The sequence below is a fragment of the Suncus etruscus genome, chromosome 2 (genome assembly GCF_024139225.1).
Source record: "Suncus etruscus isolate mSunEtr1 chromosome 2, mSunEtr1.pri.cur, whole genome shotgun sequence".
In the NCBI taxonomy this organism is placed as follows: Eukaryota; Metazoa; Chordata; class Mammalia; order Eulipotyphla; family Soricidae; genus Suncus; species Suncus etruscus.
The window spans coordinates 167,899,202-167,971,290 of NC_064849.1; the positions used below are offsets into that span (position 1 = coordinate 167,899,202).

The following is a 72,089-nucleotide window of genomic DNA, read 5'->3' on the forward strand; positions in this document are numbered from 1 at the left end:
GGTAGAACTCATCCACATCTTTTACAATGGTCTTCAGTGAATAAAAAAATCAGGGGGAATGTTACAATGTAAATTACATTTTATTTTAATAAATTTAGTTATAATCTCATATTAATTTTATTAAAAATATTAATCAAAATTTTAATGCAATGTTTTAACATTAAAATATGCCACCACAAGAGCTAGAGCAATACTACTGTGGGTAGGATATTTGCTTCGCATATGTCCAACTCAGGTTTGATCTGGCACCTCCTACGGTCAGCTAAGGCCCACGCTGAGCAGAGCCAGGTAAGCCCTGAGCAAAGCTCAGTGTAACCCAAACACACACAGACACACACCAATACTGAGTAGAAAAAGTTTTTCTCAAACTAAATTAATTCTATCATGAATATTTGAAAAAAGTCCTGAAAATTTCTTTAACAGTAAATAACATCCAACAAAAATTCAAGCTATCTACTCTAGTAATCATAATAAAAAACATTCCTAATTGTTCATTTTAGTGCTTTCAATATCCTGTATCCATTAATTGATGTAAAATTGATTTCCATATAAAGATCCTTTCTATCTAAATTCAGGATAAAGGGTAGTGGCTCACTTCTTAAAAGCAGACTGTGGCAAAAGGTATAAATGTGACTAAATGACATAAACGTGTGGTTATCTACCTCACTCTTCCTCTTGGATCACTTGCTCAAGGAACAAGCTTCAGATGGTGAGTTCTTATGAAGAATACTACTAGTAGATATTGAAACTTGCTTAAAGGACAGCAGCAACTAAAGGGATTGTTTCAGAATTAGATGAGCAAGACACCAGGCAAATGAGTCCTCCAATTCTAGCCGAACGTCATCTAAAAAACTATCCCAAACTGAAGTCTTAATTGTAATTTATTGAGATCTTGAGCCAGAGACACGCAATTAAAGTACTCTCAAATTCTTGAACTAGAGAACTATGATATAACAAATATTACTGTAAGCTACTCGATTTGTGGGTAATTTGTTCTGCCATAATAGAGATAACTTAGAGCAAGTTTAAGTGTCAGAGGCTATTACGCGTTTTAATTTGTTTTAAACGTTTCTGAAAGTAGTTGGAAACTTAACATCGTTATTTTAAACTATTTTGAAGAAATGCAGGATGGCAGGTGAGTGCTGATGAATACGTATGTACGAACAGTTTTCAGAGACGAGAAAAATTCTATTGCTGTGACTTAAGAATTGGAAAATTACTTTTTTTTCTAATTTTTTTCTTCTAAGCGAAAGCCAACTTTTTCTTGGAAAGATTAGAAAACGCATAGAAAAAGAATCCACAACATCATTCTTTGCCTATTGTTAAGTGACAGGAGCATGTTGGCACGCATTGCGCGTCTGTGATGCCCTGTTGAATCGCTCTCTAGCTCGTTTCCCTCCTGTCACTTGGGATTCCGTTGTTCTTGCCCTCTTCAGTCATGTGCCACGACCTGCCGAGTAGAGGAATCTTGCGCATTCGTTTCCTAAAGAGGGCAGGTGGACCCTGGCGAAGCACCGTCACAAATCATTCCACTCTCTGGCCTCGGAAGAAAGGAAACCTTCTTCCCATCACCTAAGAGGCGCTGCCAACATTCACCCTTCATGTCCTTCCACGCTTTAAAGAGGAAGATCCCTCCCTCAGAAAGCGTTTGACAGCCGTCTGTTGGTCTTTTTGGGGGGGAAAGTCGCCCTTCGTTCCTTAGGACGCCGTTCCTGGCCTCGCACTGTCTTCTTGCTGGGAAGAGCGTTCGCGGCCTCGGCCCGTCGCCGAGAGCAGAGCGGCTTCCCGCGCCCCTCGCTCGCTCGGCCGGGCGCTCCGGAACGCGGCGCGGGGCCGGGTTCGCTGTCGGAAGGCGGCGACAAACGGCCGCGTCGCCTCGGGAGCCGGAGCGCGCCGGGCAGGCCGCGGCCCATGGAAGGCGCGGCGCGCTCTGGGGGACTCAGCCGCGGCCCGACGCCCCCGCGACGCCATGAAGACAGGTAGCGGGGCCCGGCCGCGGCCCGGAGCGCGGAGGCGGCCGAGCGCGCGGGCTGAGGCGGGCGGCCGGGCGGAGGCGGGCGGCGGGGCGGGCGGGCGCGGCAGCCCCGCAGCCTGGGCCTCCAGCCGGGACGGCCGGGCGGGCCCCTGGGCGCGCCGCTCCCTCCCGGCGGCCCTCGCGCGCGGCCCCGGAACCGCCGGCGCCCCGCCCCGCCCCGGACGCCGGACGCCGGAAGCCGGAAGCCGCCCGCCGCGTGACCGCCGGCCGCCAGTGCGCGGCGCTTCCGGGTCCGGCGCGCCCGACGCGGCGGCGCTGCTGCTCTCCCCGGAGCGCGGAGGGGCGGCGGTCGGTCCCGGCGCGATGCAGCCGCGGCGTCCGGACGGCTTCGACGGGCTGGGCTACCGCGGCTTCGGCGGCGGCGCGGCCGACCTGGGCCGCTGGGTGACGCCGCCGCCCGACATCCCGGGCAGCCGCAACCTGCACTGGGGCGCGCGCAGCCCGCCCGGCCCGGGGCCGCCCACGCCGCGCGACGGCCCCGCCGACCCCGCCGACCCGGCCGGCGGCCCGGGAAGCCAGGCGCGCGCGCAGGGCGGCGGTGAGCGCGGCGGAGGGCGCGGGCGGGCGCGGGCGGGCGGGGCGGGCCCGCGACGAGGTGGACGGGAGCCCCTCCCCGACGTCCGCCCGAGTGTCCTTCACGCGCGCCGTCCGTGGGGCGACTTTGGCCTCCGAGGCCCGCGGCCCAGCACGGTTTCCCCCCTGGGCGCCGCTGCTCTCTCCGGCCCGGAAGACGGGCTTCGGGCCGCCTCCCGACAGAATCCTTGAAAAGCCCTCCGAAGGGCGCCCGCAGTGGCCGCGCGGCTCACCCTGGGGGACACACAGCACATCTGGCGTGGCCGGCTTCTCACCCACGTCCGCGTGGTGACCGTGGCCAGCGGCTCTAGTCCCATCACACCCTCTGGGGATGGACTTGACTTCGCAGACATGGACCCCTGAGAGCACAGAGTGGCCAGTAGGACACTGTCCTACATCCCCGACCCCAATCATCACTTGTGTTCCTTACTAGTTTCGGGGGCAGGGGGAGAAAAGGGGAACATTTAAGGGAAGTAGACAGAAGAAGCTTCAGGCTGACTTGCGCCTTTTTCCAGGTGTGACTGACTCGGATAGTTTCCCCCAGATAGGTGTTTACAGGGCCCTCTCCGGTCTCTCAGGGCAGGGTGACGCCGTGGCCTCAGGAAAAACAAGAGATGGGTGCTGAGAGAGAGAGGAGAGCAGGCACAGAGCTCTGACTTGCCTTCCTCGCTGCCTAGATGGGTTCTGTCCTGGCACCTCATATCACCTGAGCTTGCCTAGACTCGAAGAGTATTTCTCACTGCAGAGCCAGGAGTAACCCCAAAGCATCGCTGGATGGGACCCCCCAACCCCCCCAAAAATCTTGAACACATCTTTCTCCTCCCTCCTATTTCTTTAAATTTCTTTTTAATGAAGACAGCGTCAGCAATAGCACATGTATCTCTAATTAAGCAGGTGCTCAGACTGCTCAAAACTTGGTGAGGTAGTGAAGAGGACCTTGTTTCTCTGCTTCGGTTATCCTGACCTCTCTCTGAATATCCGCATTTTAGCTCTTACTTAGGACTCTTCGTTTAGCATAAACATTTCCTCTCCACTAATGGTTCAGTGATCGATTTTTATAGCAACATAGAAGGGAAGGGTGTTAGTGGAAAGTGTTGACTAGAGCCATCTCTTGAAAATACTTTTGTTTGTAGTTAAAAGTTGAGGCTCCAGGGGACAGTCATAGCTCAGTGCTAGAGCACTTGCCTTTTTAATTGGTTTCCTTAGGTTTGTCTCCAAACAGGGGCAAAAAAGAGAAACAGTAAGTGACAGAAGAGGTAATGGGCTGGCGAGATGACAGTAAGGCAGGTTGCTTGCTTACTAGCGTCTGACCTGGCTAGGTTCCACCTCCAGAGCACTGTGTGATCCCCGGAGCCCTGCTAGGACTGATCCCTGAGGGCAGAAGCAAGAGTAACCAAGTGCGGCTCCTAAACCAAAAATAAATAAAACCTGGTAGTTTTGACGTTGTAATTCAGTGCTACATGATCTTGGACACTGTTTTTAATGTATTTTTTGTTTGTTTTTTTGTTTGTTTGTTTTTGGGCCATACCCGGCAAGGCTCAGGGGTTCCTCCTGGCTCTATGCTCAGAAACTGCTCCTGGCAGGCCGGGGGGGACCATATGGGATGCCGGGATTCGGACCACCAGCCTTCTGCATGCAAGGCAAATACACCCTACCTCCATGCTATCTCTCCGGCCCCAATAGTTGCAGTATTTTTGAATAAGAAGATTCTGTGTAAAATGTGAGACTGTACTAGTGAGACTATCTTTATTTTCTTTTGGTCTACAACTGGCAGTGCTCAGGACTTAGTGATGGCATTGCTTTGTGCTTAGGAATCACTCCTGACCATACTCAAGGGCCATATGGAATGACAGGGACCATGTAACTTTATACAAGCTTCACAGAGGCTGGTTTGACATTCAGACCCTTTTCTTGACCCCCCCTTGACCCCTCAACTTTCTTGCTATTTTGTTTACATTTTGGTGATGTTGGGATTGAGGCCCAGAGACTTAAAACATGTAAGGTTTTGTCCTATATCATTGAGCCACATCTCTAGTCAAACAAAGGCTTTCTGGTGGAAAGCTTTCTGTTTGTGTGGTTTTTGATTTGCGGTTCAGGTGCTGTCCTGGCTGGCTCTGACTCCGAGGTCACTCGATGGTGGCTCCAGGCATAGACGGAATGTTGATATGCTGGGGATCAAACTCTGGCCTTCCAGGATGCCAAGATCTGCATGTTTCAGGCTTACTTGAACTGTCTGATTTGGGAACTTTTTGCATGCCATGTTGTGAAAATGTGTTTTTATAGTAAACCTAAATATTGGTTACGAGTAATCTTCTTCTATTTTTAGAACAGTTGAATAGATTTGCTGGATTTGGTATTGGACTTGCAAGGTAATATTATTTCGTAATGTTAATTTTGTTAAATGTGATGCATAAAATTACTAATGTTGCTTTATATATGTATAGATGGAGCAGTAGATTAAATGCTAAATGTTTTGCATGATTTTTTTTAAATCTACTAACTTCATTTTTTTTCTATTGAGGATAGGAATAGTTGTTTAGTTTTATGATCACAAAATACTGTGATCTCCAAATCAAATTGTACATTGGCTCTACTCCCTAAACTCAAATTTTAACAAAACATTTAGCAATATAGAAGATTAGCAACATTTAGCAAAACTTGAAATATTTATCAGTACATTTAGCAGTGTTTAATAGTATAGTGTTTAATAGCAGTGCTTAATGAGTATCATTTACTATTTTTTAAATGATCCATCTATTCAACAGAGGCCAGAAAAACTCAATATTTTAACATTTAAATAAGAATGTTGATATTGGGGCTGGAGCGATACATGGTGGGTAGGTCATTTGCCTCGCACCCGGCCAATCCTGGTTCAATCTAATGTGATCCCCCAAGCCTTTCAGGAGTGAGCCAATTGTAACTTGAGTGCTTCTAGATGTGTCCCAAAAACCAAAAAAAAAAAAAAAAAAAAGTTGATATTTAAGATTGTATTGTTTATTGCAGAACAAGATGATCATTTCCAAAACTTTATTTAATTGAAAAATGACATTATTTGCATAACTAAGCTGGATGATGCTGACATTAGCAACAAAATTTGAAAATTAAAGTCCTTCTAGTAGATTTTTCTTTAGCTGCACATTTTGTACTTACAGCTTCTATTTGATGTGTTAATACACATATTAATATCTCTACATCTGATGGCCACACTGTTATAATTAGCTTTCAGAAGACTTGCTACATAAATAATAGTTAAATTGCTCACTAAAGTCACTAAGTTCAAAGTTTATATATCAAAGCCAATAATTTCAGAAAGCAGATTGTGAAAAAATAGATGATGGCATTGCTGATAGGAGCTTTGTTCATAGAACTTCTGAAAGAAATGACAAACAGGCAGGCACTTTATATTTTAAAGGAAGGAATTTTCCTGGAGGTAATCATCTTTATATTATATGTGCTTTATTTTTATGTTTTTCTTGGTTATCAGTTCACAAATCATACTGAATTTTGTCATCAGAAGAATTTGCATGGATGTAAAACTTTAAAAAGTTTCTTTTAAGGAAGAATAAAGGGTGGTATAGCAGGTCAGGCTCTTCCTTTGCACGTAGCCTACCTGGATGTGATCCCCAACACACCCATGTAGTCCCCTGAGCACTTCTAGGCATGATTCCTGAGTACAGAGTCAATAATAACCCCTGATTTATGGGCTTGGTGTGGCCCAGGAAAAAAAATTCTTTTTTTAAATAGGAAATAAAAAGTTATGCATGATTATTTAGAACATAATTTCAGTTGTGTTATCTAAATTGTATAATAGATTATAAAGTTATCTTGTTAATGAAATTTAATTATTCTTATACAGTCTCTTTACAGAAAATGTTCTGGCCCATCCTTGCATTGTTCTACGTCGCCAATGTCAGGTAAATAAACTTTCCAGTCACCCTCTAGTAATTCTAGCTCTGATTTGAAGTGTTCAATTCAGGTAAATGACTGAGACATTGTAATCTTTACTTCCCTGTGAAGCCATCCAAAATTTGTATCAGTTCTCAAAATTTGGCTCCTAAAACCTGCTTAAAACTTAATTGGGTTTTTCAGAGAACTTATATTTATATTCCAATTCAGGAATCAAAACTGGAAACTTAAATATTTATCAATGTATATATGTAATGACAACTGAGTATTAATATAAGCAATTTTTTGAAAAATATTTTCTATTTTAAAGTAGCGTTTATGTTTGGCAGAATAGAAGATAGCCCTATTTTCATGTCTGCTTTCATAGTAAATCTGTTGCAATATATTGTGAAATTATCGATTGTAACTATAATGATGTGCATCTATATTTGAAAACAGGAATAGTTTACATTTCTTCTATATAATTGCTAGAACTCTTGATATCACATCCAAACTCAAAAGTGAGTGATTTCTTAAAAACCTATTTGTGAAATAAGAAACCACATCAGTTAACCTTTTAAGCTATAACATTAATATTGTATGAGTAAACAGATTTTAGTATGATAGATTTTGGGGGAGGGAGATGGGGCCATATCTGATAGTACTGATGGCTTCCTCCTGGCTTTATTTTAGAATCACTCCTGATAGGGTTATGAGTGGATGGGTATGGGGTGCTGGGAAATCAAACCTGGATCAACACCCTAACTGCTGTTCTATCATTATGGCCTCACTAGCTTCTTTTTCTTTTGCAACACAAAATATTACTTGGATATAGGATGTTTGCTTAGGGAGAGACTTTTTTTTTTAAAATATAATTTTTATTTTGGTCATAGTGGCTTACATATTGTTGACAATAATATTTTAGGTACATAATTACATAAAATCAGGGGGATTCCCATCACCGATTTGTCCTCCCTACACCTCACATTCCCATCCTTCCTCCCATATCCTCCTCTCTCACCCCCCCGGCGGATAGAATATGTGGTCCCCTCTGTGCCTAGCTTACTACTTAGTATCCTTGCACCTGTTTGTTCTTGGTGCCTCCCTTATTTCCCCCCTCTAACTGGGAGGTGGGACTAGATAGTTCAAGTTATGTGGTTTTGTTTGAAGAAGAGAAAAGTAATAAACTGGGGAAAAAATCAAATATGCCAAAAATGGGCGGAATCCTTCTAGACGCTCTCATCATCGGTTTGAGAGACGAAGGGAAAAAGAAGGTGAAACACCCCAACAGTACAAAAAGAAGTGTCAAATAAAATATCCAGTTAGCACTCCAACAATAAAGATAAGCATCACAAAAAAGTCATGGTCTTGAGATAAAAAAACATGGCAGAGCACATAAAGAAAAGAAAGAAAAAAAAGTGAATATAAATGGAGACAACAACTTCAATAACCACACCAAAACAAAGAAATCTACAAAAAGTAGATAGGTAAATAAAAATAAATAAATGAATGAAATATAAAAATAAAAAATGTTTCGTGCTTTTTGCCCTTTTTTTCCCCTCCTGCACAGGCACAGTAAATATTGGGGTCATTCGAAAAGGAATTAAGGAGAGACTTTTATAAAATAATGTTTTGGGAGAGGGACTCTCAGGCATTTCTCAGTGGATCCAAGGGTCAGTCAATACTTAGCCTTCTGTTTCCAACTGTGTCAGTCAGCTAATGTTAGAAGCAAAGGATGTAGTGTTGCTTGGACCTTGCAGTGCCAGGAACCACCAGGGTCACTGCAGTAGTGTTTGGGGTTCTCCAGTAACATACCTAGTAATGATTGTTGGAGTTGGGGACCATAATGGAGCTGGGGGTTGAACCAGGGTCATCAAGTTAGGTATGCGATCTCCCAGGCTGTGAAATTACTATTTTAAACTTTCTCACCAGATGTTCTTCAGCAAAATCCCTTTTTTCTCCTTATTGTGAAGTAAATATGTTATGTTCAAAAAAAGAGTTTAATGCCAGTGCTTTGTATTACTGCTAAGGAGTTAACAGTTTTGTCCACCACTATATTTGTATTATTGAAAATATCGAGACACCATGATTTATAATATCATTAATGATAGAATATCTTATACACACTTGTCCAACACCATACCCACCAGCAAAGTGTCTGTTTACCTTCACCAGTATCTCAAGGACACCCCCCCAGTCACCCCATCTACCCCCAATTAAAGATAGGCTCTGTTCTATAGAGTAACTTTCAGATTCTGCTGCCTTTGGCTATTTGCCCATTCCCTACTGTGTGTCTTTGTATCTTACCTATGAGGAAGATCAGTCTGTATCTGTCCTGTTCCTAATGCAGCTTGATACTCTTCAGATCCATCTGTGTCCTGAGAAATTGATTTTTTCCTTTCTTTTTTACAGCTGACTACTATTCCATTCTGTATTTGTATATGTCACTTGCCTTGGAGTACTTTGATTCTTTCTAGTTCTTGGCTATTGTGAATAGTGCCACCATGAATAGCATTCTAATATTAAAGGAAATATGACTAAATAACACATTTTTATTAAATATTCTATATTTATTTCTATGTATGTTATACTTTTTCTGGGGTGTATATAAGACTAAAATTACATGGTTTTTAAGAGTAATTATATTCATTTATAATTTATTCTAGAATTTAATTGAATTTTTATTTGTGGTTTCCTTGTATTTTTTCTTTTTAAAGTTCTTTTTCTAATTTTTTTTAAATTATATTTAAACACCTTGATTACATACATGATTGTGTTTGGTTTCAGTCGTGTAAAGAACACCACCCATCACCATTGCAACATTCCCATCACCACTGTCCCAAATCTCCCTCCTCCCCATGCGACCCCGGCCTGTACTCTAGACAGGCTTTCCATTTCCCCCATACATTTTCATTATTAGGACAGTTCAAAATGTAGTTATTTCTCTAACTAAACTCATCACTCTTTGTGGTGGGCTTCCTGAGTAAGCTGGAACTTCCAGCTCTTTTCTCTTTTGTGTCTGAAAATTATTATTGCAAGAATGTCTTTCATTTTTCTTAAAACCCATAGATGAGTGAGACCATTCTGCATTTTTCTCTCTCTCTGACTTATTTCACTCAGCGTAATAGATTCTGTGTACATCCATGCATAGGAAAATTTCATGACTTCATCTCTCCTGAGAGCTGCATAATATTCCATTGTGTATATGTACCACAATTTCTTTAGCCATTCATCTGTTGAAGGGCATCTTGGTTGTTTCCAGAGTCTTGCTATGGTAAATAGTGCTGCAATGAATATAGGTGTAAGGAAGGGGTTTTTGTATTGTATTTTTGTGTTCCTAGGGTATATTCCTAGGAGTGGTATAGCTGTATCCTATGGGAGCTCGATTTCCAGTTTTTGGAGGAATCTCCATAATGCTTTCCATAAAGGTTGAACTAGACGGCATTCCCACCAGCAGTGGATAAGAGTTCCTTTCTCTCCACATCCCCGCCAACACTGGTTATTCTCATTCTTTGTGATGTGTGCCATTCTCTGGGGTGTGAGGTGGTATCTCATTGTTGTTTTGATTTGCATCTCCCTGATGATTAGTGATGTGGAGCATTTCTTCATGTGTCTTTTGGCCATTTGTATTTCTTCTTTGTCAAAGTGTCTGTTCATTTCTTCTCCCCATTTTTTGATGGGATTAGATGTTTTTTTCTTGTAAATTTCTGCCAGTGCCTTCCATATTTTGGAGATTAGCCCCTTATCTGATGGGTATTGGGTGAATAGTTTCTCCCACTCAGTGGGTGGCTCTTGTATCCTGGGCACTATTTCCTTTGAGGTGCAGAAGCTTCTCAGCTTAATATATTCCCGTCTGTTAATCACTGCTTTCACTTGCTTGGAGAGTGCAGTTTCCTCCTTGAAGATGCCAGTAATCTCAATGTCCTGGAGTGTTTTGCCTATGTGTTGTTCTAGATATCTTATGGTTTTGGGTCTGATATCGAGGTCTTTCATCCATTTGGATTTGACCTTCATAGATGATGTTAGCTGGGGGTCTAAATTCAATTTTTTGCAAGTGGCTATCCAGTTGTGCCAACACCACTTGTAGAAGAGGCTTTCCCTGCTCCGATTTCCTGCTCCTTTATCAAAAATTAGGTGATTGTATGTCTGGGGAACATTTTCTGAGTATTCAAGCCTATTCTACTGATCTGAGGGCCTGTCCTTATTCCAATACCATGCTGTTTTGATAACTATTGCTTTGTAGTAAAGTTTAAAGTTGGGGAAAGTTATTGCTCCCATATTCTTTTTCCCAATGATTGCTTTAGCTATTCTAGGGTGTTTATTGTTCCAAACGAATTTCAAAAGTGCCTGATCCACTTCTTTGAAGAATGCCATGGATATCTTTAGAGGGATCACATTAAATCTGTATAATGCCTTGGGGAGTATTGCCATTTTGATGATGTTAATCCTGCCAATCCATCACCAGGATGTGTGTTTCCATTTCCGCGTGTCCTCTCTTATTTCTTGGAGCAGAGTTTTATAGTTTTCTTTGTATAGGTCCTTCACATTTTTAGTCAAGTTCATTCCAAGATATTTGAGTTTGTGTGGCACTATTGTGATTGGGGTTGTTTTCTTAATGTCCATTTCTTCTTTATTACTATTGGTGTATAGAAAGGCCATTGATTTTTGTGTGTTAATTTTGTAGCCTGCCACCTTGCTATATGAGTCTATTGTTTCTAGAAGATTTTTGGTAGAGTCTTTAGGGTTTTCTAAGTAGAGTATCATGTCATCTGCAAACAATGAGAGCTTGACTTCTTCCTTTCCTATCTGGATTCCCTTGATATCTGTTTCTTGCTGATCTATAGCAAGGAATTCCAGTGCTTTGTTGAATAGGAGTGGTGAGAGAGGACAGCCTTGTCTTGTGCCAGAATTTAGAGGGAAGGCTTGTAGTTTTTCTCCATTTAGGATAACATTTGCCACTGGCCTATGGTACATGGCCTTAACTATATTGAGAAAGGTTCCTTCCATTCCCATCTTGCTGAAGGTTTTGCTCAAGAATGTGTGTTGGACCTTATCAAATGCTTTCTCTGCATCTATTGATATGATCATGTGGTTTTTATTTTTCTTGTTATTGATGTTGTGTATGATGTTGATAGATTTACGGATGTTAAGCCATCCTTGCATTCCTGGGATGAAACCTACTTGATGGTAGTGGATGATCTTCTTAATGAGGCATTGAATCCTATTTGCCAGGATTTTGTTGAGGATCTTTGCATCTGCATTCATCAGCGATATTGGTCTGTAATTTTCTTTTTTCATAGCATCTCTGTCTGTTTTAGGTATCAAGGTGATGTTGGCTTCATAAAAGATATTTGGAAGTGTTTCCGTTTGTTCAATTTCATGAAAGAGTCTTGCCAGTATTGGTAGTAGTTCCTCTTGGAAAGTTTGAAAGTATTCATTAGTGAATACATCTAGGCCTGGGCTTTTGTTTTTGTGCAGACATTTGATTACCGTTTTAATTTCATCAATGGTGATGGGGGTGTTTAGATATGCTACATCCTCTTCCTTCAACCATGGAAGATTATAAGAGTCCAAGAATTTATCCATTTCTTCCAGGTTCTCATTTTTAGTGGCATAGAGTTTCTCAAAGTAATTTCTGGTTACCCTTTGAATCTCTGTCATATCAGTAGCGATCTCTCCTTTTGCATTCCTAATATGAGTTATCAAGTTTCTCTCTCTCTCTTTCTTTGTTAGGTTTGCCAGTGGTCTATCAATCTTGTTTATTTTTTCAAAGAACCAACTTCTGCTTTCGTTGATCTTTCAGATCGTTTTTTGGGTTTCCACTTCGTTGATTTCTGCTCTCAGCTTTGTTATTTCCTTATGTCTCAGTATTTTTGGGTCCTTTTGTTGAGCACTTTCTAATTCTATTAGCTGTGTCATTAAGCTACTCAGGTAAGCTCCTCCTTCCTTCCTGATGTGTGCTTGCAAAGCTATATTTTCCTCTCAATACTGCTTTTGCTGTTTCCCATAAGTTCTGATAGTTTGTGTCTTTATTATCATTTGTTTCCAGGAACCTTTTGATTTCCTCCTTGATTTCTTCTCGGACCCACCGGTTATTCAGTATGAGGCTGTTTAACTTCCAGGTGTAAAGTTTTTCTTCTGTGTCCCTTTGGAATTCACAAATAATTTCAGAGCCTTGTGGTCAGCAAAGGTAGTCTGCAAAATTTCTCTCCGCTTGATATTATGGAGGTATGTTTTATGTGCCAGCATGTAGTCTATCCTGGAGAATGTCCCACGTACATTGGAGAAGAATGTGTATCCAGCTGTCTGGGGATGGAGTGTCCTATATATATCCACTAGGCCTCTTTCTTCCATTTCTCTCCTCAGGTCTAGTATATTCTTGTTGGGTTTCAGTCTGGTTGACCTATCCAGTGTTGACAAAGCCATGTTGAGGTCCCCCACAATTATTATGTTGTTATGGATATTATTTTTTAGATTTGTCAACAGTTATATTAAATGTTTTGCTGGCCCCTCATTCGGTGCATATATGTTTAGGAGAGTTATTTCTTTCTGCTCTACATACCCCTTGATTAATATAAAATGTCCATCTATGTCCCTTACAACTTTCTTGAGTATAAAGTTTGCATTATCTGATATTAGTACGGCCACTCCAGCTTTTTTATGGGTGTTGTTTGCTTGGATATTTTTTCTCTAGCCTTTTATTTTGAGTCTATGTTTGTTCTGACTATTCAGGTGCGTTTCTTGTAGGCAGCAGAAGGTTGGATTGAGTTTTTTGATCCATTTAGCCACTCTGTGTCTCTTGTCTGGTGCATTTAGTCCATTGACATTGAGAGAAAGCATTGTCCTGGGATTTAATGCCATGTTTATATCGAAATTTGGTGTGTCTTTTCGTTAGTCTTGTTTTAAATTAGGTCTTTCAATTTTTCTCTTAAGACTGGTTTTGACCAGATGCACCAACAATATCTTGTCGCATTGCTTCTCCTTTGCATAGGCACATCAAAATGGGAAAATAATACATATACAAACAAGTTCTTATCTAATAGAGATGGGAACACAAATTTGGTAATGTAATTAGGCCTTTTACCCTGAACATTGGCATAATGTTTTGGCTCCGTCCTCAGAAGATTGGCCATCGCCCACACACACCTGAACTTTGGAAACAACCACAATTGTCTTTAACATTCCCAGGATCCAAGCCTCTACCAGAGAAAACTTACCACTGCATAGGCATTGACTGACTCCAAAAAGTACTACCAACACCCAGGTGACTCAGCAACAGTCTGCATGCAGATCAGATTGCTCTGCATTTAATGATATGCTGAAACTAGAGGATGCTTCACATCAGCCTGACATCAACGAAAGAAATGCACAGAATCCAGAGTCTTTAAATATAAAAGTCTGAAAGCAACTATAGCTAAAGTGTAAAAAAGTTTCACCGGGACCTTGAGAATGACTGGAATTGGGTAGACTAGTATGCCTGGATCCCAGAGTCTGTCTTATGCCAATAAACTTCTGGGTGAAGCCTTTTGTAATCAGGTCAAGGATTTTTTTTCCCATTTTTCCATTTTTCTGGACCTATGCAAACATTGGCGATTGCCACTATCACACCTTTATTATATTTTTTTACTCATCCTTTAAGGAAAAAAATACAACTCACTGAACATAAAAACAAATTACTGTAGTAGAATGCCTGTCTCGAAAACAGGCAGGGGATGGAAAGGGGGGAAGGGGTAAAGTTGCACTGGTGAAGGGGGTTGTTTTGGTTATGACTGTAACCTAAATATGATCATGTTACTTAAATAAAAAATATATTTAATTAAAAAAATAAAATAAGATAAATAAAATCATTTAAAATAAGATAACAAAAAAAAGACTGGTTTTGAGTCTGTAAAGTTTCTGAACTGTTTTTTGTCTGTGAAACTATGTATTCTTCCATCAAACCTGAAAGTGAGTTTTGCTGGGTACAGTATTCTAGGTGAAGCATTCATTTCATTCAGTCTTGTCACGATATCCCACCATTGCTTTCTGGCCTTGAGTGTTTCTGGTGACAGGTCTGCTGAAAATCTCAAGGATGCTCGGTTGAATGTAATTTCCCCTTTTGATCTTGCTGTTTTCAGAATTCTGTCTCTATCAGTGGGATTCGTCATTGTGACTAGGATGTGTCTTGGGGTGGTTTTTCTGGGATCTCTTTTGGTTGGTACTCTTCGAGCATGCAGGATTTGATCACATATATTCTTTAGCTCTGGAAATTTCTCTTTAATGATGTTCTTGACTGTTGATTCTTCCTGGGAATTTTCTTTCTGGGTCTCTGGGTCTCCAATGATTCTTAAGTTGTTTCTGTTGATCTTATCATAGACTTCTATTTTCATCTGTTCCCATTCTTTGACTAATTTTTCCATTGTCTGTTCATTTGCTTTAAGTTTTTTTTTCCAATCTCTCCTGCTGTATGGAATTGTTATGTATCTCATCTTCCACAGCACCAAGTCTCTTCTCAGCTTCTGATACCCTGTCCCAGAGCTTATCCATTTTGTCATTCACTTCATTTACTGAGTTTTTCAGGCCTGTTAGTTGACTGGTTATTTCAGTTTGGAGTTTTATGATTTCTGTCTTCATATTTTCTTGGTTCTTATTAGTGTTCTGTTCAACTCGATCCATGGTTTCTTTGAGTTCTTTGAGCATCTTCCATATTGCTAGTCTATAATCCTTATCTGAGAGGTTGATTAGTTGGTTGGTCATTATCTGGTCATCAGAATTGTCATCTTCATTCTCTATGTCTGATGCTGGCCTGTGTTGTTTCCGTATTGTCACACTTGTATTGTGGGTTTTTCTACATGTTGTGGTGGTATTCATTGGCTAAATGATGCAGGCAGCACACTCCTCTTGCTCCGCCCTTTCTGGATGGGTCGACTTTCCTCCAAGGGAGGGGAGTCCTCCGTGGGTGAAGCCTCACACAGGATCAAATCTTAGGCCCAAGCACGCAGCAGAGAAGACAGTCTGGAGAGAAATGCTGGGCTTCAGTGATCCAGCACAGTTCTTAGTGTGACTTTTTCTTCTTGTTGCGATGGTGTTCTTTTTTTAGAAAGAGCGCACAGCCGCGTAGCGAAGCAGAGCCTCTTTTTGGCCCATTCCCAAGAGGTTCATGCAACAGGATAATAGACACACACAGGCAGCACTCAAGATTTTTCACAGTCGGGCCCCACTGGGCAGGCATAGTTTCGTTGATTTTCCCAGCCTGTCCTTGTATTTTTTCATAGCTCTTTATGTCTGAACAAAATTTTGGGAGAAAATAGTCACGAAATATCTTTTTTTACAGGTTAATTACCATGCTCGATATTATCATCTCACTCCATTTACGGTCATAAATATTATGTATAGCTTCAACAAAACTCAGGTAAGATTTAATAGATTATTCAAATTATATATAACAGCCATTTGCTGTTAGTAATAAAATAAGAGTAATTCTGTTTAATAAAGTATCTTAATTCTTGTACAGAACTAAGAGCATTGTAACGATCCCTTTGGTTTTTTAAAATAATTAGTGAATTTTATACCACCATAATGAAATACTATGGTATTTAATCAATATTGTATCATTTCATTGGATTATTCACCTCTCACCTAAGTTTAGGCCATCCAGTGAATATTAAAATGATAATGGGGCTAATTTGATTCTACATCACTGCTTCAGTGGCCTTTAGAACAGTGTTTTTCAGTTGCTGGTCTCTGTCCAGTATCAGTTGCAGGTACAGGAAGATGGAAAACTACTGGTCTACCACCTTGGTTAATCCTGCCAGTTTATAGACTGTGCTGATCTATAGGTCTGAGAAGGTATAATAATGCTGCTTTAGAACAATGTTTAATTGGAAAATGTCAGTAAATAATCACTATCAAGTTTTGTTAAGACCTTTATTTTTTCTAATGACAGTACAATTTGTTCCTTTTAGGGACCACGAGCCCTGTGGAAAGGAATGGGAAGTACATTTATTGTCCAGGGAGTCACACTTGGAGCAGAGGGACTAATCAGTGAATTTACACCTTTGCCAAGGTACTTTTTGTTATTTTATAAATATCCATAGTAAATATTGATACATGTAATAGTTTTTAAAATGTATTTTGTCTATTGGGGACATGGTACAATTTCGATAGAACACTTGCTTTGGAGACCTGACCCGTAAGCTGAGTCTCCATCAACAGAGCCAGTTTTGATCTCTGACACCACACAATTAGAGTGCAACCATCTATGCAAACACTACATTTATAGTATGTTACTCAGGGCCAGAGAGAGAGAGCACAGCAGGAGGGCTTTTGTCTTGCATGTGGCCAACACAGGCTGACCCTGGTTCGATTCCTGGCATCCCATATGGTCACCCAAGCCTGCCAGGAGCAATTTCTGAGCGCTGCCGGGTGTAACCCAAAAACAAAGAAAAAAAATAAGGTGTGTTATCCTCAGTGAGCACCATATACAAAGGCATTTAAGAGAACCACATTGTAGCAAAGTGTTTTACAGACCATTGTTATGATATAATAAGTAGTAGCAAGAACAGTAACAGAAAGAGAAAAGGGGAAGTTATTTTGGATTAGCAATATGCCTGAATAGAGGAAACCTTTAATTTTATCTTACGACCAAAAGATCTTCCCAGATCTAATATTATCTATCTTGTCATTCCTCCAAGTATGTATTGTTAGTCATTAACATACAGATAGAAATATGTAAGCTTCTATTCAGTAGCAATTAGACGAAGGGACTCATATAGTCAGGTTATGGTAGATTGTGATTAGTGCTATAATTATACTCCTTTCTGAACACAAGGGAAGCTGCCTGGAGTTATTGGAAAGGATTTTTTTAAGTAGCTGGAAGAGTAGAGAGAAATAGTATAGTTGGTTGGGCACTATTCTCATACACAGACAACCTCAACTTGATTCCTGGCACTGCATAAAGTTCCTTGAGTCCCAATAGAAATGATCCCTGAGCACAGAACCAAAAGCAAGCTCTAAGCACTGCCAGCTAGGACCCCAAAACAAAAACAAAAACAAAAAAAACCTGGAACTTGATTTAATTTTTAAAATTATGTATAGGAATTTACTTGGAAGAATAGAAATTCCAGTAAGAAGGGTAGCATGCCCATATCTGTGGTGGTTAGAGAGTCTGAGTAACAATCATATTTTGCTTGGAATACTAGATGTGTAAGTACAATAATAGGAGAGAAGAAAAGCATGGTTTTGACTTTGTAGGAGACTTGAATTTTTATTCTCTAGAAAGTTGGGGCATAAAGTTTTTTTTAGCTCTTTTTCTTAAATTACGTTACTAATTTTGATTACGTTGGTCCAGTAGAAGTTGAATTCAAGTAGCAGTGGGAAAAAAGGAGTTGTTAAAATAATTTTTCTACAGCTTTTATGGTAATCTTTGGCAGACCAAACGATCTAAACTGTGTAGAAGAGTGATGAGCCATCATACATTCAGACATCTAATTGATCAATGTTGATATATTAGAAAGGGCAGAGGTATAAGAAAGTGAATTTTATGCAATGACTGAAATTTCTATATTTGAAGCAAGTTGAAGGATTCATGCAGAAGAATAATTTGGAGTGGCGATGAACATAAAAATTTAATTTCAGTAGATAATTTGAGGTTTTTGCAGGACCTTTTAGAAGAAAATGTCTTCTGTGGTTAGAATCATGGATGAGTGGCTGGAGCGGTGGTGTAGGCAGTAAAGCATCTATCTGCCTTACCCAAGCTAGCGTTCGATATCCTGATGTCCCATGTGGTCCCCAAGCCAGGAGCGATTTCTGAACAGTTAGCCAGGAGTAACCCCTGAGCGTCACCCAGTGTGGCGCAAAAACCTAAAGGAAAAAAAAGAATCATGGATGAGCTAATCATAGAAAATTTGGAGGCATATTTTTGATATCTGTGATAAAAATGGGTGTTAAAGCAATACTAGATTTCTTTAAGGGAAATTCCTTAAGGGATTTCCTTGAGTGACACAAAGTGGACTAAGTGTGGGCCGGAGCAATAACACCATGGTTAGGCGTTTGCCTTGCACGCAGCCAACCTGGGATGGACCCATTTTGATTTCCGGCTTCCCATATAGTCTACTGAGTCTGCCAGGAGCAATTTCTGAGTGCAAAGCCAGGAGTAACCCCTGAGCACCACCAGGTATGGCCCCAAAACAAAACAAAAAAACAAACGAAGTGGACAAAGAGGAAAATTCTGGTCAGTATGTGTGTACTTAAGTATAATTGTTGTGGGGCTGTGGATCAGAGGAGTAGGGATAAGAGCTACTCACACACAGAACAGACTGAAAATAGAAAAAGGACAGAGAAAAAATGTGCCCCAAACAAGGGATAAGGAAATTAGGAAAATTGCTTCTGGGTCTCTTTTCCTTCCGAAGCAGAATAAGATCATTGTGAGAAAGTAAGATGAGCACTGAGGTTAAAATAGAAAAAACATGAGAAAAATGGGATCAGATTTCAGACAGTAGCACCTCTTCATTAAGAAATGGAACTTTGCAAGAAATAGATTAAAGTAATGTTGGAAATAGCATGTTTATTTCAGTACTGTTGGCAGTATTTAATTTTTGTGTCACCACTTGTATCCTAGGGATAATATTAAAGGCATTGAATGGTATATAATCGCTCTCTTTTAAGAACTTATGTCCTAAAATTTCTTTGATAAAGATGGAAACAAAATATTTGCCAAGTTAAAGTTTCCTCTCATACTTCAACATTTAAGTTTCTGCCTTTGGCTCACTTTTTTTGTTTGTTTGTTTTTTGGGGGAGCCATACCAGCAGTGCTCAGGGAGCCATGTGGACTGCCAGGATCAAACCCTAGTCAGCCACATACTAGGTGGGCTTTTTACCCAGTTTTATTTCTCGCTCTGGACTAGCTTTTAGAAGTGGGCTAAGATCAAAGTCATACTTAACCATTCATTATATGTTGTTGATATTTGTTAATGAATGCAGTTCTCTAAATATTTTACAAAATTCTGGATTTTCAGCATGGTAAAGCATAGTGAATTCTACACTTACAGTCAAAATAAATCATGACAGTACCATATTTAATTTCACTTTAGAAAAGTAACACCGTCTCTCTAAAAGCAGAATTGAAGTCACCATTTATGTTTCAGTCAAAGGTTTCATTAAAGAAGTAGGGATTTGAAGGCACAGATTTCATTAAACTTTGTTGGATTTACTTCCTCAGTATCTTTTTTTTTTTTGAGGGTGAATCTAAATCTATTGAAAGTTACAGCGGGATATTTAAGCAAGATTTTTGCGAGTCATAATATTTTGTGGTATGTAAAAAACTCACATCTGTTTTTCTGCAGAGTTAAACATATACTTTTTTTTAAATTAAATTTTTTTTTAATATCTTTTTACAAATACAGTTGTAGTTGGGTTTCAGTCATGTAAAGAACAACCCCTTTCACCAATGCAACATTCCTATTCCCAATGTCCCAAATCTCTCCCCTCCCTCTCCCACCCCCCATCCCCCCTGCCTGTACTCTAGACAGGCTTTCTACTTCCCTCATTCATTCACATTGTTATGATAGTTCTCAGTGTAGTCATTTCTCTAACTGTAGTCATCACTCTTTGTAGTGAGCTTCATATTGTGAGCTGGACCTTCCAGCCCTCCTCTCTTTTATCTCTGAAAATTATTGTAAAAATTTCTTTTATTTTTCTTAAAACCCATAGATTAGGGAGACTATTCTGCGTCTATCTCTTTTCCTCTTATTTCACTCAGCATAATAGATTCCATGTAGATCTATGTATAGGAAAATTTCATGACTTCATCTTCCTGACAGCTGATAGTAATATTCCATTGTGTGTATGTACCACAGTTTCTTTAGACATTCATCTGTTGGGCAACTAGGCTGTTTCCAGAGTCTGGCTATTGTAAATAGCACTGCAATGAAATATAGGTGTGAGAAAGGGATTTTTGTGTTGTATTTTTGTGTTCCTAAGGGTATATCCCTAGGAGTGGCAAAGCTAGATTGTATGGGAGCTCAGTTTCCAGTTTTTGGAGGAATCTCGATATCACTTTCCATAAAGGTTGGACTAGACGGCATTCCCACCAGTAGTGAAAGAGTTCCTTTCTCTCCACATCCCTGCCAGCACTGCTTGTTCTCATTCTTTGTGATGTGTGCAATCTCTGTGGCATGAGATGATACCTCATAGTTGTTTTGATTTGCATTTCTCTGATGATTAGTGATGTGGAACATTTTTTCATGTGCCTTTTGTATTTCTCCTTTGGCAAAGTGTCCATTTCTTATCCCCATTTTTTGATAGGATTCGATGTTTTTTTTCTCGTAAAGTTCCGTCAGTGCCTTGTATATTTTGGATATTAGCCCCTCCCTTATCTGTGAAGCTGTGTATACTTCCTTCAAACCTGAAAATGAGTTTTGCTGGGTGCAGTATTCTAGGCAAAGTATTTATTTCATTGAGTTTTGTCACTATGTCCCACCACTGCCTTGTGGTCTTGAGTGTTTCTTGTGACAAATCTGCTGTAAATCTCAAGGATGCTCCCTTGAATGTAATTTCCCTTTTTGTTTTTGCTGCTTTCAGTATTCTGTCTACCTATGGGATTCGTCATTGTGACTAGGATGTGTCTTGGGGTGTTTTTCCTGGGGTCTCTTTTAGTTGGTACTCTTCGGGCATGCAGGATTTGGTCACATGTATTCTTTAACTCTGGTAGTTTCTCTTTAGTGATGTTCTTGACCATTGATTTTTTCCTGGAGATTTTCTTCCTGGGTCTCTGAGACTCCAATGATTCTTAAGTTGTTTCTGTTGAGCTTATCAAAGACTTCTATTTTCATCTGTTCACGTTCTTTGAGTAATTTTTCCATTGTTTGATCATTTACTTTAAGGCTTTTTCCATCTCTTCTGCTATGCATCTTCCAGCTCACTAATTCTTTACCTTGTTGGAGAGGTTTTTCATTGAGTTTTTCAATTCGTCTACTGAGTTTTCAGATATGTTATTAGACCTGTTATTTCAGTTTGGAGTTTTCTGATTTCTGTCTTCATATTTTCTTGGTTCTTATTAGTGTCCTGTTCAACTCGATCTATGCTTTCTTTGAGTTCTGTGAACATCCTCCATATTTCTTCTCTAAACTTCATATCTGAGAAACTAACTGGGTGGTTGGCTTTTTTGGGTCATCAGAGTTGTCATCTTCATTCTCTATGCCTGGTGTTGGACTGCCTTGTTTTCCCATTGTGATGCTTGTATTGTGGGTTTTTCTACGCATTGTGGTGGTATTCATTGGCTAAATGATGTGCAGGGCCGGGTAGGGAAGCAGAGCAGCCGCGCTCCTCTGGCTCCACCCTTTGTGAGCGGGTCGACTCACCTCCAAGGAGGGGGTCTTTGGAGGGGTGGGGGAAGCCACACAGGATCAAGTCTTAGGCTGGAGCAGGCAGAGAATCAAGTCCAGAGAAGTCTGCTGAACTTTAGAGACCCAGCACACTACTTCCTCAGTATCTTATGAATGAATACATGAAGGATTGACTTTCTTATATTTTAGCTGGATAATTTTGGTAAGCAATTCCACTCATTAATGTGTTTACTTTTATAATGTTTTCTGAATACCTACTATGTGCCACATCATCTCATGAGTATCAAGCATACAGAGAAGAATCAAAACTCTTCTAGAGGCTTAGAAAGGATGGGGCTGATGAGAGTATAGCAAATCGAGTTCTTGTCATGTGTACTTCTGACCCAGATTCAGTCCCGGTACTCCATGTGGTTCCTCAAGCTCTGCAAGGTATAATCCCTGAGTGAGAACTAGGAGTTCAAAACAACAACAAAATCTAGTGTACAGGAAAAACATTAAGTAAAATAGAGCCAGAAAAGAATAAATAATTACAAGCCGAGATGTACTGTCTATGAAAGAACATTGCCTCTAGGAATATGAGATTGAAGTTGAGATCCAAATGGTGATTGAATTATAGAAGAGTTATAGAAGGGTCACATGTGTTGGGGGGAGAACTAGGTCACTTGTGAGCAGGCCCACATGGCTGATACTGAGAAAAAGATGGAAACCCAGGTGCGAATAGAATGAAGGAATAGGGGAAAGCCAGCCTGCGTGGCCTAGTAGACTACTTTAAAAAGAAGAATAGGGGGACGGAGCGGTGGCACATAGCAGTAAGGCGTCTGCCTTGCTAGCGTTAGCCTTGGTACAATTCCCCATCATCCCATATGGTCCCCCAAGCCAGGAGCAATTTCTAAGCGCATAGCCAGGAGTAAGGATTAACCCCTGACCATCACCGGGTATGGCCCCCTCAAACAAACAAAAAAATAAAAAGAGAAGTTTAAAAGCAGGGTTCAATAACATAATCATATTTTCTTTCTTTTTTTTTTTTTTTTTTTTTGAGGGAGGTTCCCACACCTGTGCTCTAGTTACTCCTGGCTCTGCCCTCAGAAATTGCTGCTGGCAGGCTTGAGGGACCATATGGGATGCTGGGAATTGAACCTGGGTTCATCCCAGCTCAACTGCATGCAAAGCAAACACTCTACCACTTTGCTATCAGATATACTATTTTTTTTTTTTTTTTTTGGTTTTTGGGTCACACCCAGGAGCTCTCAGGGGTTACTCCTGGCTCTACACTCAGAAATCGCCTCTGGCAGACTTGGGGGGACCATATGGGATGCCGGGATTCGAACCACCATCCTTCTGCATGCAAGGCAAAAGCTCTACTTGCATGGTATCTCTCCGGCCCAGATTTACATTTTTAACTGAGGGACATCATGGGTCCAAACCCTGTGATGTTATGGTGGTGTTTTCTTTAACTAGAAATGATTAGGTGGACTGGAATATTAGTACAGTAGGTAGGGAATTTCTCCTGCCAACCCATATTTGAACCCCAGTATCCCATATGGTCCCATGAGCTTGCTAGGGGTACTTTTTGAGTTTAGAGCTAGGAGTAACTCCTGAGCATACCCCTCCCCCCTAATATTAGATCTTTAACGAAGAGTATTGTGCATTTGGTGGTGGTGAATTATAACAATTGTATGTCAAGACACTAAGACATTTATTGACATAAATGTTAATACTAGTGTCAACATACTACACTTTAAAAAGGAAGTCGTGGTATATATGCACTGTGGGAATGCTCCTATAAGAAAAGATAGACTCTTGAAGTTTGCTATAATTTGGACTGAACTGGAAGATATCATGTTAAATAAAATAAGTCAGAGGGATAAAGCAAATACAGGAAGATCTCACTTATCTATCACATTTAAAGAAACAAAACAAGGAAGTGACTAAAACAACCAAATGCCCAACAACAGTAAAGAAATTTATCTATAAACCATTTCCTTTGAGGTGCAGAAGCTTCTCAGCTTAATATAGTCCCATTTGTTTATCTCTGCTTCCACTTAAACAAATCATTTATAACCATCACAATGGTTTGTTTATCAGCAGGAGTGCTTAAGATAACTTGGTAAGGATTCTTAGATTTAGGCTGTAGCTAATCCAAAGGAAATTGAGTTTTCTGGGTTTAATAAGACCCAGCTACCAGGCTGAATTTTAGTTGTGGTTAGTTCTTCATTTGGGTGAGCCATTAGCATAATAGCATATTCTTGAATTACCTGATGTTCTTTTCCTAAGTTAATAATACAAATCTATAATAAAGAATGCCTCTGCACTCCTATGTTCATTGCAGCACTATTTACAATATCCAAAATCTGGGGAACAACCAGGTGCCCAACAACTGGTGAATGGCTAAAATAATTAAGGTATATCTACATAATCGAATGATATGCAACTTTTAGGAAAAATGATGCCATGAAATTTGCTTATACATGGATGCTGAGTGAAATGAGTCAGAGGGAGAGGGATAGACATAGAATAATCTCATTCATTTGTGGGATATAAGAAAATAAAAGATAGTATGGTAATAATACCTAGAAACAATAGAGATAAGGATCAAGAGGACCAGTCCATGGTAGGAAGCATGGTGAATGCAGTTAGGGTAGTATATGCCTATTGTGATAGTTGTGATCATTCTAGACAAGAACTGGGTGTTGAAAGGGGATAAAATAATATACATGGTACCCCTTCATTAGCAATAGTGGAAAACACTGTGTCAAAAAAGGAAAGAAAGAGAGAGAAGTAAACTGCCTGCCCCAGAGGAAGGAAATTGTGTTGGGTCAGAGAGGGTGGGAAGGAAGCTGGGAACATTCGTGGTGGGAAATGTGCACTGGTGAAGGGTGATGTACATTATATGACTGAAATTCAATCATGGAAATTTTATACCCACAGTGCTTAAATAAAGTAATCATGTTTTGTTTTGTTTTGTTTTTAAAGAGGGCCTAAAACTCTAAGGGACTAAGTTGAAGTTTGACCTTAGGAGTTAGTCTGTACCTGAGGTCTATTAGCAAGAATTGAACTTGCATGACTCAGGTCTCTTGACAGTTCTTATTCTTTCTTTCTTTTTTTAAATTAGTATATTTATTTAAGCAATACTTCTCATTCTTATGAGCTTAATGGGGGATTTAAATAGGAAATACGTTATTTACTGATGTCTGTAACTCCACCCTGGATTTAGGTGTAGCTACCTGAGACTCACCCATTTCTGGGAGGGTCTTGGGAACCAGATATTATGTGTGACCTTACCTGCGAGACCCGCCCATTCCTGGGAGGGGTCTTGGAAAAGGTAGATAAGCCTTTGACCCAGGGGATTCGGCCTGTCTGCCCTGCTGGGCTCTCTGGCTTTTGGGTCTTTGCCTCTTTTGGTCTTTGACCAAGATGGAGGTCAAAGGAAGATGGCTGAAAGGAGTTAAGATGCAGGGCTAGCCTAGAATGGCTGAATGCTTAATTGGTTATGATAGTGGCCACACATGTGGTGAATAGGGCATGAATAAAGCTGATGCTTCCTGATGCCTGTCTCTGGATGAGTCTGATTTCACCATTCACCTGGGCCTGGGACCCGTCGGCTGGATGGGGGTTGCAGAGTCACATGGCCTGGGATGGCATCCACTTCCATCCAGCCCCATCGTTATTTATTTAATTCAACAGATGTCTATTAGTGCCCTTCGTTCTTATATTTAAAAAGATTTTCTTTTGGGACCAGAGAAATAGCATGGAGGTAGGCTATGCTTGCATGCATAAGGATGGTGGTTCGAATCCCGGCATCCCATATGGTCCCCTGAGCCTGCCAGAAGCGATTTCTGAGCAGAGCCATAAGTAACCTCTGAGTGCTGCCGGGTGCGACCCAAAAACCAAAAAAAGAAAAAGTTTTTCTTTCATATCATTTTCCTTCTTTCCTTTTCCCTTCCCCATCCATTCTTTTTCCTTGACCTTTTATTTTGATATCCTCTTTAATATCTCATTTTTCTTTGTAACTAGTGATACTTTTTTCTTTCCTCTATCAGCTTCTTTTATCAGGACATATACAAGCAGTTTCTATTCTTTAAAGAAAGGACAAAATATTCATTATAATTTATTTTTCCTATTATTTACAAATGATTAAAAATTGGTTGTCATTTTAAAATAGGACTAACTCATGATCTTCAAAATAGCATAACTTTTGCTTTATGTAAGTTTATCTTTGTTTTTCAGAGAAGTTTCACATAAATGGAATCTTACACAAATAACAGAACACCTTTTACTAAAATCGTAAGTATTGAAAGTGATGTTTATTTAAAAAAATTTTTATAGCCTTAACACAGAAATATATATATATATATATTTTTTTATCATCTGGAAATTTTTTCTTTTTCTTTTTTCCTTAATATTTTTTCTTTAAACACTTTGGTTACAAACATGATTGTGGTTAGGTTTCAGTCATATCAGATGACACGCCCCATCACCAGTGCAACATTCCCATCACCAATGACCCAAATATCCCTCTTCCCCTCCCTGCCCCTACCAGTACTCTAGACAGACTTTCCATTTCCCTCATATATTCTCATTATAGGTTAGTTCGCAATGTGGTTATTTCTCTAACTAAACTCATCACTCTTTGTGGTGAGATTCATGAGGTCAGCTGTAACGTCCAGCCCTCCTTTCTTTTGTCTCTGAAAATTGTTGAGAAATGTCTTTCATTTTTCTTAAAACCCATAGATGAGTGAGACCATTGTCCGTCTTTCTCTCTCTCACTAATTTATTTCACTCAGCATAATAGATTCCATGTACCATATTTTCCGGCGTATAAAACGACCCTTCAACCCATGAAAAACTTCCTAAAAGTCGTGAGTCGTATTATATGCTGGTATACAGCATGCTGAAACTTGTTCCAGCTTCAGGGACGAGTGATCCGCACCCCTCTTACTTTTAAGAAGTAACTTACTTTTAAGACTTTTAGGAAGTTTTTTATGGGTTGACGGGTCGTCTTATATGCCGGCAAATATGGTACATCCATGTATAGGAAAATTTCATGACTTCATCTCTCCCGGTGGCTACATAATATTTCGTTGTGTATATGTACCACAGTGTCTTTATCCATTCATCTGTTGAATGGCATCTTGGTTGTTTTCAGAATCTTGCTATGGTAAATAGTGCTGCAATAAATATAGGTGTAAGGAAGGGGTTTTTGTATTGTATTTTTGTGTTCCTAGGGTATATTCCTAGGAGTGGAATAACTGGATCATATGGAAGCTCAATTTTCACTTTTTGGAGGAATCTCCATATCACTCTCCAGAAAGGTTGAACTAGTCGGCATTCCCACCAGCAGTGGATAAGAGTTTCTGTCTCATCACATCCCCACCAACACTGCTTGTTCTCATTCTTGGTGATGTGTGCCAGTCTCTGTGGTGTGAGGTGGTACCTCATAGTTTTGATTTGCATCTCCCTGATGATTAGTGATGTGGAGCATTTTTTCAGTGCCTATTAGCCATTTGTATTTCTTCTTTATCAAAATGTCTGTCCATTTCTTCTCCCCATTTTTTGATGGGATTAGATGTTTTTTTTCTTGTAGAGTTCTGTCAGTGCCCTGTATATTTTGGATATTAGCCCCTTATCTGATGGGTATTGGGTAAATAGTTTCTCCCACTCTGTGGGTGACTCTTGTATACTGGGCGCTATTTCTTTTGAAGTGCAGAAGCTTCTCAGCTTAATATATTCCCATCTATTAATCTCTGCTTTCACTTGCTTGGAGAGTGCCATTTCCTCTTTGAAATGTCCTTAGTCTCAATGTCATGGAGAGGTATACCTACATGTTGTTCTATATACCTTATGGTTTCATGTCTGATATTGAGGTCTTTAATCCATTTGGATTTGCCCTTCATACATGATGTTAGCTGGGGGTCTAAGTTCGGTTTTTGCAAGTAGCTAGCCAGTTGTGTGCCAACACCACTTGTTGAAGAGGTTTTCGTTGCTCCATTTAGGACAGGGGTCTTAATCTTGCGGCCCTTGGAATGCAAACGCCCTCCATACAACATATTGTGGCCCTGCCCTTGAGGAATCTTTTTTGTTTTGTTTTGTTTTAGTTGTCACACCCCCCAATGTTCAACTGACTTTGCACTCAAGGATCACCCCGACTTTGCCTCCTGCGTCCCCCAGGTAAATTGAGTTTGAGACCCCAGATTTAGAACTTCTTGCTCCTTTATCAAAGATTAGGTGATCTTTTATCTGGGGAACATTCTCTGACTACTCAAGTCTATTCCACAGATCTATGGGTCTGTCTTTATTCCAATCCCATTCTGTTTTGATAACTATTGCTTTGTAATACAGTTTAAAGTTGGGGAAAGTAATGCCTCCCATATTCTTTTTCCCAATAATGCTTTGATATTCGAGGGTGTTTATTGTTCCAAATGAATTTCAAAAGAGCCTGATCCATTTCTTTGAAGAATGGCATGGGTACCTTTAGAGGGATCGCATTAAATCTGTACAATGCTTTGGGGAGTATCACAATTTTAATGATGTTAATCCTGCCAAACCATGAGCAGGGTATGTGTTTCCATTTCCGCGTGTCCCCTCTTATTTTTTGGAGCAGAGTTTTATAGTTTTCTTTGTATAGATCCGTCACATCTTTAGTCAAATTAACTCCAAGATATTTGAGTTTGTGTGGCACTAATGTGAATGGGGTTGTTTTCTTAATGTCCATTTCTTCCCTATTATTATTGGTGTATAGAAAGGCCATTGATTTTTGTGTGTTAATTTTGTACCTGCCACCTTGCTATATGAGTCTATTGTTTCTAGAAGTTTTTTGGTAGTCTTTAGGGTTTTCTAAGTAGAGTGTCATGTCATCTACAAACAGTGAGAGCTTGACTTCTTCCTTTCCTATCTGGATGCCCTTGATATCTGTTTCTTGCTTATCTATAGCAAGGACTTCCACTGCTTTGTTGAATAGGAGTGGTGAAAGAGGACAGTCTTGTCTTGTGCCAGAATTTAGAGGGAAGGCTTTTAGTTTTTCTCCATTGAGGATAATATTTGCCACTGGCTTGTGATAGATGGCTTTAACTATATTGAGAAAGGTTCCATCCATTCCCATCTTGCTGAGAGTTTTGATTAGAATGGGTGTTGGACCTTATCAAATGCTTTCTCTGCATCTATTGATATGATCATGTGATTTTTATTTTTTTGTAGATGTTGTATATTATGTTGATAGATTTATGGATGTTAAACCATCCTTCATTCTTGGGGTGAAACCTACTTTATCGTAGTAGATGATCTTTTTAATCAGGCATTGAATCCTATTTGCCAGGATTTTGTTGAGGATCTTAGCATCTGTTTTCATCAGGGATATTAGTCTGTAATTTCTTTTTTTTTTTTTTTTTTGTAGCATTTCTGTCTGGTTTAGGTATCAAGGTAATGTTGGCTTCATAAAAGTTATTTGGAAGTGTTCCCCTTTTTTTGATTTCATGGAAGAGTCTTGCGAGGATTGATAGTAGTTCCTCTTGGAAAGTTTGAAAGAATTCATTAGTGAATCCATCTGGGCCTGGGCTTTTGTTATTGTTATTGTTATTTGTTATTTTGTTATTGATTACCGTTTTTATTTCATCAATAGTGATGGGGTTGTTTAGATATGCTACATCCTCGTTATTCAACCATGGGAGGTTATGAGTCCAAGAATTTATCCATTTCTTCCAGGTTCTCATTTTTAGTGGCATAGAGTTTCTCAAAGTAGTTTCTGATTACCCTTTGAATCTCTACAATATCAATAGTGATCTTCCCTTTTTTTTTCTAATACGAATTACCAAGTTTTTCTCTCTTTCTTTGTTAGTTTTGCTAATGGTCTGTAAATCTTGTTTATTTTTTCGAAGAACCAACTTCTTCTTTTGTTGATCTTTTGGATTGTTTTTTGGGTTTCCACTTCGTTGATTTCTGCTCTCAGCTTTGTTATTTCCTTCTGTCTCCCTATTTTTGGGTCCTTTTGTTGAGCACTTTTAGTTCTATGAGCTGCGTCATTAAGCTATTCAGGTAGGCCCCTTCTTCCTTCCTGATGTGTGTTGCAAAGCTATAAATTTTCCTCTCAGTACTGCTTTTGCTGTGTTCCATAAGTTCTGATAGTTTGTATCTTTATTATCATTTGTTTCCAGGAAAGTTTTGATTTCCTTTTTGATTTCATCTCGGATACACTGGTTATTCAGTATGTGGCTGTTTAACTTTCAGGTGTTAAAATTTTTCTTCTGTGTCCCTTTGGAATTCACATATAATTTCTGAAGTGAAGGTAGTCTGTAAATTTCTATCCTCTTGATATTATGGAGGTATGTGTTATGTGCCAGCATGTAGTCTATCCTGGAGAATGTTCCATGTACATTGGAGAAAAATGTGTATCCAGCTGTCTGGAGATGGAATGTCCTCTATATATCTACTAGGCCTCTCTTCCATTTCTCTTCTCAGGTTAGTATATTCTTGTTGAGTTTCAGTCTGGTTGACCTATCCAGTGTTGACAAAGCTGTTTTGAGGTCCCCCACAATTATTATGTTGTTATTGATATTATTTTTCAGATTTGTCAAAAATTGTATTAAATATTTTGCTGGCCCCTCATTCGGTGCTTATATGTTTAGGAGAATGATTTCTTCCTGCTGTACGTATCCCTTGATTAATGCAAAATGTCCATCTTTGTCCCTTATAACTTTCCTGAGTATAAAGGTTGCATCATCTGATATTAGTATGGCCACTCCAGCTTTTTTATGTGTGTTGTTTGCTTGGATAATTTTCCTCCAGCCTTTTATTTATTTATTTTTTTTTGGGGGGCCACACCCGGTGACGCTCAGGGGTTACTCCTAGCTATGCGCTCAGAAGTCGCTCCTGGCTTGGGGGATCATATGGGATGCCGGGGGATCGAACCGCGGTCCTTCCAAGGCTAGCCCAGGTAAGGCAGGCACCTTACCTCCAGCGCCACCGCCTGGCCCCAACCAGCCTTTTATTTTGAGTCTATGTTTGTTCTGACTATTCAGGTGCGTTTCTTGTAGGCAGCAGAAGGTTGGATTGAGTTTTTTGATCCATTTAGCCACTCTGTGTCTCTTAACTGGTGCATTTAGTCCATTGATGTTGAGAGAAAGAATTGTCCTGGGATTTAATGCCATCTTTATATTGAAATTTGGTGTGTCTTTTGGTCAGTCTTGTCTTAAATTAGGTCTTTCACTTTTTCTCTTAAGACTGGTTTTGAGTCTGTAAAGTTTCTGAGCTGTTTTTTGTCTGTGAAACCATGTATTCTTCCATCAAGGGAAAGTGAGTTTCGCTGGGTACAGTGTTCTAGGCGAAGCATTCATTTCATTGAGTTTTGTCACTATGTCCCACCACTGCTTTCTGCCCTTGAGTGTTGACAGGTCTGCTGTAAATCTCAAGGATGTTCCCTTGAATGTAATATCCCTTTTTGATCTTTCTGCTTTCAGAATTCTGTATCTGTGAGGTTCATCTTTGTGACTAGGATGTGTCTTGGGGTATTTTTTCTAGGGTCTCTTTTGGTTGGTACTCTTCGGGTATGCATGTATTCTTTAATTCTGGAAGTTTCTCTGTAATGATGTTCTTGACTGTTGATTCTTCCTGGAAATTTTCTTCCTGGGTTTCTGGGACTCCAGTGATTCTTAAGTTGTTTCTGTTGAGCTTATCATAGACTTCTATTTTCATCTGTTGCCAATCTCTCCAGCTGTATGGAGTTGTTATTTATCTCATCTTCCACAGCACCAATTCTATTCTCAGCTTCTGTTACACTGTTGGAAAGCTTATCCATTTTGTCATTCAATTAGTTTACTGAGTTTTTCAGGCTTGTTATTTGACCTGTTATTTCCGTTTGGAGTTTTGTGATTTCTATCTTCATATTTTCTTGGTTCTTATTGGTGTTCTGTTCAACTCGATCCATGGTTTCTTTGAGTTCTTTGAGCATCTTCCATATTTCTTGTCTAAACTCCTTATCTGAGAGATTGATAAGGTAGTTGGCTGTTTTTGGTCATCAGATGTGTCATCTTCATTCTCTATGTCTGATGCTGTTTTGCGTTGTTTCCCCATCGTCACGCTTGTATTGTGTTTTTTTTCTACGTGTTTTGTTGGTATTCATTGGCTAAATGATATGCACGGCTACGTTCCTCTGGCTCCGCACTTTCTGGGTGGGTCGACTCGCCTCCAAGGAAGGGGAGCCCTTTGGATGAAACCTCTCACAGGATCAAATCTTAGGCCCGAGCACACAGCAGAGAAGACAGTCTGGAGATAAATGCTGGGCTTCAGTGATCCAGCACAGTTCCTAGTGTGATTTTTTTCTTTTTGTTGCAGTAGCATTCTTTCACTAGATGCAAACTCAAAAACTGGGAGTCATTGAAATGTCTTCATAAAACACTTATTGATTTATAACACCAACTTTTTTTTAGATTAGAATTTTACCCTTACTTTTTAGTTCTTTTTGAAGATATGAATTGGAAGTCCCCAGCTTGCTGACTCCCTCTGTGGGGTATTCTAGCATGTTATAACTTAGTGAAGTTCCATTCACCTTGAAAACCAATACTTGCCACTACTTGCCAGGACCTGGCTCATAGGGGTAGGTAAGCCCAACCTTGTAATTATTTTAAGTAACTATTTTGCAGGCTTGCAAAGTTGTAATACTACTGTTTCTAAAATAGATTGTGATAGGAAACAACTTTGCAAAATTGTATAATCTTAGTTTTTAATAATACAAAGGACTTAATTTCACTTTTGAAATTGGTTTAGCTCCACAATCTGAGAATCTTAAGAATAGATGATAGCGGGGTCCAGAGAGAGATAGCATGGAGGTAAGGCGTTTGCCTTTCATGCAGAAGGTCATTGATTCAAATCCCTGCATCCCATATAGTCCCCCAAGCCTGCGAGGGGCAATTTCTGAGCCTAGAGCCAAGAGTAACCCCTGAGCGCTGCCGGGTGTGACCCAAGAACCAAATCAATCAATCAATCAATAAAAAGAATAGATAGCGATAATAGGATAATTGTAGGGCAGTATATTGCTTGAATGGAACCAGAAAAGCAATGAATGGAATGAAACTTTAATGCTACTTAAAATCTCATCTCAAATTTCAAATATCAGATTTGTAGGCTACTTAAACTATTTAGGTTAATGTCTGAAATTAAGATGTATTATTTTGCAGACTGTCCATGTATATTGTTACTAATAGTTACTTTTTTCCACCTCATTTTGAGTAAAGTATTCTATGTGGGTTTCTGTAGTATCCGCAGGTATAGAATTTAAGTAGTCATATTTGAATATAGATTTTTTGATACCTTAAATATTTAGAAGCAAACCTACTCTTAAGAGTTTCAGTATACTGATCATTTATTTTTAATTTTTACAGCCTAACTTATATGGTGGCAATGCCTTTTTATTCAGCAAGTTTAATTGAAACCGTACAGGTAAGCTATTTCTTTTACTATATTTTAGTTAAAAATATTTTAAAATACTAAATTTGTATATGTCTGCCTACAAGATGAATTTAGCAACTGTGTATTTATATTTAGGCATATTGCTCTGCATGTTTCCTTTGCAAAATTTTCTATATTTTGAATTTACTTTTTTTTTCCTTTCATGGACAGTAGTTCTCTTCATTCATATATTGTAAGAACCTAGAACCTAGCGTCTTTTACCTTAATACAAAGAATCTACAGCTTTTATACTTTTTAAGACTGGAATATTCAACTAAAATGCTTGTAATTTATCAAAGAACAAGTTACTAATTACCTGAGCATCAAATTGCTGGACATCCTTACAGTGAATAAAAAGTTTTCATAGATGGTGAAATAAAGGCTTATATTCTTTATAAAATCCTTAAGTAATGGTGGTATGGTAACTGCTCCAAATTTTAGTCCAACTAGCTTTTTAAATTGTTTTACTGTTTCTAACCACATGGTGGCACTTCAAGAACATTAAATCAATGATTATTTCTGACCATATTATTCCTATACTTAGTTTAATCAAGATCATTTTAACGTTATTCATTTAAAAAAGAAAACTAATAACATACCATCTACCTTCTTGTATATGGTCTCTATATTGTTTTCCTCTATAAAAGTCTTTCTGGAGCAGCCTTTACTCTTGACTTTCTTTCTGACTCCATCATGATATTTTTTTTTTTTTTTTTTGGTTTTGGTTTTTGGGCCACACCCGGTGATGCTCAGGGGTTCCTCCTGACTATCCGCTCAGAAATCACTCCTGGCTTGGGGGACCAAATGGGACGCCGGGGATCAAACTGAGGTCCATCCTGGGTCAGCTGTGTTCAAGGCAAGCGCCCTACCACTGCGCTGCCGCTCTGGCCCCATGATTTTTTTAAATTAATTTACATATGTATGTTTTCCTGAGCATATATATCATTTATGCATGTATAGAACAAGTTAATCCCCCGCACCCCTGAATGTTTTCTGTATGCCACTGGAATTATGTTTAATAACAACTTGTAAAGAGCTACAATTTATAGAATTGTCACCTCACTGTATATTTTATGCACATAAAGAAATATATAATGAAGGTAAATAATTTGTAGATAATGAAAATAGGAAGAAAATATCAGGAAGATAATTACTTTAAGGTATAAAAACTAAGAGTGTTTTACTGGGGAAAAACAAGTTTTAGTTTTAGGTAGACCCATATCACAGCACATTCCTTTTCATAAATTAGACCTGTGACCTTAAATTTTGTAAATTTTAACTTTTACCATCTAATTTTAATTATTGATAAAAGGAGTTATATATATAAAGAAACCTGTTCAGAATGTTAGTTGTTTCAAAACCAGTTTTAAGGGGCGGAGAAATAGCACAGCGGTAAGGCATTTGCCTTTTATGTAGAAAGACAGTGGTTTGAATCCCAGCATCCCATATGGTCCCCCGAGCCTGCTGGGGTTGATTTCTAAGCATAGAGCCAGGAGTAGCCCATGAGTGCAGCCGGGTGTGACCCAAAAACAAAAAAAAAAAAACACCAGTCTTTACCTCTTAACTCTTATAGAGTTTTCTTCTCTTCCTCAAGTACAGACTAAACTTTTTATCATATATTCAGTTAATTTACTATATAGATTAATTTTATCTATATATAAATTTTATCCAATATTCACTAATTTATAATATATTTATAAATGAACACTGGAAAGCTAATTTACCTTCATGAATCATTTTTACTTTAATCGTTATGTGTATCAAATCTTTACCCCAAACTCTACTCTGACACTTAACTTCCTTTTGAACCACTTCTCTTTATTAGTGACACTGCTTACTGCTTTTTTCACCTAAAAACAAAAACAAAACAAACAAAATTAATTTATTGTAAATAAAATTTTAGTTTGTCATGCTTTTATAAAATAATATAGTTTTTAAACCACTGTGAATTGCAGAGTTACAAAATTATTCATTTTTAAGTTTCAGGCATTCAGTTTTTCAACACCAATCCCTTCATCACTTCCTTCCACCCTCTACCATTGCCCTACCGTTCCCTTCTCTAGTATCCATCCACCCTGCTATCTTTGTGCTATTGCTTTTGGGCTTTGCTGTTTCCCTACGAAGTCTCATATCATACATGAGAGAGATGATTCCGGGTATGTTCCTTTCTCTCTGACTTCCTTCATTCAACATGACAGTCTTCAGATCTATCCACATAGTATCAAGTGCAGTGACTTTATCTTTTCTTACTACCAAGTGGTATTCCACTGTGCATATGCATATGTATCTAATCATCTGTGTTGTTTACAACCCAGAAAAGGCCTCTGCAGTTCTAAGTGCGTTGCACACTTTTCACAATATCCAAAATTGTCACTTTTCTTTTTTCATTGTTTGTTTGTCTGGGGTTTTTTTGGGCCACACCGGTGATGCTCAGGGGTTACTCCTGGCTATATGCTCAGAAATCGCTCTTGGCTTGGGGGACCACATGGGATGCCAGGGAAAGGAACCACGGTCTGTCCTAGATTAATGCATGGAGGTCAGATGCCCTACCGCTTGCACCATCGCTCAGGCCCTGTCACTGTTTCTTAATTCTCACTTCAAGCACTAAGATTTGTCTCTTACTACTGAAGTTATTCTCGTGCATTTTAACCATATAGCCAGCTTATTATTTGCTTCTTCTTCCAGTTCATCATTCTTTATGCTTAGCATCTTTCTGTGGAAACTTTATTTCCCTTTAAAAGTAGGTTTTTTTTATATACAGAGCTTCTGAAAAATGCCTCCTGTCGAACTTCCAAGTGAGTGATTGTGATCTTCATTTAAAGATGCTTCGTCTTTAAAAGATAATCCTGTGCGCACATGGATCTGTATTAGAAAGGAAAGGTTCAAGCTTTTATTTAAAATTTGGAGATTGTACTAGATCGCTAGATTTGGAGATTACTAGATCACCTGACCTAGTAAGCCATTTCCTAGTTCTGATTCTAGGCACCTTTCCACCAAGTCCATTGCTAGCACAGCAGCTGGAGTTCCAACAAGCCAAATCATGTGCTCTTCGCTCAGGCTTTGCATTTCTCTCAGAGTAACAATATTCTCATAGTCATTTCAATGCCCTGTACTCTCTATTTCCCCCTTGCTTATGGGATCTTACAGTCTTTTGTTCTCTTTCCTCTGCTTAGTTATCTGAACTTCCTTTTCACCTTTCACACGCAGAAGTTATCCTGTGTCAGTCTTTTCATTTCCCATTGTTCAGGGAGTAGGCCTCTCAGCTGTTCTGTTGCTACCTCTCTGTGCTTCTGATGTCTAGATCCCAAATTTTGTTACACAAAAACGATAGACATTGTAGATGATACGGCTAACATTATTGATTGTCTTGTAATAATATTGATTGAAGGCCTTTTTTCACTAAATATGCTCAACAGCTACATAAATGTTAGTTAGTATTAGTACCATTTTTATAGAATAGTAATTTGACTGTCAGAGTAACTAGTGAGTCATGTATGCAGGCCTCAACATGCTTGAGAACTAAGCACCATGCTATCTCTTCAGGTGTCCTGTATTTGTTGCTTTTAAAATGAGTTCTAGCCAGAATGATAGCACAGCGGGTAGGGCATTTGGTCTGCCTTGTACTCTGCCTAACTGGGTTTAATCCCTGGCATCTCACATGGTCCTTGAGCCTGCCTGGTGTGATTCCTGAGCGCAGAGCCAGAATAACCCCTGAGAAGAGAGAGATAAAGTGAGTTCTAAAGAGCTTCTTGAGGTTTAAGAAACAAAGAGTATCTCCTTTCCTGTTTTCCTTCCCAATAACATAGATCCCAGCTTCACCACTATTCTTTATGGAAACATTTTATGGATTCTGCTTCTCGAAAAAAGAAGATCTAATGCCAAGTAATGTTTGAAGTCTGCATACTATAAATGCTTTCTCTTTAAGCAGTAAATTAGGATTTAAAACATGAAAAATTATCTTTCTGTCTGTAAAAAAAAGTTAACTTTGCCTCATTTTTATTTCAGAGTGAGATCATTCGAGATAACACAGGAGTTTTGGAATGTGTCAAAGAAGGACTTGGAAGAGTGATGGGCTTAGGAGTGCCTCACAGCAAACGACTCCTTCCACTTCTTTCCTTGATCTTCCCTACCGTGCTACATGGGGTTCTTCATTACATCATCAGTTCACTCATTCAGAAGTTAGTCTTACTAATTCTAAAGAGAAAGGCTTATAGTAGCCACTTAGCTGAGAGCACTAGCCCTGTGCAGTCTATGTTGGATGCTTATTTCCCAGAACTTATTGCTAACTTTGCTGCCAGTCTTTGCTCTGACGTTATACTTTACCCATTGGAAACAGTTTTGCACCGCCTTCACATTCAAGGAACACGCACAATAATTGACAATACAGACCTTGGCTATGAAGTGCTTCCAATTAACACACAATATGAGGGCATGAGAGACTGTATCAACACTATAAGGCAGGAGGAAGGAGTGTTTGGTTTTTATAAAGGGTTCGGTGCTCTTATAATCCAGTACACGCTGCATGCAACTGTTTTGCAAGTTACCAAAATTATTTACTCTGCAATACTTCAAAATAGCATTTGAGATTTAGGTTCCAGATTCTTCTAAAAGACATAAGATGGATGGATACCTTGTTATGAAATTATGAGGGATAAAGTAAAAAGTACTGTACTAGCTGAAAGGTGAAATAGAACGTGATATCAATTTTTTGATGCTTATTTACTTTTTAAAAATTAGGCATGAACAAAATACTCCAAATTTGAAGATATATTACAAATAAAAAACAAATTAAAATCTATCTAGTTTAGCACTTATGCTAAACTCAAAATGATTTGGGGCAGAAATGAAAACTTGTTAGCAAACATGAGCTACTACCTCATGGAGTTGAATTTATTTCATCCGATTTTCATACAATTGACAGTTACTTTAGCTTCTAGGATTATAGTGACATCCTTAATATAGTTTCTGACACCAGAAGAAAGTTTACCTCAGCTAAATAAATGCCATCTGTGATGTAGGCTAGAGCAATTAGATTTGGCAATCTGTAAACAAGAATTGGAAATTTCATTTTTTCTACATACATAAATAAATGTGTACATTTATTTGGACCATTATGCACACCCATATATGTACACACATAATTTCCTCATTTCTTTACATTATCCACTCAATCAGCTTATTCCATAAAATAAAATCAAACACATTCTGCCTAAATGTTTGAAAAAAATCAGGGTCCCCTAGTACTTAAACAGCACTTTTTGTCCATAATCAAACTCAACATTTTAATGGCAGTATCTTAAAATACATAATTTATAAAGTTTTATTTACTTGCCTAGTTAGGTGAATCATCAGACCATTTTTAGAAAGAGACTAAAATCATGATAACATTACTGTTACCATATTTACAGTGTGTGTGCTAAAAGGAATGTTACTTGCCTTTCATTTATGAATGACTTGTCTTAAAGGAGGCCATTAAAATCCACCTGGAAATTTGTACTTCTTGCCTTATGTATAATCATCATTAAATAATGGCTTTAATTTTTTTTCTCTATGTTTGTCATTAAAATTTTGTTCCCCAAACTTGATATCCTTAAAAGGAAAAGCAAATTTATCTTTGCTGACTTATTGAGAAACATTTGGATGTGTACTAAGAAAAACACATAAGCCTATAAGGAAATTTATCCTTAGCTTTTATCATTGTTCTTTGTTTATAAATGGATTAGGAAAACAATAAATGTTAGTTTGTTAATCTGTATAATCCAGAACAAAAAAAAAATCTATAACTAAATTATCCCTGGTGGGAAGACTTTTTGAGGTGAGATGGTAAGCATTTGACTGATCCATCATTAAACATTTTTTTTTTTATTTCCTCATGTGAGCAGTTTTATTGTGAATCATCTGGCCAACTGTAGTGGCTTTGTACTTATACAAACTAGAAGTCACACAGGCAGGATTACCTTGTTTACTGAATGTCAAAAGAGTGATGTTTTGTGATTGATATTGTTGGGAACAAATCATGTAGGGTATCTGAAAAGTATGAACTAAGTTTCTAAGCACACTCGTGTGTTTGTGTGTGTGTGTGTGTATTTGCACGTGTGTGTCTAATTATTAAAACATGTTTTCCTATTTTTAAATTTCACAGAATGGAAGAAATAAAATTAGATACCATTGACTGCATGTCTTTATGAATAATATTTTAAATTATGGCTTAGCTTAACCAAGCTATATCATTTAAATTGTTTTAACTGATTTTATATAGCTAAATTTAGGTACTTATATATGTATCTGACTTCTCAAGCACCTTTTATTTTTATCATGAACCAAATAAATTGATGTCAAATAATAATAAACCAGAAAATTTCAGGTTTCATAAAATTTCTAGAATAGACTGGTGGGTATTACTGGGTGCAAATCTATGGCTATTTTAACTAAATATGAGGTGGATTATGAAACATGAATGTTCAGTTACAAGTTTTTATATTATGGAATCATTAAACACTGAACCATATACAAATGAAAATAGTCTCTTTGGAGAAAGACTACAAATTCACTTCAATATGGAAAAGTAAGTGGCAAATAAAAAGTAGTTATTGTTACTCCTTCCAAATTAGTTGAAATATAAACATCTTCAAAAATTAGTTAAGGGCTAGAGGTACAGTATAGGGTAGAAGGTGCTTTCCTTGCACGAAGCTGACCTTGTACTGCATACGTCCCCTGAGTGAATGAACCTTAGTCACAGAACCTGGAGTAAGCCCTGACCATTTGGCCAGGTGTGGCACAGTAACCACAAACTCACTTAAATGTTGAACAAATACTTGAACAGAAATTAGAAACTACTGTCAGAACGTTTTGATACATCCTTACCCTTTCCATGATGATTTTAATTTTTTAGCTTGTAGTTGCCATGATATCCATGGTCTGCCTTTCTTTAGCTAATTCTGAGTAATATATGAGTAATAGTGCAATAGATTCTATTATAATATTCCAGGGGTCCAGAGTTTTTCCTCAAATAATGTTGGCCTTGCTGCTAATGTGTTAGACTTGTAAGGGTTTAATTTGAATTAGAGTCATTAAAGTAACTGGAACACCTTGTAAATATTAACTCGTATGTTAGGTGAGCTAAATAAATCAGTCTGCTAAATCCGTGTCTACATTTCTTTCCCTTAAGAAATCCTTCTTACGTATATATCTTCTGTCCCTTGAAAAATATTCCCTAGATTTATAGAATTTACTTGTCTCCAGCACTAACTACTGCACACGTGAAATGGTACATTTAATTTCTAAACGCCCATGGATTAAGACATTGTATAACTTAGACAGGTTTTTAGATCTAGTACTCTTTGCTGATGTTCCTGACTGTTTAAGTTGACTGTTAGCCATCATTGCAGCTGCACAAAGCTTTCCCTTTATTGGATGGGTACAAATCCTTCAAGATTTCTCTATTCATACATCTGCTCAGAAATTAAAGTTTGTTGCTTAAAACACTTTTTGTTCATCTCAGGTTGTGAATATATTTATTCTCAGTTGGCTTTCTCAGTCTTTGGGAACATAAAAAAGTTACTCTCCCAGCTCTTGTAAAGGTCATCAGGTTTGAATGAGTTATTTTTGGTCGTACAAAGGCAAATTAAATCTCGTGGTAGGGGCCAGGGAGATAGCAGAGCAGTGGGGTGTTTGCCTTGGATTCGGCCAACCCATGAGGGACTCAGTTCAATTCCTGGAGTCCCATGTGGTCCCTCAGCCTGCCAGGGGAGATTTCTGAGTGCAGAGCCAGGAGTAACCTCTGAGCACCACTGAATGTGGCCCAAAAACCAATCAATCAGTAAATAAAGTTTAAAAAGGTAAATCTCTGTGGTAAGAATTCACATTGCACTAGAATTGGAGTGATGATTTTGACATTTCTGCTTTCTCATTAGACAAATATTTCTCGTGCTCTTTCTAATATAAAATGGATATATAGTATCTTTTGAGTCATTAAATATCAATGATATGGTACCAAATTATATAGTGAAATAACAAAACTTGTAATTTGACAATGACTTGTACAAAATATTACCTCATCTGGAAGAGAATTTTGTGTAAGTAGTGGTGTTTAAGTGGTTTTTGTCATGTTGTTTTCAGTAAATTGTATAATATGAGAATATTAATAAAATATTGAAATAAAATGATATTTTTTCAATTCTATTGTTAGAAATTTTTACTGGTTGTAAAATTGTGTCTATGTGTTTGTGTCAGGGTTCAAACCCAGAACCTGCTCACACATGTCAGCAAATATTCTAACACGAATCTATATCCCTGTTTCAGGAAGTTGCATTTTATATGTAATTAAATATAAAAGGTATGTAGAAGATTTTGTTGAGTTATTCTGCTTTTTTGTTTGGATTTTTTTGTGGTGTACTCTAAAAAATCTTACATAACTGATGTATAATTTGAATCTTACAAAAGACCTTTTGAATTTGACTTAAAAGACTTCAAGAAAAATTCTAGTTAACTGATGTATCCTTTGTTTCTATTGCTTAGTTTATCATTAAAAATTATTTTTGTAATTTTATAATTAATGCATTTTAATTGAATCACCATGAGATACACAGTTAAAAACGTTGGGTAGTATTGTTTAAGAAAAATACAGAGAAGTTGTAACTTGTCAAAGCAAGCAGCAGAATAAGGAGAGTGAATGACAAGCAGTTCCAATCTTGTGTCCCTCCATAGGAAATAAACAACAGCCACCAGGAGCTTTTAAAGCTCTGTCAGAACCACACCCAGCGGTGCTCAGGGGTTACTCCTGGCTGTCTGCTCAGAAATAGCTCCTGGCAGGCACGGGGGACCCTATGGGACACCGGGATTCGAACCAACTACCTTTGGTCCTGGATCGGCTGCTTGCAAGGCAAACGCCGCTGTGCTATCTCTCCGGGCCCTCTGTCAGAACTCTTGAAAACGGGTTTACAACAACATAGTGAATCTGGAGTCAAGAGAAAGTTGTAGAAAGCTCTAGGTTATTTCTACCTCCCTCTGCCCTCAAGACTCCTAGGATCTGGGGTACCCTTGAAAGCAGCAGCCACTGTGCCAGTGATCCTTGGGGAAACAGACAGGCATGATTTGCAAGTTGTGGTTATTTGTACTAACCTGAGGCTACTCAAAGGATGGATACAGGATGGTCAAAAATGTTTTGCCTAACATTCTGAATGGAGCCTTTGTAGAAGAGTGTTCAGTATTGTCTTGACACAGTGTAAGGGCCAGAAAAACTAATTCCCAGGACACAGAATAGCTGTTGACATGGGCTAATGATTACCTAAAGGCTTTAGACTTTCACAGTGGTAAACTGGAGAATCTAAGAAGTTACATAGGATAGGGCTCACACGCAGGACCGGGGAGTGGGGGCTGGGGGAAGGGGGGCAAAGATGACAAATCTACACCACTGACTATTTACAAGCCGAAAATGAAAAGACAGGTGTTACTGCTAAACTAAGTGTTAGAAGGATGTTGAGTGTTGAAGAGATAATCCACAAAATTAAGCAACCAAACAAATCAAATACGATTTCTTTTATGAAGTTTTCTCAATTCTATTCTTACAGCCACTGAGTATTATGGACTGTTCATTTGGTTTGTTCCATGGCTTTGTATTTTGTACATCTCAAAATTTCCTCTTTAAAGTCGTGATCAGATGTGGATAATACTAGGTGGGTGTTCTGTACTACCATTTTCATTCACTGAGTATGATGGTGTTCTGCGTTTCCACATTGTGAACTTTGCAATGAGCTTTTTTTATGTTTTTATTGGGGCTCATCAACTAGGAGAATGTGTAGCCATGGAGCTGATTTGCCACTTTCTAGTGGCACCATAATCTTGCCTCTTTGATTGCAGACCCCTCTCATTTTGAATTGCATGGAAGGGTCCATTGTTCTAAGTTTTCGCATTTTTACTCATATACTCTTTTATTAATATCTTTAAACACCTTGATTACAAATATGATTGCAGTTGAGTTTCAGTCATAAAGAACACCCCCTTCATAGATGAAGGAGACTATTCTACGTCTATCTCTCTCCCTCTGACTTAGTTCACTCAGCATAATAGATTCCGTGTACATCCATGTATAGGAAAATTTCATGACTTAATCTCTCCTGATGGCTGCATAATATTCCATTGTGTATGTGTACCACAGTTTCTTTAGAAATTCATCAGTTGAAGGGCATCTTGGTTGTTTTCCGGAGTCTGGGTGTTGTAAATAGCGTTGCAATGAATATAGGTGTGAGAAAGGGATTTTTGTATTGTGTTTTTGTGTTCCTAGGGTATATTCCTAGGAGTGGTATAGCTGGATCGTATGGGAGCTCAATTTCCAGTTTTTGGAGGAATCTCCATATCATTTTTCATAAAGGTTGGACTAGACAGCATTCCCACCAGCAGTGAATAAGAGTTCCTTTCTATCCACATCCCTGCCAGCACTACTTGTTCTCGTTCTTTGTGATGTGCGCCAATATCTGGCAAGAGATGGTACCTCATAGTAGTTTTGATTTGCATCTCTCTGATGATTAGTGATGTGCAGCATTTTTTTATGTGCCGTTTGGCCATTTGTATTTCTTCTTGATCAAGGTGTCTGTTCATTTCTCCTCCCCATTTTTGATGAGATTAGATGTTTTTTCCTCATAAAGTTCTGTCAGTGCCTTGTATATTTTGAATATGAGCTCGTTATCTAATGGATATTGGGTGAATAGCTTCTCCCACTCAGTGGGTGGCTCTTGTATCCTAGACACTATTTTCTTTGAGGTGCACAAGCTTCTCAGCTTAATGTATTCCCATCTGTTTATTTTGCTTCCACTTGTTTGGAGAGTGCTGTGTCCTCATTAAAGATGCGTATCATGGAGTGTTTTACCTACATGTTGTTCTATATACCTATGGTTTCAGGTCTGATATTAAGGTCTTTAATCTATTTGGATTTGACCTTTGTGCATGGTGTTAGTTGGGGGTCTGAGTTCACTTTTTTGCAAGTGGCTAACCAGTTGTGCCAACACCACTTGTTGATGAGCATTTCCCTACTTCACTTAGGGTTTCTTGCTCCTTTGTCAAAAAATTAGGTGATTGTATATCTGGGGAACATTCTCTGAGTACTCAAGCCTATTCCACTGATCTGAGTGTCTGTCTTTATTCAAATATCATGCTGTTTTGATAACTATTGCCTTGTAGTACAGTTTAAAGTTGGGGAAAGTAATGCCTTCCATATTTCTTTGGCCAAGGAGTGCTTTAGCTATTCGAGGGTGTTTACTGTTCCAAATAAATTTCAGAAATATTTGATCCACTTCTTTGAAGAATGTCATGGGTAACTTTAGAGGGATCACATTAAATCTGTATAATGCTTTGGGGAGTATTGCCATTTTAATGATGTTAATCCTGCCAAACCATGACAGGGTATGTGTTTCCATTTCCGCATGTCCTCTCTATTTCTTGGAGCAGGGCTTTATAATTTTCTTTGTATAGGTCCTTCACATCTTTAATCAATTTGACTCCAAGATATTTGAGTTTGTGTGGCACTAATCTGAATGGGGTTGTTTTCTTAATGTCCATTTCTTCCCTATCATTATTGGTGTATAAAATGTCCATTGATTTTTGTGTGTTAAATTTGTAGCCTGCCACATTACTATATGAATCTGTTGTTTCTAGAAGCTTTTGGTAGAGTCTTTAGGGTTTTCTAAGTAGAGTATCATGTCATCTGCAAACAGTGAGAGCTTAACTTCTTCCTTTCCTATATGGATTTCCTTGATATCTTTATCTTGCCTAATCGCTATAGCAATTACTTTCAGTACTATGTTGAAATAGCAGTGGTGAGAGAGGACAACCCTGTCTTGTACTAGAACTTAGAGAAAAGGCTTTTAGTTTTTCTCCATTGAGGATAATATTTGCCTTTGGCTTGTGGTAGATGGCCTTAACTATATTGAGAAAGGTTTCCTTCATTCACATCTTGCTGTGAGTTTTTATCAAGAATGGGTGCTGGACCTTATCAAATGCTTTCTCTACATTTATTGATATGATCATGTGATTTTCATTTTTCTTGTTGTTGATGTTGTATATCATGTTGACAGATTCAGGGATGTTAAATCATCCTTGCATTCCTGGGATGAAACCTATTTGATCTTAGTGAATGATCTTTTTTTATTATTATTATTATTGTTTATCATTATATATATATATATATATATATAAAACCCTTCACCAGTGCAACATTCTCATCACCAATGTCCCAAGTGTTCCTTCTCCCCACCCCACACAAGCCTGTACTCTAAACAGGCTTTCTACTTCCTCATTCAGTCACATTTTGTTATGATGGTTCTCAGTGTAATTATTTCTGTGGCTGCACCCATCACTCTCTGTGGTGAGCTTCATGTCGTGAGCTGGACCTTCCAGTCCTCCTCTATTTTGTCTTTGAGAATCATTACACAAATGTCTTTTATTTTTCTCAAAACCCATAGATGAGTGAGACCATTCTGTGTTTATCTCTCTCTGACTTATTTGACTCAGCATAATAGATTCTATATACATCCATGTATAGGAAAATTTCATGACTTCACCTCTTCTGATGGCTGCATAATAATCCATTGTATTATGTACCACAGTTTCTTTAGTCATGCATCTATTGAGGGGCATCTAGGCTGTTTCCAGAGTCTGTCTATTGTAAAACAGTGCTGCAATGAAAATAGATGTGAGGAAGGGATTTTTGTAGTGTATTTTTGTATTCCTAGGGTATATCCTGAAGAGTGGTATAGCTGGATAGTATGGGAGCTCAACTTCCAGCTTTTGGAGGAATCTCCATATTGCTTTACATAAAGCGATTCACTATCTGGAAAGTGAATGATCTTCTTGATGAGGCATTCGGTCATATTTGCTAGGATTTTGTTGAGGATCTTTGCATCTGTGTTCATCATGGATATTGGTCTGTAATTTTCTTTTTTTGCCAGTATTTCTGTCTGGTTTGGGTATCAAGGTGATGTTGGCTTCATAAAAGCTGTTTGGAAGTGTTCCCGTTTTTTCAATTTCATGAAAGAGCCTGGCCAGGATTTGTAGTAGTTCCTCTTGAAAGGTTTGAAAGAATTACTTAGTGAATCCATCTGGGCCTGGGCTTTTGTGCTTGGGAAGATATTTGATTACCGTTTCAATTTCCTCAATGGTGATGGCGTATTTAGATATGCTACATCTTCTTTATTCAACCTTGGAAGGTTATAAGAGTCCAAGAATTGATCCATTTATTTCATGTTCTAATATTTAGTGGCATAGGGTTTCTCAAAGTAGTCTCTGATTACCCTTTGAATCTCTGCAATATCTGTAGTCATCTCCCCCTTTTAATTTCTAATGCGGGTTTTCAAGTTTCTCTTTGTGAGTTTTGCCAATAGTTTATCAAATTTGTTTATATTTTTTCAAAGAACAAACTTCTGCTTTCATTTATATTTTGAATTGTTTTTTGGGTTTCTACTTCATTGATTTCTGCTCTAAGCTTTGTTATTTCCTTCTGTCTCCCTATTTTTAGTTCTTTATGTTGATCATTCTCTAACTTCATGAGCTGCATCATTGGGCTATTGATTTATGCCCCTTCGTCCTTCCTGGTCTGTGTTTGCAAAGCTATAAATTTTCCTCTCACTATCGCTTTTGCTGTGTCTGATAGATTCTGATAGTTTGTGTCTTCATTGTCATTTGTTTCCAGGAAAATTTTGATTTCCTCTTTGATATCATCTCGGACCCACTAGTTGTTCAGTAGCTGGCTGTTTAATTCCCTGTTGTTAACGTTCTTCTTTGTTCCTTTGTAGTTCACATCAAATTTCAGAGTCCTGTTTGCAGGCGAAGGTAGCCTGCAAAATTTCTATCCTCTTGATATTATGGAAGTATGTTTTATGTGTCAGCATGTGGTCTATCCTAGAGAATGATCCATGTAGATTGGAAAAGAATGTGTATCCAGGATTCTGGGGATCATGTCATATATACATACATATATATATATACATACATACATAGATATATATACATATATATTGCCATATATATCTACTAGGCCTTTTTCTACCATTTCTCTTCAGGGCTAGTATATTTTTGTTGGGTTTCAGTCTCGTTAACCTATCCAGTGTTGACAGGGCCATGGTGAGGTCTCCCACAATTATTGTGTTGGTATTGATGTCCTCTTTCAAATTTGTCAATAATTGTATTAAATATTTTGCTGGTCTCTCATTGAGTGCGTATATGTTTAGTAGTGTGATTTCTTCCTGTTGCGCATATCTCTTGATTAGTACAAAGTGTCTATTGTTGTCCCTTACAGCTTTTCTGAGTCTAAAGTTTGTGTAATCTGGTATTAATATGGCCTCCCCAGCATTTTTAAGGGTGTTGTTTGCTTGGATGATTTTCCTCCAGCCTTTGATTTTGAGTCTATGTTTGTTATGACAATTGTTCTTGTAGGCAGCAGAAGGTTGGGTTCATCTTTTTGATCCATTTAGCCAAGTTTGTGTCTTAACTGGTGCATTTATTCCATTGACATTGAGGGAGATGATTGTCATGGGATTTAATGTCATCTTTGTGTATAAGATTGGCATGTCTGTTGGTCTGTCTTGTCTTAAAGTAGACCTTTCCGTTTTTCCTTTAAGACTGGTTTTGCATCTGTGAAGTTTCTGAGCTGTTGCTTATCCATGAAGCTATGTATCCTTTCTTCAAACCTGAAAATGTGTTGGCTGGGTGCATTATTCTAGATGAAACCTCCATTTTATTCAGTCTTGTCACAATATCCCACCACTGTCTTCTGGCCTTGTGAGTTTCTTGTGACATCTGCTGTAAACCTTAAGGATGTTCCTTTGAATGTAATTTTCCTTCTTTATCTTGTTGCTTTCAGTATTCTCTGTCTGTAGTATTTGTCATTGTGACTATGTTGTGTCTTGGGGTGTTTTTCTTTGGGTCTCTTAGCTGGTTCTCTTCGGGCATGCAGGATTTGATTGCATGCTGTCTTAAATCTGGGCGTTTCTCTGTGATGATGCCTTTGACTGTTGATTCCTCCTGGGAAACCCCCTGGGCCTCTGGGACACCAATGATTCTTATGTTATTTCTGTTGAGTTTATCAAAGATTTCTATTTTTATCTGTTTACATTTTTGAGTATTTTTTCCATTGTATGACAGTTTGCCTTAAGGTTTATTTCCAATCTCTCCTGCTGTATGGAGTAGTTGTGCATTTGATCTTCCAATTCACTGATTCTGTCCTCAGCTGCTGTTACCCTGAAGGAGAGGCTTTCTATTGAGTTTTTCAGTTTAGCTGCCATGTTTTTCGGACCTGTTATTTCAGTTTGGAGTTTTCTCTTTGTGTTCTGTTCAGCTAGAGCTATGTTTTCTTTGATTTTCATGAGGATCCTCCATATTTCTATTCTAAACTCCTTATCTGAGAGATCAATCAGATGGTTGGTATTTTTTGGGTCATCTTTATTCTCTATGCATGGTGTTTGTCTGCGAGGTTTCCCCATTGTCATGCTTGTAGTGTGATTTTTTTTTCTGCATGTTATGGTGGGGTTCATAAGTTAGCACATGCGTCCGCGAAGTGAAGCAGAGCAGCTGTGCTCTTCTAGAGCATCTAGGATAGCGATTTTGCTGGGCCTTTCTCGGCCCACTGAGGAGAGGTTCAGGAGACAGAAGAGTAGAGAAACACACAGGTGACAGGCCCCTCAGTCTCTCCCAATTGGCAATGTCACAGCAGGTGCAGATTCCTCCTGCCTGACTTCACAGACAAAGGATCTACCTTTCTGCCAGGGCACCACTGATAGCCAGTTTTTTCTCATTGACTACGTCTTTCTTGGCTTTTCGGCCTGGGCACCTCTAGGAGAATGACTTTTGCTGGGCCCTTCTCGGCCCACTCAGGAGAGGTTCAGGAGACAGAAGAGTAGAGCACTCTTATATACTATTGAGTCTTAAGGGCTTTCTGTTGCACAGTTTCTTTTAATTCTTTGTAAAGCTTTAACATTTTCTCTCTAAAAATCAGAAAGATTATATATGTGGCTGGTTTTTTGTTTTTGTATTAAATTTTTTTTAGTATTTTTATTTAAGCATCATGATTACAAACATGTTTATAGTTGGGTTTTAGTTATAAAAATATGTGGCTATTAATAAAATCACTCTACACACCATATCTCTCACCTCACGAGTCTGAATTAGGGTCACACATGAAATAATCCAAACCAAGCGGAGGGTGAAACACATGTAGTCTGCCAGTCTTCTGCCTCATATGGGAAGCAAGATACCTGCCAGAAATGCCATTTTTATTGAGTACAGAGACCACCCCTGGTTTGGGCAGTAAGGACAGATAGCTCAGACAATTCTGAGCCAGACCCACCCAGGTTTACAAATAAGACAATTTCTAATTTGGGGTAAATCCAAGTAGTAAACAGACATACAAAAGAATGAGGGATTTTTGTTTTAAATAAAATAAGGTGTAACATAACAGCCTTTTTTTTTGAGTCTTCAGCAGTTGTCATCTTATTACTAAATATGTCATTAGGTGTGGTATGGTTCTGTGTTGCTTTCCAATTGTGACATTTGTAACATGATGATGTTTTGTATATGTTGTGGTAGTTTCTTTGACTAGAAGAAATGAATGAAGTTCAGTTCATAATGGTACTTTTTAAAATAGTATCACCATGGTTACAAAAGTGTTCATAGTTAGGTCTCAGTCATTGAATGAATACCACCCTTCACAAGTGTAACTTTCTGGACACCAATGTTCCCCATTTTGCCCACCCCTGCCTGTCTTCTGAACAGGCATTCTCTTTCTCTCCCTCACTATCATTGTCATGATAGTTTTTAATAGTTATTTCTCTAAATCACCATTCTTTGTGGTAAGCTTCATATCATGGGCTGGTACTTCCAGCTGGATCTCTATTTTTCTTTGGGTATTGTTACTACACTGTCTTATTTTTCTTAAATTCCACAGATAAGTGAGACTATTCCAAATCTCTCCCTCTGACGCATTTCATCCAACATAATTCATATCTATCCATGTATAGGAAAATTTCCTGACTTCATTTTTCCAGATAGCTGTATAGTATTCCATTGTGTATATGTACCACAATTTCTTTAGCCACTCATCTGCTGTTGGGCATCTGGGTTGTTTCTAGTTTCTGGCTATTGTAAATAGCACTGCAATGAACATAGAGTTTAGAGAGCATTTTTGTATTGTATTTGTTGCTAGGGTATACTCCTAGATGTGGTATTGCTAGATTATACAGAGTTTTTTTTTTGGGTGGGGAGGGATATTCATATTGTTTTCCCTAAAGATTGAACTAAACAGCATTCTCACCAGCAATGAGTGAGAGCTCCTTCCCTCGCTCCCACATCCATGACAATGGCACTTTTTAGTCCAAATTTTGTGCATAACGGCATCCACTCCCACAGCTGCTGATCAGCAGCCCTTTTCTTGCTTTTCTCTCTTGGCAACATACTTGCCTGAGTTCACTTGCCTCAATTCAGTTAAAAATGATGTTTTGTTGTTTTTTGGTTTTTTTTTTTCCAGTAAATTCCCACAGCCTTAGCCACTCCTGCCATTTCTGATCAAAAGACCAGATTATTTCCCCTTCCTCCTGCACTCTTGCCTGGGCTCACTAACTTCAATTCAGTTCAAAATGACCTATGTGTGAAAAAAAATTGTAGCACACTCTTTGAGTAAATCAAATAAATATTTCTGAAATTTGTATTGAACCCTAAAAGACTCCAAGTAGTCAAAGTGGCCCTGAATTAAAAAGGCTTCATGCTTCCTTACTCCAAACTATACAACAGAGCTACAGCAATAAAAAAATTGTGGTATTAGAATGAAAATAGATCAGTTGATTAAAATTGATGTCCCAGAAATAAATATATGCATCTTTATGTATTTGGATAGTTAATTTACAGTAAAAGAACTCAGGATCTTTTAGAAAAGGCTTTCTTTGGGGGTGGGATGTTTGAGCCAAACCCAGTAGTGCTCATGACTTATTCCTGCCTCTGCACTCAGAAATTACTCCTTACAGATTCTGGGTCCAAATGGTATGCCAGGGATCCAGCCTGGGTCGATTGTGCAAGGCAAACACACTATTACTGTGATCATTCTGGCCCTAAACAACACTTTTTTTAACAAATGACACAATTGTACAACTACATGAAAATATCACTATTTTCACACTAAATAAAAAATATCAATTCACAATGAACTTATTGTGTTGGTTTAAGTTCTGAACTCATAAAAATTTTAAGAAAACATGGGCTTCTTTTTCTGGGCTTCAATAACTTGGAAACTTCACTATACAAGTAAAAAGAAGCAATGACTAATAAACTGAATTTTAACAAACTATAAAAGAGTTATACGTTAAAAGAAAACTAAAACAAAAGTACATCTTCCTAGATAGAAGAATAAATTTTTACAATTTCTGACAAGAAACTGGTATTCAATTTATATATTAAAAAAACTCATCTTAATATCATGATAAAAACAAATAACCTACTCAATCATGAGATAACATCCAAATAGACATTTCTCCGACAAAAAACACTTGTGGCAAACAGGCACATTAAAAATTGCTCATCATAGCTAATTATCAGGAAAACAAAAATCAAAACCACTTCACAGATATGATCATGACCTAAATCAAAAGTCCAAAAAGAAAAAGAAAGTTGTTTTGCCAAGTATATGGAGAAAAAGAAAGTGAAACACAGTTGGTAGAATGCAAACTAATATAACCTCTATGGAAAGCAATATGGAGAATACTCAAAATATTAACTACAAATTTACATTGTCAATGATTTTATACCTAGATAGATATCAAGAATATAAGAACACAATTCCAAAATATATGACTTGCAAGAGACAAAATATAAAATAATTTAAATGTGCTTAAGTACACTATGGAAACTAGTAGACATAAAATTAAATCTTGTTTAAATGCAGCAACTTTGATGAAACTGTAGAAGATTTACTAAGCAAATCAGAAAAAGAAAATGCAAGATATTTTTAAGCTGACCCACTCGCAGAGCCAGTAATGTGCACCCCAGTTACTGTTTCTGGACCCACTAGAAGGGTTGAGAGAGCCCTCACTCAAAGCTCTACTTTTTAAAAAGAATGACAAAAAAGGAACAGGTTTTTTAAAATGATAAATAATACATAAAAAGTATTGGATGAGATATTTATGAAACTTCAGAAAACAATATTGGAACAAAATAAGGAAATCATTTAATTCTAGTAGACCAGTTCTGGACTGAGAGCACTGGGCCTTCTCAGAATAGGAAAAGTATGATTTTCTGCCTGAAGGCTCAACAGTAGTCCACACAAACACTTGACATCCTCTGGCATATAAATAGTCCTGCTCTACAACTGAACCTCATCAGTCTGAACCACCAAATTATTTCAGCGCCATATACAGCTGCATGACATCTGTAAATTTCACAGTACTGAGAATCTAGTAGGAGCACAGGAAAAGTGTATTAAAAAGTTTCATGGTCAATTTGGGAGCAGAGGGCAGGAAAGTCCCCACCCTTACAAAACCATGCCTGATTTCTCCATCACCCAGCATCTGCATTTTCCTAATTACCTTGCCTCATCACCATCTACAATTCCCTTTGGGGACACATATGTGACCAAACATCAGGTATGCCAGTTTTAGGGTTGATATTACTAGAGCTTTTAGGAGCAAGTATAGATACCCTCGCCACATATCTTCCTTCTTCTGGGAAGCCTGACAGACATAACCATGCCAACAAATGCAGTCAGCAAGTGCAAAACACACCAGTTTCATAGACAATTTTTCTAGAACAAGATCTAAACTAGGCCGTGAAAGATTATGGGTACATTATCAAACATAGCAAAGCTGGCCATCTCTGGAAGAGAAGGTGGCCAAACACCTAGCCAGATGGAGTTATGTCAGCTACCTCCATCATAAAGAATCAGTTTTCCCCCGTTGTCCTTGATGCTCACTTATTTACAGTTCTCTTTGGAGACACCAATATGACCAAATTTCAGGCACACCAATTTGGAGGCCGATATTACTAGGCTTTTAGGAGTGAGTGTGGGCACGCATACACACACACACACACACACACACACACACACACACACACACACACCATATCTTTCTTCTTTGAGAAAGCCTACCAGCCATGTTCAAACCAGACCAGCGCTGTAGATTCAGAAGACCCATCCTGCCAAAGCCATGCCTGCTGCCTCCATCACTCAGAGTCACCATTTTTCCAGTAACCCTACCTCATCACACACCTCTATAATTCCCTTCAATCCAACCAAATTTCAGATATGTGGTTTTGGAGGCTAATATCACTAGGGCTTAATAGAGTGATTGCAGGCACCCTTCTGACATATCTTCCTTTTTCCTGAAGATCTGGCAGCTGAGTACATGTCCCTAAAAGTCATAGTAATAGTAATAGTGCTTTGAATATCTGGACAACTTCATTTATTTAATGCTGTCATCCCCAAAGAAACACACCAGTTTAACATTATGGACAGCTAACAACAAGAGCTTACTAAATCTTCTGCCTTTGTATTAATGACTTCATTGGAGATACAATAATTTTCACAAATATGCCTGTTACTGTACTTTTTCTGCCTATTTTTATTTTTATTTTCTATTTTTTTCAATTAACATTGCTTTTACTTATCTGAAAACAAATGTATAATGGTCAACAATGTTAACTATATGATTCATTTTCTTTAAATAAAGTTTAAAAAAAGTTGCATATTAGCCCACCAAGCTCAATGGGTGAGAAAAAAATAGCACAATAGATTAAATAGCATCAACCAGTTCAGTAAAGTCATCAGACAATGACTTTAGTAGCACATAGTAAGATATAACAATTATCATACCTCTTTTATTGATTTTATTTAGATAATTTCATTTGCCATTGAGTTGTATCAAGAATTATAAAGTAGGGCTGAACCAATAACACAGCAGGTAGAGTGTTTGTCTTGCAAGTTGATGACCTGGGCTAAATTCCTGGCATCCCACATGATCCTCTTAGCCTGCTAGGAGTACTTTCTGAGCACAGAGCTAGGACTAACTACTGAGCCTCACTGACTGTGGCCCAAAAACAAACAAATAAAAAAAAAATGAAGTAAATTTGTGCCTGGTAATGGGGCAATTCTGGGGGGGGTGGTGGTAATCGAGAACATTGGTGGAGAGAAGGTGGGATTGGTATACTGAATGCTTGAAAATACTATATTATAAACAACTTTGCAAATAACAATGTTTAAATAAAAATATTTAAACAAATAATTCAGTAAGATAGAAATGAAGGAGCTATAAATGATATAGTGGTAGTCTACAGTATGAAAGAAGACCAAAGACAAATGAGTAAGAAAACATTTTATTTATTTTTTTGTATTTATTTATTATTTTATTTATTTATTTTTGTTTTCTGGACCACACCCGGCAGCCCTTAGGGATTATTTCTGCTCTGTGATCAGAAATCGCTCCTGGCTGTGGGGACCATATGGGATGCCGGGGATGGAACCATCATCCTTCCTGAGTCAGCCACTGCATTCTGTGCTACTGCTTCAGCCTTGAAAGCATTTTAAAATGAAAATGTATATAACAAATTTAATAAAGATGAAGAAAATTTAACGTATTTAATGGACATGTGCAAGAGGAACAATGTTGCACTGGTAAAGGGGGCATTCTGTTTATGACTGAAACCCAACTATAATCATGCTTGTAATCATGATGCTCAAATAAATATTTTATTTAAAAAAGCAGCTGATATAAAAAAGAAAAATATATAAATAAAAGAAACAAAAATAGGAATATTGGAAGTAGAGAGAAAAAATATGGAAAGAACACCAACTGAGGTGATAGTAGCTACAAATTGCCCCAGCTTGGTGAGAAAAATTTGTGACAAGATCCACAAAGCTTCAATGAGCTCCAAACAAAACAAATTCAATTAGAGTAATATCAAGATATATTGCATCAAATATATATATCATATAATTATAATATATAATAAAAAACTAAAAGAGACAAACTATTCAAGGTAACGAGAACCAAAATCTCAAATATAAGAAACAAAACGTAAAATTCACTATAATTTTTTGTGAAATTTTACAAGCAAGGAAGCAATAGACATATTTAAAGCATTTGGTGAAAGGAAATTCCAATCAAGAATTTTATTCATTTCAAAACTATATGTCAGATTCAAGAAAGAAATAAACATGCTTAGGCTAAAACAGCAAGATTGCATTTTTTTAGTCCAGCCAACCCCTACAAGGGACTTATGAATATTATAGATGATAGAAAGATAGAAAGATAGATAGATATGGATAGTTATATACACATACTTATATGAATATATGTTCAGACATATATGTATACATATTTTCCTCCATAATTTTATTGTTTCACAACATACTTTTCTAAACCAAATAAATTGCTGTTATGTATATCCCAGGATTTAGCTGAAAAGCTTTTTATTAACTATTAATGCATTCCTACATGATTAAAAGTCCACATTTATTGAGATATAGTTTTACTCATAAGTATCATGAAGTAATTATCCCAGATCAATTAATATCATTTCTCATAGATACAAAATTAAAATTATTTTACTTCTAAGAATTATTTTATCTTATATTTCATTTATTTAAATTTATATATTTATATGTATATATTCCTATTCAGTCAATATATTTCAACAGAGCCAACTTGTAGGCATCAGATTGGATGCTACATTCCTATAACTTATTTATCTTGCAACAGAAAAGTTATGCGTTTGGTCACCACCTTTATCATATTTCTCTTACTTTTGTCCCTGCCTCTGGTAACCACAAGTCTTTTATCTTTCTTAGACAATTTTTTATTTCAAATTCTTTAGAATCCCACATAAAGTGAGATACTATTGTTTTTAATAACACTTAAAAATTGGTTGGAATTCTGTGCTCATAATTTCTTCTGGTCCTTGGTAGGATCATTTAGATTGTTATAAAATTTTAAAAGTTTGGTGATCATATAAAATAAATTAGAAGGCAGTTAAAAAGGGCTTATAAACTAGCACCCTAGGTGGTCTGATTTCCAGCTTTCGGATTGCACCTTTGCTGAGGAAGAAGCAGTTTTTATTTGACTATCTAGGATCTATATTGCTTTTTTTAGTCACTAAATGTGTTTCTGTTACTAGTTTAGTTTCAGTCTTCTGTTTAGACATTTGGACTTATTAAAAAGATAAAATAAAATAGTAGTCTTAAACAAATACCTTAGTTTGTATGTGGTGTCCAGTTTGATTTTTAAATCAGTTGAAGTTAGCAAGGCTGGCAAAGGTTGGAGCATCAAGCATCGCCATCTACTAGCAATATGGTATCTGATCAAAGTGCACTACAAAGGACTACAAAACTGGGGCTGCTGTGGTAGTACAGATATTAAGGTAATTGCTTTATATACAGCCAACTCAGGTTCAATTCCCAACATTCAATATGGTCCCCTGAGCCCACTAGGTGTGATCTCTAAGCTCAGAGCCAGGAGTAAGACCTGTAAATCACTAGATATAGCCCAATTCCACCCCTACAAAATATAAGTCCCTTGACTAAAATAGTGTTGCAAACGCTACAATTATTATTGCTATTTAAAGATAATTAAATAAGATTTAAAATCATTTAGCATACTACCTATAGCATAATTCATTGTTATTATTTATGATTTCTGTATGTACATTTTCGTTTGCGGGTCTCACTGAGCAGTGTTCAGAGCTATTCCAAGGTCTATGCTCAGGGATTTTTCTTAGGTCCTTGGGAATCCATAAGGTGCCAGGTTTGTCAAATTTGAAACCTCCTGCATGAAAAACATGTTCACACCTCACTGAAATATCTTTCTAGCTCCATATTTAATTTTAAATAATTCTTTATTAAATAACAGGAAATCAAACAAAATAGTTATATCTTGTTACTTCTGCTTATTATGAATTTAGAAAAGAAATATAAAGACTGAAAGGGACAAAAAGCAATAGGGATTTCAGAATTCAAATAGAATCATTCTATTTATTTCTTTTAACTTAAGAGCATTCTATTTCAAAATACGTATGCATTATATAAAAATATAAAGCATTTGGAATAATCTTTTAGTTTACTAATCCTTTTTCTAAAATGTTCACCTATTTTTAAAGCTGGGTTTTAAAACTTAATTTAAACATTGTGTTTTATAAAGTTGTTCATAATTCTTTAATTTGTGACGTTCATTATTCCAACACCAATCCTACCACTAGTGTGCCATTCTAGTTGTGTCCAGTTTTCTACCCGTCCCCCAAATCTGCCCCATTGGCAAGCACAAAATTATTTATTTTATATTGCTGTTACACCAAAATTGTATGTGAAATTATAAAAAAGTAGTTCAATAAGAGAAATTTTGTGAAGATTGTTATATCTCACTATGAATTTCATTAAGATCTGTAAACTTCCTCAAGTCCTCTAGGCAAAGGCTTTCCAGAGTGCAACTATGTGGTTAATGTTTTAAATTTAAGTTTTTTTATTCCACTAGATGGCAATCATATCAGAAATACAAAGTTGAAAATACCCCCACGGGAATTAAAAAGATATTGACTTAGTGATGAAAGTAACAAAATTGGTCTTATACTATAAAAGGATACATAGAGATATAGCATACTCATATCTAGAACTATATAGTAATTAAGATATGGAGACATAATATTTGGAAAGGCAACAATCTTACTCTCCTGCCTAATTTCTGTGTTACATATGTGGCATGTTTTGAAGAGGGTTAAAACCACCGACAATCTTTCTGCTCTCAAATTAAATTCCCAACTATTCCTTTTAGTAGTTGCGCTCGGCAGTGGCCTCTGGCAAAGGCTCCCAATAGCTGCTGGAACAGATTATCAACAACAGCTGCTCCCATCTGCTAGAATTCTTCCATTAAATGGCTGCCGCTGGCCTTGAGTTCCGTTGCCAGAACACAGGAGCAGCAGCTGCTTATTTTGTCCTGAAGGCATTCTTTCCCTGTTGCTGATTCTGGCTCTACTAAACCCATTCCAAGAGGCAAAAATGTTAGCAAAATTCACACATAGTCCTGTACTAAGTTAAGGGAGAAATCAATTTGGGAATGAGTTAGAAAAGATACTCATAAAATGCTAAGTTACAGAATGTAGTAGTAAGTTCTTCATTATGTTATATGGTATACTCGACTCCTGATGTTTGGTTCCCCCCTGGAATGCTCACGCCTCAAGAACCAAATTCAAGGCTTCTTACCTACAAAGCAAGCTCTCTACATTTAAGTACTCTTGGTCTCTTGCTTTGCCCTGCTTAGTCTATATACTAAGCCTAATGGAGATTTTACTTTCTTATCAACTAAACTCATTTCCTGAAACAATTTTATCCAAGGAAAAGCTCTCTGGCTTTCTTCTGTGTGTTCTTCCCTCATTTAGTTTCAGTGCCAGTGGTTAAAGTAATGAAAGATGGTTCTCATCAATCGCAGGCGTAGAATGTGTTGCAGAGATTCTAAGATAATCCAAGTAACAGGATTCTAAGAATTTTACCAATATTTAATCTAAGTATTTTTTAAAATAAAGTTTTTGGTAGTCTTGTTAAAGTCAAAGGATAACATATAATGCAAAAACAACTTTGCAGGGATGACATTTCAGTAAGTATTATTCAAATGATGAGAGTTTGCCTAATAGTTTGAGCTAGTTTTATATCGCTCATTTGTTATGTGGAAGTGAACTAAGAATGTTCACAGTTACATCAGGAGAGGGCAGAGAGGTTTGACCTGAGAAGTTAATCTCAATAATTTTCATAAGGAAATTCTAGCTCTGTGCTCAGGATCACTTCTACCGTTGCTCAGGAACACCACATAGGTGCTCACTGGATCTGCTGAATACAGGGCAAAAACCTTAACCACTCATCTATCTTTCTTGTTGCCAGTAACAGACTCATCTACACAGAAAATTCAAGCAGCAAAAGATTGTGGGGTAGGAAGGCACATAAAGTAACTTTGCAAAAGCAAACTAGTATATCTTCATCTGGGATTTTCCCACATCTCAAGTTTCCATGAACAATTCTTTTTTTTTCCTTCTTCAGACATAGACCTCCCCACTATAGAGAAGCCCAATCTCTCTCACTTCTCTCTCTCTTTATTAAATATAACTTTTTCTTCACTGTTTGTTTTCTCCTAAAATCTCGAGATGATGATGAACCTGAGAAACCTGCATAGTGGCCAGGGATGACTTTCCCGAAAAGCACAGTTTCTCACTCCTGCCTAAATCCATTGTTTTCTGAAAACTCAGACGGCATGGATCCATTCTCACACTGCCTAGATTGGGTGAACCTAGTTTCAGACTGCTCTGTGGGGCTGGTGAAACACTAACATCCCCATGTAGATGTATTAGTACTTGAGATGTATTAGTACTTGCCCTGAATCCCTGGGCATTTTGGTAGGAAAATCAAGATGTGTTAAGTAGGAGGGCAGTGGCATTCTCTCCCTCATACCATAAGTCAAGGATAAGTTAAAAACCATGGAGGGACAGTTAGTTTAATAAATGTGATCCAAAATCACAGTAATATGCCTATTGATCATCAATCTTCTTCAGAGAAGTGTCAGTTCATTTCCTCTTTTCATTTTGTAAGGTTCTTTAAATACATTTTGTCATTGATACTGGTGAGTAATATATATATATATAATATATATATAGTTTAAACCTATGTTTATTTTTCTACTTTGAAACTCTTTAATTTTACATGTCCCACTTTATGTTTCTGTTGCCTTTATTTTTTCTTTTTGGTTTTTGGGTTACACCCGGCAGCACTCAGGGGTTACTCCTGGCTCCATGCTCAGAAGTCGCTCCTGACAGGCTAGGGGACCACATGGGATGCCAGGATTCGAACCACCATCCTTCTGCATGCAAGGCAAATGCCCTATCTCCATGCTATCTCTCTGGCCCCTTTGTTGCCTTTTCAAGTGGAATCATATAATTGAAGATAACTTTGAAGTCCAAATTCAAGCTAATTTTTCTATATTTTTCTCAACCTATTTATGGATTATGGGCTATCTCAATGTATTTAATTTGCCAATAAATATGTTATTCTTTTATTTTTAACAAAAATTATATTTTAATGATGCATTTTTAACAGCACTTCACTTCATGTATCCCATTCCTTTGTCTAAAATAAGTCGACTATATTTATGGGGATTTGTCTTTGTGTACTCAATTCTAGTACGTTAGTCAGAGTCTATTCTTATTCTAGTACCATGTATTTTGATTACTATAGCTTTATAGTTTCAAATTAAATTAAGATATTTTCCAATTGCTACTTTTTAATATATACTTAACTCTTTGGGGTGTTCTATGATTCTACACAAGTTTATTATTAATTGTTCTAAATCCTTGAAGAACTTTATGGGAAATTTGATGAGAACTTCCTTGAATGTATATTATAATAATTGAGGTAGGGTGGTCACTTCGACTACATTATTCTTTCAATCTATGCAACATGGTATATTTTCCATTTCCTAAGATCTTCTATCTCTTTCTTAATGACTTGCAGTTTTCATGGTACAGATCTCTCGTATTTTATTAGGCTGATTCCTGGATATTTTATATTTAGGATAACATTTTTATGGAGTAGACTCTGATCTCTTTCTCTTCTAATTATTGGCATAGTGGTTGGAGAGATAGTACAGCAGTAGGACATTTGCCTTGCATGTGACCAATCCAGGAGGGATCTGATTCTATTCTTGGCATCCCATATGGTCATCCCTTTATCCTGTTAAATATCTATGTTTATACTTTGTTATTTAGATTCCTCATTTAAAGAATAGATTTTAAATAATATATTAAAATATTTTGGCTGTTCGAACCAAGTCAGCTCCACAGACATACTCTTTTCGAATAAGATATAAGCTAAGCCAATAAAAATCCTTGGTACAATGAAAGCTGGCCATCTTTGGAAGTGAGGATGGGTCAACCTCCACCCTGCCGAAGCCACACCTGCTGCCTCCATCACCTAAAACCACCATTTTCCAAATGGCCCTGACTCATCACGATACTCTACAGTTCCCTTCAAGGGCATCAAACTCACTTAACTTTCCATAAGTCAATTTGGGGATTAATATCTTTAGGGCTTTTTGGAACAAGTGTGGGCACCTTCTCCTTGTATTTTCCTTCTCCAGGAGGCCTGGCTGCTGAATTCGTAGTATCAGTAATAGTGCTTTGAATCTCTGGAAACTTCATTTGATTAATGTTGTAATCCCTGTGGGACACCCCAATTTAACATAATGGACAGCTAACAAAAAGCTTACTAAATCTTCTACTGTATTAATGACTTTTCTTTCTTTTCCTCTTTCTTTTTCTTTCTTCCTTTCTTCCTTTTTCCTTTCTTCCTTTCTCTCTTTCTCTCTTTCTCTCTCTCTCTTTCTTTCTTTCTTTCTTTCTTTCTTTCTTTCTTTCTTTCTTTCTTTCTTTCTTTCTTTCTTTCTTTCTTTCTTTCTTTCTTTCCTTTCTTCTTTCTTTCTATCTTTCTCTTTCTTTCTTCTTTCTTTCTTTCTTTCTTTCTTTCTCTCTCTTTCTTTCTTTCGTTCTTTCTTCCTTTCTTCTTTCTTTCTTTCTTTTTCTTTCTCTCTCTTTCTTCTTTCTTTCTTTCTTTCTTTCTTTCTTTCTTTCTTTCTTTCTTTCTTTCTTCTTCTTTCTTTCTTTCTTTCTTTCTTTCTTTCTTTCTTTCTTTCTTTCTTTCTTTCTTTCTTTCTTTCTCTCTTCTTTCTTTCATGTTAACTTTCTTTTCTTCATTTTTCTTTTTCTATTTTTCTATTCACTTATTTGGAAACAACTGCATTGTGATATACTTTTGTCAACTCTGTGATATATTTTCTTTAAATATATTTTAAAAATAAAAAATATTTTGAACTTTCTGTAATGCACTGTTTTGTTTTACTTTAACCAAGTAAATTATTGATTTGTATAATTTGGTATCTACTTGCTGTTAATGTTTATCTTTACTATATATATGTAGTAGAAAGAATATCCTTGACTATTAATACTTATTCATCTAATTTTTGAATGCCTACCTATTTATTGGCATGCATAATCCACTAATATTTTATATATTAATGTAATATATTATATTATATTATATGAATGTAATGTATATATTAATGTAATAATTAATGTGTTAATGTATTGGGGTTTGCTCTCAAGCTATTAATTTTCTATCATTTTGATATGACTTGTTTTTCCCTTTCTGCAATCTATTGTCTCTAGTAAAATGCTTGCAATCCACTGCACTTTAAAGGGTCCACTAAGAAGGATGTAGGTGTAATAAAGCAATACAGAAAAACACCTACAAAGTCACTATACTAAAATCTGTCACATTCTAATATGCCAATAATTATTTTTATTTATTTATTAATTGATTGATTGGTTTTTGGGCCACAACCAGAGGTGCTCAGGAATTACTCCTGGCTCTACACTCAGAAATCATCCCTGGCAAAACACAAATGTTTTGCCCTAATACTGGCAAAACTCTGGTTTATACCTCCAGTGACTCAGTTTTAGATGTGGCATAAATAATATAAATTTCAGCACCAGTGTCAATGTATGCACTCATTTTTCAGGGCCAGGTAAGGAGAGACCAGGTTGGAGCATGAGTTTTGCATGCAGAAGACCCAGGTTCTATCCAAACCATCACTTGGTTCCTGAACACCACCAAGGTGATTTCTGAGCACCGCTGATTGTGGATTTTTCTTAAGATAGTCAAATTTTCTTTTTATTTAATTTTGTTTCTGGGACACACAAGGCTGTGCTCAGGACTTACTCTTGATTCTTGTTTAGAGTTCAGAATTGGCACTGCTCATGGTGGGATTACTGTCTAATCCAGCCTTTATGAAAAACAATATGAATATTGCTCAAAAAACTGGAAATTAAACTCCCATATGATCTTGCTATACCAATCCTAGGGACATACCCTACGAACACAAAAACACAATACAAATATGCGATCTGTGCACCTATATTTATTGCAGCACTATTTACAATAGCCAGAATCTGGAAAAGACCCAGATGCCCAATAACAGATGAGTGGCTAAAAAACCTGTGGTACATATAAACAATGGAATACTATGTAGCCATTAGAAAAAAATGAAGTCATGAAATGGACAGGAAAACAATTATGATGAATGAAATAAGTCAGAGGGAGAGAGATACAGAATAGTCTCACTCATCTCTGAGATTTAAGAAAAAAGAGGGGTCGGTGAGGTGGCGCTAGAGGTAAGGTGTCTGCCTTGCAAGCGCTAGCCAAGGAAGGACTGCGATTTGATCCCCCAGCGTCCCATATGGTCCCCCCAAGCCAGGGGAAATTTCTAAGTGCTTAGCCAGGAGTAACCCCTGAGCATCAAACGGGTGTGGCTGAAAAACAAAAAAAAAAAAAAAAAGAAAAGAAAAAGAAAAAGAAAAAAAAGACATCATTGTAATAACATCCAGTAACAAGAGTGGTGAGTTCGATTAGAGAAGTAACTACACTAACAACTATCATGACAAATGAGAGGAGTAGTATGTCTATCTCGAATACAGGCAGGGGGTAGGGGAGGGAGGAGCTAGATGGTGGGCATTGGTGGTGGGAAGGTTGCACTGGTGAAGGGGGGTGTTCTTTATTTTATAACTAAACCCCAACTACAAACATGATTGTAATCACGGTGCTTAAACAAAGTTATTATTATTAAAAAATGGAAGTGCTCAAGAGACCATATGATGTTTTAGTTCCACAAATGTATATTTCTCATTACTTTTCTATTCTCTTGCTTATTATCATATGCATTACTAAAATTTGTCATTACTGTAATTATAGATTCATAATTGCATCATGATTTATCATAGTGCATAATTTGGTACATTGCAATATTCTTTTGTGAACTGAATCTGTTTCATAAATCCCTCTCACGTAAGTTAATGAGATCTCTTAGACCAAAACCCTTCTAACAGAAAAAATAAGTAATCCATCGTAGGCCCTATAAGAAGAAGTTCCAGGTGAAAGTGGAAATTCTGAAGTCTTTCCACAAAGAGCAAAAACTTGACAAAACAAGAACTTACTTAAAGTTGAACAAAGTCATGAAATTCTTTAAATGCAGATGTAAGAGGTAATGTTTTATTCTCGAATAACTCACAAAAACCTTAGGATTTGAATGCTCAGGAATGAGTTATTACATGAAACTTTTTGCTTTTTAATTAAGAGTCACGGAGCTCCTTTCACAATTGTGCATGATTCACTTGGCATATCAAGCAGTTTACTGTTTCATCTTCCCCTCTACTTTCACTTTTCCTGATGAGTAAAGGCCAACAGGATTAAATACAGGAAATAAATTATGATGTCAGCATTCTTCCCTGGAAAGGGCAATTGCAGAAGCAAGTATGAGTTTCACACAGCAAGTCTGAGGAAGCATTTCAGCCTCTACTCATATGTGTATTTTAAAAAGAGGAAATGCTTACTTGGAGGTAGAGTGCATTTCCATTTTATAATTGCCAAAATTTATAAGAACAGCTTTGCTGGATAGATCTCCAGATGTCTTAGGGAAATTGCTTAATTTTTAAATAGTAAAATTAAATAGTAAAATTGTCATTATCTAACGTGTTAAAGAGTCTTATAAATGAAAGATGTGATTATTTGATGAGTATGTGCTTTATGAGTTTATAGTTCCTTCCTCTTATCTCAACCTCATTTCCATCATCCATATTCCAAATTTCCAAATAAATTTTCTTAAAATAGTGTAATCCTATCATTATCTTTGTCATCTTTACTGTTTATGATGATAATGTTCTATGAAATCTGACCCCAAAACCTCCTGATTTAGGACTAGAGAGATAGTATAGTGGATTGGGCATTTGCCTTACACACATCCAACTCCATTCAATCCCTAGCACATGATATGGTCCCCTAAATCCACCAGGAGTGATCCCTAAATGCAGAGCCAATAGTAATCCCCAAGCACATAAAAACAAACAAAAATCCCTTTACTTATCTAAGTGCTAGAGATGTTGTATCTGTTCCAAAGATGCTCCCATTGAACTGTTCTGAATTTGAAATACTGCTGTGGGAATTTTATTGTTACTACATGGAAATAATAATCGTTATAGAAATTTTGAAAGCATAATTACTCATAATCCCATCATCAAGATCATTTTAAAATTAACTTTCATTTCTTCATCTTTGAGTAGGGATTTTTGTTCCATAAATTAAATTTGGGGTCTCACACATATAAGGCAAGTGATTTCCTATTGAACTACATGCTTGGAATTTCCCTCATTGTCTTAATTTCAGAATTTAATTATTTATTAAATTTTTGTTGGTTTCTTTTACCTTCTCTTCGGGACTTAAGTTAGACTTTGTTTGATTCTGACAACTCAATTTTACCAATTCCACCATAATTTTTTTTATTTCCTAAAATATTTGACCTGAATAGGAAAAATAGTTTAGGAGTTAAAGTGCTTTCTGTGCAAGGAGTCAACTTTGGTTCAACACTCAGTACACCTAAACATCACCAAGCACTACCTCAGAGCACAAACCAAAATAAATGCCTAAGTAACACCAATTATGACTCAACGTCTTCATATGCCCACTTCAAAAGTCCAAACAAATATTTTTACTTATATCTTTGATTGTTTGGATCTTATTTTTATTTCTTTGGATGATATTACAGAGGGAGCAGAGATGTTTAATCTGCTATTCGAGGTTCTAGTTATACTGAGCCAGTCTGTGCTGCAGCCAGTTCTTATCTACCTCCTCTGTTAATATCTTCCCCACTCCCTTCTCTCTATTTTCCTTTCCACATATTGATAATACCTGATTAACACTTAATCTCCGCACATATGCATTCTCTGATATATCTTTTAGGGAATCAAGAACTCAAAATATCAGGATCACAGAGCTAGTACAGTGGTTAAGGTGATGCCTTGCACACAGCTAACCTACGTTTGATCTCTGGCAGCCCTTATGATGCCCAGAGAATGGCAGGTGTAATTTTATTGTGCAAAAACAGGTATAACCCCTGAATACCACTGGCTCTGGCACTGCAATAAAAAAACTTCAAAATATCATTCATCAAGCTAAACTGAGAAGTAAAACATCAAAATAAAAATTCAAAAAGCTATATGAAAACAGTATTGAAAATCAATCACTCTAAAACTGATTTAAAATTGATAAATATGGAGGGGGAAAATTGATAAATTTTTATGCATTTCATTTTACTGGGACATTGACATTTTCTGTGCATTTCAATTAAGACATTTTGAGATCTTTACAGCAAAGTAAAGATAAATCAGTTATGAAAAACATGACCTATATATAAGATCAATTAATCATGACAATAATTTAATATCTTTATTTAAACACCTTGATTACAAATATGATTGTAGTTGGGTTTCAGCCATGTAAAGAACACCCCCCTTCACCAGTGCAACATTCCCATCATCAATGTCCCAAATCTCTCTCCTCCCCAACCCAACCCGGCCTGTACTCGAGACAGGCTTTCTACTTCCCTCATTCATTCACATTGCTATGATAGTTCTCAGTATAGTTATTTCTCTAACTGTACTCATCACTCTTTTTGGTGACCTTCGTGTTGTGAGCTGAACCTTAGAGCTCTCCTCTTTTTTGTCTCTGGGAATTTTTGTAAAAATGTCTTTTATTTTTCTTTAAACCCATAGATGAGTGAGACTATCCTGTGTCTATCTGTCTCCCTCTGACTTATTTCACTCAGCATAATAGATTCCATGTACAACCATGTATAGGAAAATTTCATGACTTCATCGCTCCTGATGGCTGCATAATATTCCATTGTGTATATGTACCACAGTTTTTTTTAGCCATTCATTTGTTGAAGGGCATCTTGGTTGTTTCCAGAGTCTGGCTATTGTAAATAGCGCTGCAATGAATATATGTTTGAAGAAGGGAGTTTTGTATTGTATAGGGTATATTCCTAGGAGTAGAACAGCTGGATCGTATGGGAGCTCAATTTCCAGATTTTGGAGGAATCTCCATATCGCTTTCCATAAAGGTTTGACTAGACGGCATTCCCACCAGCAGTGAAAGAGAGTTCCTTTCTCTCCACATTCCCACCAGCACTGCTTGTTCTCATTCTTTGTGATGTGTGCCAATCTCTGTGGTGTGAGATGTTACCTCATAGTTGTTTTGATTTGCATCTCTGATGGTTAGTGATGAGGAGCATTTTTTTCATGTACCTTTGGGCCATTTGTATTTCTTTATCAAAGTCTCTGTCCATTTCTTCTTCCATTTTTTGATGGGATTAGATGTTTTATTCTTGTAAAGTTCTGTCAGTGCCTTGTATATTTTGGAGATTAGCCCCTTATCTGAGGGGTAGTGGGTGAATCGTTTCTCCCACTCAGTGGGTGGTTCTTATATCCTGGGTACTATTTTCTTTGAGGTATAGAAGCTTTTCAGCTTAATATATTCCCATCGGTTTATCTCTCCTTCCACTTGTTTGGAGAGTGTTGTTTCTTTCTTAAAGATGCCTTTAGTCTCAATGTAATAGAGTGTTTTACCTACGTGTTGTTCTATATACCTTATGGTTTCAGGTCTGATATCAAGCTCTTTAGTCCATTTGGATTTGACCTTTGTGTATGGTGTTAGCTGGGGGGTCTATGTTCGCTGTTTTGCAAGTGGCTAACCAGTTTTGCCAACACCACTTGTAGAAGAGGCTTTCTTTGCTTCATTTAGGATTTCTAGCTCCTTTATAAAAAAAAATAGGTGATTGTATGTCTGGAGAGCATTCTCTGAGTACTCAAGATTATTTTATTGATCTGATGGTCTGTCTTTATTCTAATACCATGCTGCTTTGATAACTATTGCTTTGTAGTACAGTTTAAAATTGGGGAGTGCAATGCCTCCCATATTCCTTTTCCCCAGGATTGCTTTAGCTATTTAAAGGTGTTTATTATTCCAAATAAATTTCAGAAGTGTTTGATCCACTTCTTTGAAGAATGTCATGGGTATCTTTAGAGGAATCGCATTAAATCTGTACAATGCTTTGGGGAGTATTGCCATTTTAATGATGTTAATCCTGCCAATCTATGAGCAGGGTATGTTTTTCCATTTCCGCATGTCCTCTCTTATTTTTGGAGCAGGGTTTTATAGTTTTCTTTGTTTAGGTCCTTCACATCTTTAGTCAAGCTGACTCCAAGATATTTGAGTTTGTGAGGCACTAATGTGAATGGGGTTGTTTCCTAATGTCTATTTATTCCCTATCACTATTGGTGTATAAAAAGTCCATTGATTTTTGTGTGTTAATTTTGTAGCCTGCCACATTACTATATGAATCGATTGTTTCTAAGCATTTTGGTAGAGTCTTTAGGGTTTTCTAAGTAGAGTATCATGCCATCTGCAAACAGTGAGAGCTTGACTTCTTCCTTTCTTATCTGGATTCCCTTGATATCTTTTTCTTGCCTAATCTCTATAGCAAGTACTTCCAGTGCTATGTTAAATAGTAATGACAATTTTTTTTATTAAAACTTACCAAGAAAATAACTTTTGTGTGCCACACCTAGAAGTTATCAGGGCATACACAGTGATAATTCTTAATTGTATTTAGGGTACTGTTTGCAATACTTGTCTACTTGATATTGACAGTGTGCAAAGCAAATGCCTCACCAACTACACTATTTTTCTGGACCTAACAAAGTCATTTTCTTTTCATTTTCTTTTTTATTAATTCACTGTGTGTGAATAATTAAGAAATCATTCAAGGAATGTGCTTTAGTCATACAATGTTCCAACATCCATCCCTTTACCAATGTTCATTTCCTGCTATCAATTTCCCCAGTTACCCTACTATCCTTTGCTCCACAAGTCCAATCTTCCTCTATGGTAGACTTTTTCTTTGCTGTTCTTTATTCTTTTTAGACTCTGAAGTTTGCAGTAATATTACTGAAGGGATATTATGTATATAACTTTACTTCTTTCAGTTACAAATCTTTGTCCAGAGTGCTCATTTCAAACATTTAATTTTCTTAGTGGTCCATTCTATATCTTAACTGCACTTCCTCTTCCTACAATTTACATTGTCTTTGGACATATTTTTATATTATGTTTTATTTTATACCACCAAAGAGTGATATGACTTTTCTGACTGTGTTTTTTCCCCTAGAGTATATTTCCAGGAACAGTATTGCTCACTCCTATGGGAGCTCAATTTTTATTTCTTTGAGAAATTCCATATTGTTTACCAAAAAGGCTGGACCAGTTGACATTCCCACCATTAGTGAATGAGATTCTCTTTCTTCCTGCATTCATGTCATCACAAGTTGTTCTTGTTCATTTTTATATGTGTCAGTCTCTGTGGTATGAAATATCTCATTTTTTGAGTTGTATCACCCTAATAATTAATGAGTGGAGTTTTATTTTATTGCTTTTTGTCCATAGGTATTTATTACTTGAGGAAATTTCTGTTCATATATATATATTCCAATTTTAATGGGAATAGATGTTATTTTCATGTTAAACTCAGTGTGTTACGTATCTTAGATACTGACCTCTTATCAAATTGATATTGGGAGAATAGTTCTCCCATTCTGTAGACAGAATCTCTACTTTGGTCATAGTTTCCTTTGAGGTGAAGAAACTTCTTAATATATTGTAGTCCCATTTGTTTATCTTTGATTTCACTTGTTTGGTCAGGAGTTAGATTCAATGTAATGGAGATTTCTTCCTATGTTTTATTCTTTGTATCTATAGTTTTAGGTTTGATAACAAGGTCTTTAATTCATTTTAATTAAGCTCTTTGTATGATGTTAGAAAAAGGTAGAAATTTATTTTCTTGTATGTATTTGATCAATTTTTTATGCTGCATGTTTTTGATAAGTGTCAATTATTTGACTACTTTAATGAAGAGGCTTTGCTTGCTCCACTTTATACTTGTGCTCTTTTTTAAAAGATTAATTTATTTCATACCCATGCATCTTTTTCAGCTACTTTATTCTAATACAGGAATATGAGAGTCTGTCTAAAACCATGCCTTCTTAATTACTACCACATTATAGTAGATTTTGAAGTTGGAGAAAGCAATTAATAGCATCTTCTTTTCCCAAGTGTTGTTTTAGCTACTGGGAGATTTTATTGTTTTATATAAATTTCAGAAGTTTGATCTATTTTTAAAAAAAAATCATGGGTATCCATAAAGGAACTACTCTGAATCTGTTCTTTGGGGAGTATTGCCATTTTAATGATATTAATCCTCCCAAGCCAGGTTCAAGAGATGTGTTTCCATTTCCTCATGCCCTCTTTCATTTCTGAATGTATACTTTTTATAGTTTTTTTTGTATAGGTCTTTTACATCTTAGTTAATTTCTACTCACTTGATTTTCTGAAGCATAAATTGATTTTTTAATATTTCTCCTGCCCTTTGACTATTTATATATAGTTAAAGCAGGTTTTATTGATACTACTTTGTAGACTGATACTTTACTAAATACATTAATTATTTCTAGGGTATTTATCACATATTCTTTAGAGTTTTCTAAAATAGAAAATTAGTTTTTTGCAAATAGCGAGAGCTTAACTTCTTCCCTTCGTATCTGGACACCTTAAAATCTTATTCTTGCCTAATTATTATTTCAAGTACTTCCAGTATTATATTGAAAAAAAATGGTAAGTGTTGGATACATTGTCTTGTGCCAAATCTTAGAAAATGCTTTTAGATTTTTCCCATTGAGTATGATATTTTGTTTTTGGTTTGTGGTAAATAGCTTTGACTATTTTTGAAAGCTTCTTCAACTCCCAGCCTGATGAGAGATTTTATCATGAATCTGTCAAATGCTTTCTCTGCATCTATTTTATGATCGTATGATTTTTTTCATTGATATAGTGTAGTATGTTGATTGACTTGCATATGTAAAAGCATGCATGCTTGGAATGATATGACTTGTTCATAAAATATATTTTTATATTAATTTTTAGATTTCATCTGATAGTATTTTGTTGATATCTCTGCATCGGTGTTCATCAAATCTATAATTCTATTTTTTATTTAAGCTACTTTGTTTAAAGAGCATGTATCACATAGTTGACATAGTTGATTATAATATGTTCTTTCTAGATAAATGAGAAAAATTTTAGTATATATGCTGCTGAAGGGAGCACAAATGAGAGAAAAATTATTTGAAAACTAGAAATTAAAAAATAAGGATGAGAAGAGAAAGAAAAAAAAGAAGAATGAGCAAATTTGTGAAAATTATTGTATTTCCAATGAGATCATGAAGTAATTGTCAGAGGTTTAGTAAGATCTTGCTACTGACTGACCCTTCTGTTATTTCATTTGTTTCTGAACATTAAGTGACTTCAGCTACACATTGGCATCTAAATCTTTTTTAACACATGGAAATTGCTTTGTTTTATTTTAGTGAATCAAACATAAAACACAATTACTAAAAACAGAACAGAGAACCTGTAGTTCTATTTTCTTTTTTTTTTTAATTTTTTTTATTTTAATTATGACAACAAAGATGCAAAGAAAGAGGACAGGGTAAAGTTACAGTGGAAGCCCAATCACCCATAAACAGGATTCTCAGTAGTCCCATCGATGATATCCCAGCCTTATACTTTCAGCCAAAGAACATTAAGAAAAACAAAACTGAACCCATGTACCATACAATTACTTTGTCCCTCAAATCCCCCGTTGTAGTACATATTATTTCTTAGCAGCACACCATATAATCTAAAGATATTAGACTTATGTAACTCTTTAAACATTGAGGGCAAAGTACATTTATCTAGATCCATGCACATGCTTACTAGTTTAAATTAACCTCAAAAGTTTTAGTGGGTTGTTTTTCTTAAGGATTGGAGTCAAGGGACCATAGTAAAAAACGATATTAAAGTGGCA

General features: G+C 37.3%; 1 protein-coding gene across 1 annotated transcript; it reads left to right on the forward strand.

The window, feature by feature from the left end:
- Positions 1 to 1,969: 1,969 nt before the first annotated feature.
- Positions 1,970 to 38,794, forward strand: SLC25A46 (solute carrier family 25 member 46). Its single transcript, XM_049769102.1, has 8 exons — positions 1,970 to 2,573; positions 4,935 to 4,977; positions 6,465 to 6,522; positions 15,807 to 15,884; positions 16,438 to 16,538; positions 26,044 to 26,100; positions 33,186 to 33,243; positions 37,258 to 38,794. The coding sequence occupies exons 1-8, from the start codon at positions 1,970 to 1,972 to the stop codon at positions 37,834 to 37,836; spliced, it is 1,578 nt and encodes a 525-aa protein (XP_049625059.1). The 3' UTR covers positions 37,837 to 38,794.
- Positions 38,795 to 72,089: the final 33,295 nt, after the last annotated feature.

Coding starts and splice junctions, on each gene's coding strand:
- SLC25A46 (XM_049769102.1), top strand. CDS start 1,970: ATGAAGACAGGTAGCGGGGCCCGGCCGCGGCCCGGAGCGCGGAGGCGG. Junction 4,978..6,464: donor TTTGGTATTGGACTTGCAAG/GTAATATTATTT, acceptor ATTCTTATACAG/TCTCTTTACAGAAAATGTTC. Junction 6,523..15,806: donor TTCTACGTCGCCAATGTCAG/GTAAATAAACTT, acceptor CTTTTTTTACAG/GTTAATTACCATGCTCGATA.